We start from the raw sequence: 58,514 nt of genomic DNA, 5'->3' as shown, positions 1-58,514 counted from the left end.
TCACTCGGAAGGTATTCGTAAAAAAATTTAATGATAAATATTTTTCAGATTGTATTAGAGAGCAGAAAGAATTGGAGTTCTTAAATCTTATCAAGGGAAACTTGATAGTAGCAAAATATAAAGCTAAATTCACTAAACTTTCTATATTTGCCACTCATATAATCGATGATGAAACTAGAGAGGCAAAGAGATTTGAAAGGGGGTCTAAGGCAAGTAATAAGAAGTCGGATATTGGCCTTAGTATATATCAAGAGTTTCCAATAAGGAGTTATAAACATTTTAGTAACCAAAGGGTCAGAGAACATTATTTGTGTTTTGCAGAATTCATTGAGTTGATTAGAGCAGATATTTTAATATACATTTGTACTTCAAATCTTTCATATCATGTATAAAAAGAAAGATCTACAAGTTTAGTTTCTCATTAAGTAAGTTTTATCATAATTAGATTATTTAATAGAGAGTTAGAAGTAAAATAGTACTAAAAAGTCAGAACTTACGGTCTTTGTTTTATAGATTCCATGAAGTCAATTGAAATAAAAGTTTAGGTAAGTATTTAGACTCTAAATTTGCCAATCTTAGTATCAACAGAAAAATCTATGAGTCCATTTTCAGATAAATTTAGTTTTACCTAAATCAAAGTTCAATGTAGAAAGTTATGTTTAGAATACATCAATAAGGTCGGAATCTTAAAAAATTTCAAATTCATAGTTTTAATCTTAAACAAGAGAGATACCATATATAAAAACATCTTTCAAAATTTATAAAATTGAGATGAAATCATAGATCAAGATTGCTATAGGATAGGGTTAGAACACTTACCCTTAAGAATTTTTAAACCCAAATAAGATGATTTGAACAAAAATACCCTAACCCAAATGAGATGATTTGAGAATTTGTTATTTTATATATTTTACAGTTTAGACCTTATATTATTTATATTTATGATTAGGTCCTCAACGTGTACAAGAATGTCCTTAGATTTTTAGAAGTAGGTCCTCAAATTTATATTTAGGCTCTTCTATGGATTTCAAAATGGGTACTTACATTACAATTAGATCATTATCCGAAAATTTAGAAATAAGGGATGTTAGACTCTCCTCCCCTTAAAAGAAAATTTTAGTCATCTAAATTTATCATACCTCTATCAATGAAAAGATGAAGATAAGCTTTCTTCATTTTCTCCTCTAGCTCCCAAGTTGTTTCGGTCTTAAAACTCCAAGCATATGTTGATGTGGTAGAAAGGGCTTTGATAATTTTCACCATCGTTGTATCATATCCATGATATATTTTATGTTTCAATGCTCAGAAAGTATATACCTGATCCCTCTCAAATTATTAAGTATGAGTTGGTTGTGATTGATAAAGACTTGTTTTATGTGGAAGAGCTCACAAAGATTATTGATAAAAAGGAAAAGATCATAAGGAATCATGTCATCTCTCTAGTTAAAGTAATCTAGAGACATCATTCTAGGGAGAAGATAACTTAGGAGCTAGAGTAAGAAATGAAGAAAGCTTATCTTTATCTTTTCATCGACAAGAGATATAATAAATTTAAAGGACTAAAATATTTTTTAAGGAGGGGAGAGTGTAACATCCATCATTTTTAAATTTTCATATAAAGATTTAATTATAATGTAAGGATCCTTTTTGAATTCTATAGAAGAGCCTAAATATAAGTATGAGAACCTATTTATAAAATATGAGGACTTGCTTATAAAAATCTGAGGATTTATTTATAAACTCTGAGGACCTAATAGTAAATATAAATAATACAAGGATTAAATTATAAAATATATAAAATAATAAATTTCATGACCTAAACCTCTTTGCCTTCGTTCCTAAGGAACCTGAGAAGGCAACTTATATTGGAGAAGAGAGGAAGAGAGAGAAAACAAAAAAAAAAAAGAGAAGAAAATTTAAGGCTTAGGGTCTTTTTGCTCAAATCATCTCATTTGATATCAAAAATTCTCAAAGGCAAGTATTTTAACTATTGAATCTTGAATTTTGATGATGAAATCAATTGATGAAGTTATGATCTAAATAGTATTTGAGTGACGCAGGATTAACTTCAATCATGGAAAGACAAATCGATTAAAACAAGATAATCATACATTGGGCTAGAGTGGAATATGTTAGAAGATTAGATATCGGGCCTGAGGATTGGTCGACGTGCCGAAAGATAGACTTCATGCCATGAGTTCGAGCATCAGGCTAGAAGGATCAGACATTGCGCCAAGAAGATTAGATGTTGTAGTAGGTCAACATACCGATGGATCGAGCAATACGTCAAAAGAGAGGATGATGCATTGAAGAATCAGATGAAGTACCGGATGAACCAATGACATGCTAGATAACATAGGATTTATGTTTATAATTGTATTTGTATAGATCGAAGTAGTTTAGGTCTTAATTAAGTTAGTTTCAGGTGTAACCATACTGACTTGATTATGGGCCAATTGGGCCAGAGTCGAGATTGATTTGGGCATATTGGGAGGCCCATTCAGTGGCCCATAGTTAGGTCAGGTAGTGGCACCACTAGACTAAGCGATCAAACCGCTTATTAGCTGGAATATACAAAGTGTACAGTTCCGGAAGACTCGTCGGTGGTATCACCCAGATTGACGGTGGTACCATCTAGACATAGTCTCTTAGACTATATCTGGCGGTAGTACTACCCAAACTGGGTGGTGGTACCCCTAGTACACTAGTCTGCAGGCGGTGATACCGCTAGCACCCTGAAAACCTAAAGATTTGAATTTTGGATCTATTTTTTTAAGCTATTTAGGGCATATAAATACTCTATTCATTCCTACTTAGGATAACAAGAAAAAGAGTAAAAATGGGAAAGTATACTTGAGAAAAAAGTGTGTAAACTCTCTTGAAGTATAGAGTCTCTTCCTCCTAGATTTAGAAATTCTTCTAAAGGAGGAGTGAGGTATGTCTTAATATAAAAGAGAATTATAAAGGTTCTCTCCTGAGCTTGTGAAAATGAGAAAGAGTTGTAAAGAGGGTAATTGGTCTTCGCCCATTAAAAGAAGATCGTTAGTGAACGCTGATGGCCTCGACGGAAGAGGAATCAGGAGTGGACGTAGGTTGCGACGATCGAACCACTATAAAATCGATTTGCATTTAATTTATACTTTTCATTCATATTACAAACTAATTTACTTGCTCACTGCTCTTACCAACATTTTTAAGTCAAACGTATTTCCTATATAGGTTTGATCGAACGAGTTTTTAAATCGTCGTAACTTTACGAAAGCACTAATTCACCCCCCACCCTCTTAGTATCATTTTGGTCCTAACATTAACCCCATCCTATAATAATCTTGATCTTTGATTTCATCTCAATTCTGTAAAATTCGAAAGATGTTAGCTTTATACATGATATCTCTTTTGTTTAGGAACAAAACTATGAATCTATAAATTTTTGAGATTTTGATCGTACTGCTTTATTCAAGTCATACCTTTCTAGACCAAACTCTAATTTGGGCAAAACCAAATTCATTCAAAAATATACTCATAGATATTTCTGTTAATACTAAGATTAACAAATTTGGAGTCTAAATACCTACCTAAACTTTTATTTCAATTGATCCCATGAAATTTGTAAAACAAAGACTATAAGTTCTGACATTTTGGTACTCTTTTACTTGGAACTCTCTGTTAAAGAATCCAATTATGATAAAACCTAGTTCATGAGAAACTAAACTCATATGTCTTTCTTTTTATACTTGATATGAAAGATTTAAAGTACAAATGCCTATTGAAACATTTATTCTAATCAACTCTATGAATTCTGCAAAACAAAGATGACGTTCTCCGACCCTTAGTTACTAAACTGTTTATAACTTATTATTGGAAACTCTTGGTATCTACTAAGGCTGATATTCAACTTTTTATTAGTAGCTTTAGACCCCTTTCAAATCTCTTTGTCTTTATAGTTTCATCATTGATTATATGAGTGGCAAATCTAGAGAGTTTAGTGAATTTAGCTTCATATTTTGCTACTATCAAGTTTCCCTAGATGAGATTTAAGAACTTCAATTCTTTCTACTTTCTAATACAATATAAAATATATTTATCATTGAACTTTTGACTAGAATAAAATTATGGCTAGAATAAAGTAGTAAAGTCAGAATCTCAAAAAATTTTAGATTCATTGTTCTATTCCTAAACAAGAGAGATATTGAAATGAACCATCAAGTTGATTATAATTCTGTCAAAGACCCCTTAACTATTTATTGAGGATCAATGATAAGAGCTAATGCTAAAAGGATAAAAGAAGCCTTAACTTATTTATTGGAAGATATTTGGAAGGAGCAAGCTGGTCAAGACTCAATCAAGATTTTATGGATGCAAGAAGAGCCTAAAATGATCAACATGATTCATATGAGTTCTAATCATAAAGAAAAAGTCCAACTTTGAGAGAAAGACGAATTTTAAGCCCATTACGAGGAATAAAGACTATTTAGCCATATTGGATAATATTATGAACTGTGAGCTTATTCATGAATAATCATTCAAATCAATTCAAGACAGATTCATGAGTGATTTACATTCATGAATTAGGAATATGAATGTCATTTAATATATTTAATAGATTCATTCCCTTTGTATTTGGCCTTTGTACTATATAAACAAGGCTAACTCCTGTTGTAAAGCAATTCAGAAGAATAATCATCTTTCAATACCGGTGAGTGTTTTGTTTTTAAGTTCTTGCATGAACTTTGAAACTTATCAAGCTTTTCTGCTTGTAGTGTTCAAACCCCAAAAATCTTTAACTTTTCTTTCAACCGATCAAACTTTTTAGTTTGTGGCGTTTTAAGGGAATGAAAGTGATGTTCTAATTATTTTATCAATTTTCTATTGATAAAGTTATTAGAATAGTTTCTCTTACATCTTGAATGATCTATCTTGTTTCAATTTGTTGGAGGGTGTCAATTTACATATGTATCATAGCTCTTTAGCTATCGGGATGTATGATTGCTAAGTTGAAGATTTCCATAATTTGGTATCAGAGCTTGGCTCAAGTTTGAGGTTTACATATCCATTTATTTGGTATCTTTTATATTTCTCTTTTCTCTTCTTTTTCTTCTTCTTCTTGCATCATATTTATAATTGTTGTTCTTCCTTCATATTCATTATTGTGATTCTTGTATTATTACTATTCTTCTTTGTATTTCCACACTTTATAGTATAAAAAAGGAAAAAAAATTAAAAAAAGGGCGAAAAAAAGGATAAATCAAAGGTCAAAAATAAGAAGAAAGATATCAGAATTGAATTTTTTTTTTTTTATGGATTCAAGGAATTCTTGTAAATTATAAAATTCTATCTTTGTTCATTTGAATTCTTGTTTTGATTTGGAAATCTTTCTTCATTCCACAAAAATTTTCTTTGTTCAATTGATATTTGAATTCTAATCTTTGCTTATGATTGAAGTGCATTGCACATACCTTTCAATTGGCCTACCTTTTGCTTGCTTTCAAACCTGCCCAATTTCACTACCTTTGAATTGTCATAATCTAAATTGTTTGTTTAGGTACCTTAGTTAATCTAAGAACTCAAAGAACAAAACAAGAGAGGTAAAAGGCAAGAGTAGTGAGATCAATATCGAAAAAAGTAAAAAATTATGTGAAACATGAGTGGAGTGAATCAAATCTAGAGTGAAACACGTGAGGGAGTGTTGGTGAGGCTATTCTAACTTTGTTTTTCAGGTTGTGAACATGTCTAAAGATAAAGAAGCAAGTTCTTCATCAAATGATCTTTTGGTTCAAGCAATGCAGTAGCAATTTGAACATATGTTCAAAGTGATGGGAGACAATCAACCTTTATCAAGGTGAACCACGGCATGGGAGACAACCAACCTTTGTCAATGATAAATATGATGGTGGCGATGACATAGATCATGACCAAGTTACTCTAATTGGTCAAGATGTCAATCCTAGGAGACAAACTAGGAGAGGACGTTTTGATGGTGTGGATAGAAACATAGGCAATATCAAAATAAAAATTCCTCATTTTCAAGGGAAGAATAATCCAGATGTCTATTTGAAGTAGGAACGAAAAGTGGAGCTGATATTTGAATGTCATAACTACTCCAAAGAGAAAAAGATAAAATTAGCCACTGTTGAATTTTGTGATTATGCTATTATTTGGTGGGATCAATTATGTAAAGACAGACATAGAAATGGTGAAAGTCCCATAGAGACTTGGTTGAAGATGAAACAAATCATGAGGAGGAGATTTATTCCTAGTCAATACTATAGGGATATGCATCAACGACTGCAAACTTTAACATAAGGTTTCATGAGTGTTAATGAATATCACAAGGAAATGGAGATAGTCATGATAAGGGCTAATGTGGAGGAAGACCGTGAGGCCACTATGGCTCGATTCCTAAGTGGATTAAACAATAACATTGCTGATCTTCTAGAGTTGCAACATATATGGAGATTGAGGACATGGTGAATGTGGCCATGAAGATTGAGAGGCAACTTAAAAGAAAAGACACAAGGTATGATTCAAAACCTTATTCGAGTTCTTCTTGGAAACTGAATTGGAGTAAAAATGATGATAAACCCATTGTTAAGCCTAAAATTGATGAAACTAAATGTAGAAATGAATCAGACAGCAAGAGTAAAGGTGAAAATCAAATTAATCAAACTAGAGGCATTAAGTGTTTTAAGTGTCTTGGGCATGGACATGTGGCACGTGAATGTCCTAATAAGAGAGTTATGATTATGAGAGATGAAATTGTGAAATCTAAATATGAGAGAGAGGATGATGATAACATTCTAGAGGATGCTAGTGATATAGAGTATGCTAAAGGTGAAAATCTAGTTGTTCAACACGCACTTAGTTTGTAAAATAAAAATGATAAAAATGGTGAATAACGTGAAAATCTATTTCATACTCATTATTTGATTGCTAATAAGTTGTGCAATATGATTGTTGATAGTGGAAGTTGTACAAATATGACAAGCACTTTGCTCGTCGAGAAGCTAAAACTATCTACTATTAAACATTCAAAACCTTACAAGTTACAATGGTTGAATGATAGTGGTGTAGTCAAGGTAAATCGGCAAGTGGTAATTTCTTTTTCAATTAGTAGATATAAGGATGAAGTTTGGTGTGATGTGGTACATATGTATGCTGGTCATATGTTGTTGGGGAGACATTGGCAATATGATCGAAGGATAATACATGATGGGTTTAAGAACCGTTATTCTTTAATCATGGATGGACAGAAATATCAGCTTGGACCTTTGCCTCCAAAGATAATTTTTGAAGGCCAAATGCATATAAAACAATAATATGAGGAGCTTGAGTCTTTACTAACCAGAACTTTGGGGAGGGAGCAAGAAAGAGAGAAAAAAGATAAAGGTGAGTTGAGTGGTAAAAATGAGAGTATTGGGAAATACAAGGGGAGAGAAAATAAGAAAATCTTAAGTGAAAGAAAAATGAGTGTTTATGCCAAAATGAGTGATGTGAAGAAAGCCTTAACCATGAGGCAGCCCTTACTTGTACTTATGTACAAGGACATTTTGATAGCTTTTAACAAAATTGACAAGAGTTTGCCTAGTGTTATTGTTGATCTTTTGTAGGAAAATGAGGATCTCTTTCCCGAAAAAGTTCCTAATGGTTTACCACCAATTAGAGGAATTGAGCATCAAATTGATTTCATTCCAAGCGTAAGCATACCAAATAAGATGCAACCCTGAAGAGACCAAAGAAATCCAAAAGCAAATAAATGAGCTTATGGAAAAGGGGTATGTACGAGAAAGTTCCTGTTCTGTTGGTGCCTAAAAAGGATGGATCTCAGAGAATGTGTGTCGATTGCATAGTCACCAACAAAATCACTGTAAAGTATAGACATCCTATTCCTAGGCTAGATGACATGTTGGATGAATTGCATGGTTCTTGTGTGTTTTCTAAAATTGATTTAAAACCTAGATATCATCAAATAAGAATGTGTGAGGGTGATGAATGAAAAACCACTTTCAAAACTAAATATAGTTTATATGAATAGTTGGTGATGCCATTTGACCTAACTAACACACCTAGTACTTTCATAAGATTGATAAACCATATTTTGCATGCTTACATTGGAAAGTTTGTAGTAGTTTATTTTGATGATATACTTATAGCAAAAATTTAGATGAGCATGTAAAATATTTAAAAGCTGTTTTTGATGTGCTTAGAAAAGAAAAATTATATGATAATATAAAGAAATATATTTTTTGCACTAATGAAATTACTTTTCTTGGATATGTTATTAACAATAAAGGAATAAATGTTAATCAAGAAAAAGTAAAAGTAATTAGGGAGTGGCCAAAACCCACCGATGTTAGTGATGTTAGAAGTTTTCATGGTCTTGCTAGCTTTTATAGAAGATTCATTAATGATTTTTCTACCTGTACCATTAATTGAATGCATCAAAAAGAATGTGGGATTTAGATGGGGTGACAAATAAGATGATGCTTTTAACTTGCTTAAAGATAAACTCAGTTTAACACCTTTGCTTGCTTTACCTAACTTTGCTAAAACTTTTGAGATTGAGTGTGATACGAGTGGAATAGGTATTGGAGGAGTTTTAATGCAAGAAGGCAGACTAGTTACATTCTTTAGTGAGAAGCTAAGTGGAGCAAGTCTTAACTACCCAACATATGACAAAGAGTTTTACGCTTTGGTAAGAGTGTCAGAGACATGACAACACTATCTTTGGTACAAAGAATTCATTATACACACCGATCATGAGTCCTTAACATATCTCAAAGGATAAGAAAAGCTAAATCGTAGGCATGCAAAATGGGTGGAGTTTTTTTAATCCTTTCTATTCATCAAGTACAAACAAGGCAAGGAAAATATGGTTGTCGATGCTTTTTCTAGAAGGTATGCTCTAATTTCTCAACTTGATACAAAATTATTGAGTTTTGAGTATATTAAAGATTTATATAATTCTGACCATGATTTTGCTAATGTCTATGGGGCATACGAGAAAGGGAGTTTTGACAAGTTTTTTAGGCATGATAGATTTTTTTTCAAGGAAAATAAGTTATGTGTTCCTCAATGTTCAATGAGAGAATTACTTGTGAGAGAGGCACATAGTAGAGATTTAATGGGGGCATTTTTGGGTCAGAAAAATTTTAAATGTGTTAAGTGATCATTTTTTTTGCCACACATGAAAAAAGATATTGAGATATTATATGAGAAATGCATTACTTGTAAACAAATTAAATATAAAATAATACCTCATGGGTTGTATACTCCTCTACCTATAACTAGTGAGCCTTGGGTTGATATATCGATAGACTTTGTCTCGGGTTTACCTAGGTCAAAAGAAGGGAGAGATTCTATTTTTGTTGTTGTTGACGGATTTAGCAAGATGACACATTTCATTCCATACCACAAAACAGATGATGCAACACATGTCGCGGGGTTGTTCTTCAAAGAAATTGTGAGATTACATGGTATTCCAAAGACAAGTGTGAGTGATAGAGATGTGATGTTCCTTAGCCACTTTTGGAAAACACTTTGGAGCAAGTTCGGTACAAGGCTATTGTATTCAACCACTTGTCATCCACAAATAGACAAACAAATGAAGGTGGTAAATCGAACTTTATCAATACTTTTGAGGGTCATGATTCAAAAGAATTTGAAAATTTGGGAGGAATGCTTGCCACATATGGAGTTTGCTTATAATAGAAGTGTGCATGCTATAACATATACCATTCTCCATTTGAAGATATGTACGGGTTCAATCCATTAACTCCTATGAATTTGCTATCTTTACCTTTAGAAAAGGCCAATTTGGATGGTAAGCAAAAAGCTTATTTTGTCAAAGCATTGCATAAAAGAGTCCGGACATAAATTGAAAAGAAAACTCTACAATATGACAAACAACGCAACAAAGATCGAAAGCAAATAATATTTGAACCTGGTGATTAGGTTTGGTTACACTTGAGGAAGGAAAGATTACCTAGCTAAAGGAAGTCTAAACTAATGCCAAGAGCAGATGGTCCATTTCAAGTACTTCAAAACATCAATGACAATGCATACAAGCTAGAATTACTATGTGAGTATGGTAATATTAGTGCAACCTTCAATATTTCTAATTTATCTTTGTTTAATATAGGTGATGAAGGCACTGATTCGAGGACGAATCCTTTCGAGGAAAGAGAGAATGATATGAACCATCAAGTTAATCATAATTATGCCGAAGGCCCCTTAACTATTCATAGAGGACTAATGACAAGAGTTAAAGCTAAAAGGATGAAAGAAACCTTAACTTATTTATTGGAAGACATTTGTGTTGAATCTCGGATTTTGATGATTAAGTCAATTGTCAATTGTTTGTCTAATCTGTGTGTTGAGATAAGTGTGTAGGATTAACTACGATGAAAGTAAGACATGCAGTAGGAGTTGCGCCGGAGTCATGACAATGATCACGTTGGGAGTTCAAGAGCTCGACGGAAGTTCGGACAGTCGTCGGAGGTTCAACGGGAACAAATCCGAGAAGTCCATAAGCTTGCCAAAGGAGCTCGTCGGAACTTGCCAAGTGGATCGTCGCAAGTCCAGGAGTTTGCCGGAAGTCCGCAAGAGGATCACCGAGGGTTCGTTGGATGATCGACGGAAGTTTGCCGGAAACTCGCCGGAAGAAGCGATTGACGCACTGGAGCAAGCTACAGAATATGTCTTAGGAAATAATCGTAGTTAGCATATTGATTAAGTTAGAAATGGGAGGTGATCCCATTAGCTTAATCTTGGGGCAATTGGGCCCCTGAAAGAATCAAATTGGGTCGAATGGATTAACCTATTCGGACCCTGATTGCTGTGGGAGGTGCAACCGCCCAAGCCAGGAGGTAGCACCGCCCAGGCTATGTCTCCCAGTGAGACTGGGTGGTGCAACCTCTTCTGTCAAGAGGTAGCACCGCCAGAGCTCAAGTTTCGAGCTCTGCCAGGCGGTGCAACCTCCCCAGTCAGGCGGTGCAAACGCCTGAGCTCGGTCTTCGAGCTCTGGCAGAGAGGTGCAACCGCCCCTGACAGAGGTGGCACCGCCCAGAGGCTCAGTCTTCGAGCTCTGCCAGGCGGTGCAACTGCCCCAGTCAGGAGGTGCAACAGCCTGATCCCGAAATTCCGGGAATTGACAGATTTGAGCTCCAAATTTGAACTGGGTTGGGGCCTATAAATACCCCACCCATTCAGCACTGAAAGCACATAACACACACTCGAAATCTTGCTGTCTTTCTGTGGTTCTAAGAGCTCAAAACTGCTAGTTCTCCTCTTTCTGTTCTTCAAAGTTTGAGTTGTAAAGAGAGGAGAGAAAACTTCAGTAAGGGTTGTCTCCTAAGCCCGTCAAAAGGAGTGAATCTATAAGAGGGTGGTTGGCCTTCGCCTATTAAAGGAAGGCCTCTAGTTGACGTCGGTAACCTCGTCGGTGGAGGAAGCCAAAAGTGGAGTAGGTCAAGATTGACCGAACCACTCTAAATCTCGGTTTGCATTTCCTTTGAGCATTTTACCTTCACTGCAAACTTCTCAATAGCTTACTGCCCTCTGCGATTTTACGAACGAGTTTCAAGGTTCAGACGTAAATCTGCGTTTAGACGTAAATCTGCGTTTAGACATAAATCTGCTTTTTCCTATGATCATCATATTGCAGATTGCGTTTACATTTTGAGCTTTACCATAACTGCACACTGCCTTTATACTCCTACTTAAATTGCATCTTATCTAATCAAGTGATTTACGAATCAGCATTTAGACGTAAATCAGTTTCTTCGTACGAACGCCGGATTTCAGTTTGCGCCGATATTCTGGTTTTCATCATAGCTGCAAACTGCCTGCATAGTTTGACTTTAACCTTGCTTAGTATCAACTTTCATACAGAAGTTGTTTTTATCGTTCGAACGCAGCTTTCGATTTTAATCGCAGAAAGTTTTCCGCTGCACTAATTCACCCCCCCCCCCCTCCCCCCCCCCTCTTAGTGCTCTCGATCCTAACAATTGGTATTAGAGCCCGGTTAACTCTCAAACATATTAAAACCCAAGAGAGATGGCTTACGCCGGAAACCAAGAGGGCGATTCTATTACACGTCCACCTATGTTTAATGGGACGGACTACACCTATTGGAAGACCCGAATGAGGATCTTTTTTTATCTCTATGGATGTTGAACTTTGGAATCTTGTCGAAAATGGTTTTTCGAAGTCTTCTCTTCCAATGATCGATTGGAATGATTTGGAGAAGAAGGCTTTCGCTCTCAATGCAAAGGCTATGAATGCCTTATTTTGTGCACTTGATAAAAACGAGTTTAATCGTGTTTCGATTTGTGAAACTGCATTTGATATTTGGCACACACTCGAAGTGACTCATGAAGGCACAAGTAGAGTGAAAGAGTCAAAAATCAATCTTTTGTTACACTCTTTCAAACTTTTCCGAATGAAACCGAGTGAGACTATTGGCGACATGTTTACCCGTTTCACGGATGTCGTCAACGGTCTAAAAGGACTCGGAAAAAGTTTTTCGGATTTTGAGCTCGTAAATAAGATTCTAAGATCCCTTCCTAAGAGTTGGGATCCTAAAGTCACTGCTATTCAAGAGGCAAAAGATCTAAACAACTTCCCTCTTGAAGAACTAATTGGGTTATTAATGACCTACGAGATGACTTGCAAAGCTCATGAAGAGCAAGAAGACATCCTTCTAAAGAACAGGAAGGATATGACACTTAGAACTTTGGAAGACCACTTGAAAGAAAACTCAAGTGATGAGGACTGTGACGATGACTTGGCACTTCTAACAAGAAAATTTAAAAAATTCATTAAAAGAAACAAGTTTAAAAATGACACTAAAAATAAACTTGAACCCAAGAAGGACCAAGTTATTTGCTATGAGTGCAAAAAGCCGGGACACTACAAGAGTGATTGTCCCCAAGCCAAAAAGAGAACAACAAAGAAGAATGCGCTCAAAGCAACGTGAGATGATTCGAGCACATCCGAAGAAGAGGAGTCCAACACCGAGCAAGTTGCTCATTACGCCTTAATGACCATCGGAGAAGAGGTAACGAATTTATTAGATGCTGATTTATCTTTCGATGAATTATTAAATGCTTTCCATGACTTATTTGATGAATGCAAGATTATCAATAGAAAATACAAACTGCTAAAAAAGGAGCATGATAGTCTTACTTGTGATTTTGATAAGTTAAAAACTGAATATCATGATAGTTTAAATTCATGTATCAAATGCCATGATCTAGAAACTCTCCAAAAAGAAAACTTGCTACTTAAGGACACCTTAAAGAAATTCGAGGTTGGTAGCAAGTCATTGAACATGATCCTTGCAAACAAGGGTCACATTCCAAAAAGGAGTGGAATTGGATTTGTGAGAAGTCCTTACCTAAATCCAACCACCTTCATAAAAGGCCCCATCTTACATGTTCAACACCAAACCAAATGCAACTTTTGTTGCAAATTTGGACACAAGACGCATTATTGTCCATTCAAGAAAATAAGTCCAAACAAACTGACTTGGGTTCCTAAAGGAACCATGATAAACTCTATGCAACATGATAAACAATGTAGATCTATCTTTGAGGCACCCAAAAGCAAATGGGTACCTAAAAATTATCCTTTCTTGTAGAAACCCACACCATCGCAAGCTAGGAGCAAGAGATGGTACCTTGATAGTGGATGCTCAAGGCATATGACCGGAGATCCATCTCAATTCTCTAAGCTCACTAGCATAGACGAAGGCTATGTCAACCTTCGGAGACAACAACAAGGGTAAAATCATTGGCAAAGGAACCATAGGTAACAAATCCAACTTCTTTATTAAAGATGTTTTGTTGGTTGATGGTTTAAAACATAACCTCTTGAGCATTAGTCAATTATGTGATAAAGGATACACTGTCAAATTCGAATCTAATGCTTGCATCATTGAAAAACCACATAGAAACATGTCTGTGATTGCATTAAAACAAAATAACGTATACACCATGAACATCAATGATTTGTGTAATGAAATGTGTTTTTCGGTTTTGAATGAGGATGCTTGGCTATGGCATAGAAGATTAGGTCATGCTAGCATGAAACTAATTACTCAAATATCATCTAAAGAACTTGTAAGAGGAATTCCTCATATCAAGTTCATCAAAGATAATGTATGTGATGCTTGCCAATTAGGCAAACAAATTAAGGGTAGCTTCAAAACTAAGAATCAAATAAGCACCTCTAGGCTCTTACAACTGATCCATATGGACTTGTTCGGACCAATCTCTACATCGAGTCTAGGAGGTAGCAAATACGCCTTTGTCATTGTAGATGACTATAGCAGATATACATGGACTTCTTAAAACAGAAAAATGAATGCTTTAGATACTTTACCAAGTTTTGTAAACTTGTTCAAAATGAGAAGGGCTTTATGATTTCGTCAATTAGAAGTGATCATGGTGGAGAATTTCAAAACCATGATTTCCAAGAATTCTGTGAACTCAATGGATACAACCATAATTTCTCTACTCCAAGAAATCCTCAACAAAATGGGGTAGTAGAAAGAAAAAATCGAAATTTACAAGAAATGGCAAGAACCATGTTGAATGAACATAGCCTACCCAAATATTTTTGGGCCGAAGCCGTAAACATTGCATGCTATATTTTGAATAGAGTTCTAGTAAGACCTTTACTCACCAAAACTCCTTATGAGTTATGGAATAACAAAAAACCCAATGTTTCATATTTTAAAGTCTTTGGGTGTAAGTGTTTTATCTTGAATGAAAAGGATAACTTAGGAAAATTTGATGCTAAATCCGATGAAGGAATCTTTCTTGGTTATTCTTCGGTTTCTAAAGCTTTTCGTATCTTCAATAAAAGAACTTTAATTATTGAAGAATCCATTCATGTTGTTTTCAATGAGATTTCTAAAATTAGGAAAAATGATTTTGATGATGATGTTAATTTTGATTCCTTGAATTTAAATGAAACCCCGTCTCCAACTAGCAACTTGGATGCATCCACTTCCAAGATTTCCTTACCCAAGGATTGGAAGTATGTAGATGCTCATCCTAAGGAGCTAATCTTAGGAGACACATCAAAGGGGGTTCAAACACGATCTTCTCTTAAAAATTTTTGTGCCAACGCCGCTTTTCTCTCCCAAATTGAACCCAAATGTGTTGATGAAGCCATGAAAGATGATTCATGGATTATCGCAATGCAAGATGAATTGAATCAATTTGAGAGAAATGAGGTATGGACGCTTGTTCCTAGGCCAAATGACCATTTAGTTATTGATACTAAATGGGTCTTTAGAAACAAGCAAGATGAAAATGGTATCGTGGTTAGAAACAAAGCTAGATTAGTGGCCAAAGGTTTCAACCAAGAAGAAGGTATCGATTACGAAGAAACCTTCGCTCCTGTGGCTCGATTAGAAGCCATAAGGATGCTCCTTGCCTACGCTAGTAGTAATAATTTTAAGTTGTTTCAAATGGATGTTAAAAGTGCTTTTCTTAACGGCTTTATTTCCGAAGAAGTCTATGTTGAACAACCTCCTGGATTTGAAAATAATAGTCTCCCTAATCATGTGTTTAGATTAATTAAAGCTCTCTATGGTTTAAAACAAGCTCCAAGGGCTTGGTATGAGAGACTTAGTTCTTTTCTTATTGAAAATAATTTCATAAAAGGCAAGGTTGATACTACATTATTCATCAAGAACCTTGAAAATAATTTTCTCATTGTTCAAATTTATGTTGATGATATTATCTTTGGTTCTATGAATGAATCTCTTTGTGAATCTTTTGCTAAAACTATGAGTCTTGAATTCGAAATGAGTCTAATGGGAGAGTTAACATTCTTCTTAGGACTGCAAATCAAACAACTAAGCAATGGCATCTTTATTAGTCAAACTAAATATGCTATGAGTTTACTAAAGAAGTTTAATATGAATAACTCAAAAGCTATTAACACTCCTATGAGCGCCCCCATTAAGTTAGAAATTGATGAAAGTGGAGAAAGTTTCGATCAAAAAACTTATAGGGGTATGATAGGAAGTTTACTTTACCTCACTGCAATTAGACCAGACATCATGTTCAGTGTAGGACTTTGTGCTAGATTTCAATCAAACCCTAAGATATCTCATCTCAAAGCAGTTAAAAGAATATTCAGATATCTTAATGGTACCACAAATCTAGGGTTATGGTACCCAAAATTAGAGAATCTTGAGTTAATTGCTTATGCTGATGCAGACTTCGCTGGCTGTAGATTAGATAGAAAAAGCACATCAGGAACATGTCAATTCTTAGGACATGCCCTTGTTTCCTGGTCATCTAAGAAACAAAACTCGGTTGCACTATCAACAACCGAAGCTGAATATATTGCAGCAAGTGCATGCTGTGCACAAGTTGTTTGGATGAAAAACACCTTAGAAGATTATAAAGTTCATCTTAAAAATATTCCCATTAAATGTGATAACACAAGTGCAATATGCTTAACAAAGAACCCTATACAACACTCAAGAACAAAACATATTGATATTAGACATCGCTTTATACGAGATCATGTTACGAATCATGATGTAATCATAGAGTTCATCGATACGAAACATCAACTAGTTGATATCTTTACAAAACCTCTAAGTGAAGAACAATTTGATTTCATAAGAAGAGAATTAGGAATGTTGATGTGTCCGAATACTTAAACTAGTTAAAATTATTTTTCGGAGTTTATTGAATGATCAAATCACTTGATTACTATTACATGCTTTGGTATCACTTGATCAAATAACATGTTGGAAATTATGTTTTGTCCTTGAAAATCAGTAGCTTACTCATATCCGAATGCATGGAAAAGTTCATTTCATTTTCGGATTTGCTTAACAATTTGAATGCTAAAAATCGGATTTTCCTGTACACTCTTATGTAAATTTTTGGAAAAATGAGTTTCCTCTTTCATGCACAAAGAATTATAACATACAAGGAGAAGAGATATTCAAAGCATTATACGTGTCATGCCTTCCTTTATGTGCTTGATAACCTGCTTATATTGTTCTCCTGGAATCACATCTACCATGCTTTTTGTTGATGACAAAGGGGGAGAAATATATGAATTGATATGTTTGCCATCACTGATGTTGATATGGTTGCTATCACTGATGCTGATATGTTTACTATCACTGATGTTGATATGGTTGCTATCACTGATGCTATGATTAGGCCATACTTGCATCACCAAGAAATATATGATTGCTATTATTGCTATATGCTCTGTATCAAGATATCAAACAAAAATTTGCATCGTACGAGCTGATATCTTACCATGTGATGCAATGCTACACTTGCTAAAATATTCGAAATGTGTACATCATGCCCTGTATCAAGATATCAAACAAAATCTTGCTTCACAGTTTTACATGTCGATATCTTACAATATGATGAATTGCTACAATAACCATCATTCAAACTTGTTATATTTGAAAATGAATGTCAAGCCTTGACATCATATTCAAAGAGATACATCATGATAGGAATCATGATGGGAATATGTCTCTTGAATTTATAAAGTTTTTAAATTCAAGAAGTATGGCATATAGACAGGGGGAGTTAAGGTTAACTCCATTATCAATTGATTGTCATCATCAAAAAGGGGGAGATTGTTGAATCTCGGATTTTGATGATGAAGTCAATTGTCAATTGTTTGTCTAATCTGTGTGTTGAGATAAGTGTGCAGGATTAACTACGATGAAAGTAAGACATGCAGCAGGAGTTACGCCGGAGTCATGACAATGATCACGTTGGGAGTTCAAGAGCTCGACGGAAGTTCGGACAATCGTCGGAGGTTCTGCGGAAACAAATCCGAGAAGTCCAGAAGCTTGCCAAAGGAGCTCGTCGGAACTTGCCAAGTGGATCGTCGCAAGTCCAGGAGTTTGCCGGAAGTCCGCAGGAGGATCACCGAGGGTTCGTCGGATGATCGACGGAAGTTCGCCGGAAACTCGCCGGAAGAAGCGATTGACGCACCGGAGCAAGCTGCAGAATATGTCTTAGGAAATAATCATAGTTAGCACATTGATTAAGTTAGAAATGGGAGGTGATCCCATTAGCTTAATCTTGGGGCAATTGGGCCCCTGAAAGAATCAAATTGGGCCGAATGGATTAACCCATTCGGACCCTGATTGCTGTGGGAGGTGCAACCGCCCAAGCCAGGAGGTAGCACCGCCCAGGCTATGTCTCCCAGCGAGACTGGGCGGTGCAACCGCCCCAGCCAAGAGGTGGCACCGCCCCGGGCTCAGTCTCCGAGCGAGACTGGGCGGTGCAACCTCTTCTGTCAAGAGGTAGCACCGCCAGAGCTCAAGTTTCGAGCTCTGCCAAGCGATGCAACCTCCCCAGTCAGGTGGTGCAACCGCCTGAGCTCGGTCTTCGAGCTCTGGCAGAGAGGTGCAACCGCCCCTGACAGAGGTGGCACCGCCCAGAGACTCAGTCTTCGAGCTCTGCTAGGCGGTGCAACCGCCCCAGTCAGGAGGTGCAACCGCCTGATCCCGGAATTCCGGGAATTGACAGATTTGAGCTCCAAATTTGAACTGGGTTGGGGCATATAAATACCCCACCCATTCAGCACTGAAAGCACAGAACACACACTCGAAATCTTTCTGTCTTTCTATGGTTCTAAGAGCTTAAAACTGCTAGTTCTCCTCTTTCTGTTCTTCAAAGTTTGAGTTGTAAAGAGAGGAAAGAAAACTTCTGTAAGGGTTGTCTCCTAAGCCCGTCAAAAGGAGTGAATCTGTAAGAGGGTGGTTGGCCTTCGCCTATTGAAGGAATGCCTCTAGTTGACGTCGGTAACCTCGTCGGTGGAGGAAGCCAAAAGTGGAGTAGGTCAAGATTAACCGAACCACTCTAAATCTCGGTTTGCATTTCCTTTGAGCATTTTACCTTCACTGCAAACTTCTCAATAGCTTACTGCCCTCTGCGATTTTACGAACGAGTTTCAAGGTTCAGACGTAAATTTGCGTTTAGACGTAAATCTGCGTTTAGACGTAAATCTGCGTTTAGACGTAAATCTACTTTTTCGTATGATCATCATATTGCAGATTGCGTTTACGTTTTGAGCTTTACCATAACTGCACACTGCCTTTATACTCCTACTTAAACTGCGTCTTATCTAATCAAGTGATTTACGAATCAACATTTAGACGTAAATCAGTTTCTTCGTACGAACGTCGGATTTCAGTTTGCGTCGATATTCTGGTTTTCATCATAGTTGCAAACTGCCTGCATAGTTTGACTTTAACCTTGCTTAGTATCAACTTTCATACAGAAGTTGTTTTTATCGAGAATGACGAATTTTAAGCCCATTACGAGGAATAAAGACCATCCAACCATATTGGACAATATTAGAAACTATGGGCTTATTCATGAATAATCATTCAAATCAATTCAAGGGAGATTCATGAGTTATTTACATTCATGAATTAGAAATATGAATGTCATTTAATATATTTAATGAGTTCATTCCATTTGTATTTGGCCTTTGTACTATATAAACAAAGCTAACTCCCATTGTAATGAAGCAATTTAGAAGGATAATCTTCTTTCAACACTGGTGAGTATTTTATTTTTAAGTTCTTGTATGAACATTGAAACTTATCAAATTTTTCTATAGCATTCAAATCCCAAAAATCTTTAATTTTTCTTTCAACTTATCAAACTTTTTAGTTTGTGATGTTTTAAGGGAATCAAAGTGCTGTTCTAATTATTTTATCAATTTTCTATTGATAAAGTTATTATAATAGTTTCCCTTACTTTAATCTTGAATGATCCTGTCTTGTTTCAATTCGTTGGAGTATGTCAATTTTCATTCCATATGTATCATAGCTCTTTAGTCATCGAGTTATATAGTTGCTAAGTTGATGATTTCCATTTGATATCATGTATAAAGCCAAAATCTTTCGAATTTTATAAAATTGAGATGAAATCATAGATAAAGATTATTGTAGAATTGGGTTAAAATGCTTGTCTTAGAGAATTTTTTATCATAAATTAGATGATTTGAGCAAAAAGACCCTAAGCCCTAAATTTTCTTCTCTTCTTTTTTATTTCTTCTTTCTCTCTTCCTCTCTTCTCCAACATTAGCTGCTTTCTCACGTTCCTTAGGAATGAAGACAGAGAGGTTTAGATGATGAAATTTACTATTTTATATATTTATAATATAATCCTTGTATTATTTTTATTTATGATTAGGTCCTCAAAATTTACAAATAGGTCATTAGATTTTTACAAGCAAGTCCTCAAATTTTATAAATAGATTCTCAGATTTATATTTAGGCACTTTACATTATAATTAAATATTTATATTAAAATTTAGAAATAAGGAATGCTACCCTCTCTCTCCTTTAAAAGAAAAATTTTATACAAAATATTATTTATTTTTTCTTTGGATTGACTTTTCTGTTTGGTGGAGTTCGACGGTAAAGAGGTTAAAGAGGATTTGGATACTGAGAAGGGCGGGATCCCACGGTAGAGGCACAATATCGATTTAGTTTTTCCCAATACTATGTTATTTTTGCTATTTTTAGTCATTATATTTGAGATATATTGTACCATTTTGATCGGCGCCGGAGAGCTCAACGCCAAATGAGCCTCTCTCTCTCTCTCTCTCTCTCTCTCTATATATATATATATATATATATATATATATACATATATATATATATATGTATATATATATATATATATGTATATATATGTATATATATGTATATATATGTATATATATATATATATATGTATATATATATATATATGTATATATATATATATATGTATATATATATATATATATATATATAATTTTATTTTATTCATTTACCTCTGAATAGCCAAGTCATAATTTTTTCATCCAAAATAATATATTTTGAACCGTTGATTCAATAACACTTTACTGATCGATTCGAATTGAGAAGGTTCATTGCTGTTTAATATTTTAATTCTGTTAAAAAAATTTGTAAAATGATTGGTAGAATATACGGTAAGTTGCTATCATATGAGTGCTAATCTCGATGAAGAAGTAAAGAACTTCTCTTTTGTCATTTTTTTTCTTATACATCTTTTTATTTTTTTATCTTCTTTCTTTTATGCGCGGATTGTTATTCTTCTTTTCGATCATCTCTTTGTTATTTTATATTTTCCTTTCTTTTTGAATCAAGAGGATAAAAAAAAAATTATGTAAGTATATTAATATCTTTAAAAAAATCTATTTTATATTGTACTTTCATGGAAGGCAATGTAATAACTCATTATATATATATATATATATATATATATATATATATATATATATATATATAGAGTTATTACAATGTTAAAAAAACTTTATTATAATGTCAAATTAGCCGAATCATTTAAATGTTAAATATTATTTGGGGAAAAATCTCTTGATTTATACAAAGAGTATTAGTACCAAAAAAGAATATGATTGAATAGCTAACCACTTGATTTCTCTTTTTTGGGGGTATTTTATGTTATTTGCCACATTTAATTGTCATTTAACAACATAGCCTTAGGAAGTCGTATTTACCAATTCCTGTTTTGAGAATCCATTTGACATTTCGTGAATTATTGAGAAGTGAATATATCAAAAAGTGCATAAATTAACTTATTGGTTTCACTATTGCAACTTGTTTGCTATATTGAAAATATAAAAAAAAAATATTTTACAAATATCTCACAAATGGTTGGCGAGATAAAGACTTTAAAAACCAAAAGAGAAATTGAAATTTAACGATCAAAGAACATTTATGAAGAAAATCAAAATTTTCACCATCCAACATCTATCATAAGCATCATCGAGTTAAAACTAACTTAATTACGAATGCCTTTATAAACCCTCTTACATTTATCATTGAATTATTTTTATCTCAATCTTCTATAGACTAACTAAAGAGAAACTCATTCTGACTTAATTTTAAATCCTTTATAAACCCTCTTACGTTATCGTATCTTTGTCCCCATCAAAACTATATGAGACATTTATTAAATAATTAAATTTTAATTTTCAGATTTCTTTCAATCATAAAGAGACTTTTATTTTTTTCTCGATATTATGATTCCTTGTACTGCAATCTGTCAATGAGATTAGTCATGGAAATTCAAAAATACTCATGGGATGACCCATGCATAATTGTACAAGTAAACAAAATGGAGTTTGGGACATGTTACAAACATCCAAATTCTGATTGAGAGCAAGTCTAATCCAAGATAATGACACCTCAAGCACAAGCCCATCCGTTTCAATCCGGCTGCTGAGTTGAGCTTAGACCACTCGAAAGTGCATTTCCAACTCCAATTTTTCTTAATACCAAGAACACCTTTTTCCTTCATTTTTGGGACCGATCCATAGGATGAATCGGTTCAGTTACAGTTATAGTATTTTTAACAATATCAAAAAAAGTATTACAATATAATAACAAAATACTTTGTAAAAAACATACAGTTACACAATTTATAAAACGATGTAACGTAATACAAAAACACTATGTTCCATTATTTTTGTACTGTGTTATAATATTTTTTTAATATTATTGAAAACATTATAACGTAATGTAAAAATATTATAACTGAGCCGATTTACTATATGAATCAATTCATATGAAAATGAAGATAAAAGAAGTAGACGGCTGAAAATATTTGAAGTATCAAAAAATTACTGTTAGAAAATTTTAAAAAAATGAGAGATATTTCTAAAAAAAAAAAGATTCTTTGGCAATTCACCCAACAATCAAAAGCACCCATTAGAGCATCAAATGTTCAGTTGGAGATGTCATTTTGTATGAAGTCATTTGGTAAAATTATTTTGCAGCAAATAATTTACTTGCAAGCATTTAATTGTATACAAGTACACCAATTGTACATACAATTAAATCCCTAAATGCTAAACAATGAAAGCTAAACTTAACTACACTTTTCATTTTCTATTGTATCATCATCACTTGATTCCATGCTCTCTCCTCTAGTTTAATTCGTCAACAAATAACAATTATACATGCAGGCTTCCAAATTATTACAACTGCAATTATAATAATTCGTCGACTGTTGCTACAACTGCAACGGTTGAAGAAACTAAGCCAAAATGGCCTCTCTAAATCCAAATTGATAGAATCCCCCACCCAACATGACCTAACAGAAATGAACATAAAAAGGAGAGCATATCCTTTTAGCTGATCCATTCAACAAATATCACTTTTCTGTGCACTTTCGGTGCTTTTCTATCATCCTCCACGTGCCAAAAGCAAGAACGATTCGGACAGACCACTAAATTAAGAACGCATTAGTTCCCCCAGAGCTCCCCACTCAACCCCTACTACTCGCACTCTCCTTTATGCCCTCACCAAGAACCAACCTTTCCCATAAACAGAAACAGTTGGCGACGAGTGAGAGATTACGACTCTTTCTACCATGTCGAAATGATCCTTCCATCATCAAGTGGAAATATAGTCACATAACAGAGGCTGAGAGCCAAAAATAATAGGCGACGATCAAGACTGCACCAAGATTTTAGAATCCAAGTCTATGGGAGACGGAAATGTTGTCCTTCCTCTTCTCTTCCGGCAGAAAACAAAAATAGGGTCCGCGGCGAGCATGACAGCTTCCTGCCCGCTTTGCTTCGGGCCGAATCCACCTCAGCGGCCTCAAAGAAAACTTCGAAAAAAAAAATGTTTTTCTTCAAATTTATTTTCCTTATTTCCAATTCAGAAATTTAGTCCGTCGACTCCGCACTGCTTGTAAGTGAGAGATTGCTTCCGGGGGCTGATCGCGACCGCACAATCCACCGATGCCTATTTATTTAATTTAAATAAAAATACTTATAATTAAATACGTATTTTTCATTGGATTATTGTGATTTTTATCGGAAATTTTGGGAAAATGGGGGACGAGTTTGGCGGAAAGCGATGGGAGTCACCTGAACCCTAGGGGTGGGGATGCCGAAGAGGAGGATCTTGGCGGCAACGTCGCCGGTGAGGCGGAGGTCGACGCGGTCGTTGAGGGCGGCGTCGCGGACGAGGTTGAGGGCGTCGGACTGGAGCACGTTGAAACGGTCGACAACGACGCGGGTCTGCACCAAGCGCCGGCTGCGGGCCGGTTGCTCGAATCTCGGCACCGTTGCCACCCCCAGCGGCAACCCCCGGTACATCACGTCCAGCGCCGCCGCCTCGTAGCGGATCCCCACCTTGTTCGGGTTGTCCGCCATGAGCAGCAGCGTGATGTTCAGCGACAGGTACGCCGCTGACGAAGAGGCCCCTCCTCCCCCGACGGTGGCACCGATGGCGGAGGCGGCGGGGGCAACGAGGAGGTACTGCACGACCACCTGCTGGAGGTCGAACTGTGGCTTCTTGGGCTTGAGGACGAGGACCACGACGAGGGCGATGGCGACGGCCAGGAGCGCGAGGAAGGTGAGAAGGAGGAACAGGCAGCAGCAGCAGCCCTTGAAGGAGGCGGCCGAGGAGGAGGTGGAGATGGACGGGCCGACGTAATGGCGTTGCCGGCGTGCCTCAGGCGGAGGGTACGGCCGATTGCTGTGGTGGTCACCGTTCGCGTGGTTGTTTGGGTTCGTCATCGCCGCCGAGTTTCGCCTCCGCCTCGCCTCCTTTCTTCCCTCCGTCAACTCCCTCGTTATCTCGTTCGCACTTTATACGGGAGCTCTGTGGGAGGCCGACGGTGGAGGTGACAGCTGTTTCGAAGTGCCGCTTTTAAAGTATGTTGGCTTTACCTTTTGCATTTAGATCAATATTGTGGTAATTAATGTCGTTATTGTATTATTAGGATGTTTTACCTACATAACCATTGAGAGTTTGTAAATAGAATGTTTGTCCCTCCAAATTTTAATATTACGTATATATCTCTTACAAAATTTAAAATTTAAAATTTACATGTATCCCTATAGATATTTAAAATTTTACTCATAATCTCACACTAACCATTATCCATCCATGTATTTTATCGAATTGAAAATATTAAAATTTTAATACCTTAAATATGTTTTTTTTAATTATCCAATTATTATGCTCTTTTTCCAATATTTGAGAAAGCGATAAAAATTTTAATATTATTATATTAATCGGTCAATATTAACTAATAATTACATCAATAAGTTTGTTGAAAGTAAATATTTATCGTGATAATTCTTGTCCAATTAATAATAGCGTAGCTGGGAATTACCAAACCTCATTTCTTTTTTTCTTTGTGACACCCACCCGGATGATCAAAATCTTTTGTTTTTTAAAGATTGATGCAGTTAGGTATTACTAATCATCATTCTTGCTTTGGAAGTTAGACTGATACTTTTTAAACTTAAATTTGAATACAACTTTTTCTTTTTTTTAATTTTATGAGTGGAAGGAAGGAAGGAAAGTCACTTCAGGCGATGGATGATCTTTGTATTAAATTCCTAATTATCTAATTAATTTAGAATATATGAAATGATATATCATATCATAATATAATTGATAAAATATCGTTAGGATTGGATTAAACGTCATGTTGAACGATATCTTTTAGCGAGCTACAAGATGATTGATGGAAATCGTTGTTGGTATAACAAACTAATGACCGATTTCAATTATGGTTAAGAAATGCTGGAGAAAGAACCTCGTCAGGGCTCCGCTACGGCGCTATCACGTTGAAGGCACGTGATACCGAAGATTAAAAAATAGAAAAGAAGGTTTTTTTTTTGGGTTATAGCTTGATGGACGCGGAGATCGGTTAATTTCTCGGAGATCGCAAACCCGCCCCACGGTCTCTCCCTCAAGCGCGGGAACTCATCCGAGTTCGCCAAAATCTCCCGCCGTGCTCTCCTCCTCGAACCCTAGCTGTTGTTGGTCCGAATATCAGTTGGCTGGAGTTCGATCTGCAACGATCGGTTCCGGAAATCTGATGGGCAAATCCGTGGAAGAAGCAATGCTGGGGGAGATCGAGGGCACGCCGTCGCCCTCCGAGGCGAAGCGGCGGCGGAGATGCGTCCAGTCCAAGCTTTGTTGGGGTCGACCCAGGGGAGATGGTGGAGAGGCGGCCGCGACTGATGTGGTGGAGGCGGGGGAGAGCGAGCGGGAAGACACCGAGGGGGAGAACACGGGGAAGCGGGAGAGGAAGAGGAAACCCAAGGCAAAAACTCCCAAGAAGGTGATTTCTTGCAGATCGGTCTTTTTCTTTGGGGTTAGGTTTAAATATCTGACCGTTTCTAGGTTTCTTTTGTTGTTTTCTGTGTCTTGTGTCCTCAAATTTCTGTTCCTTTTCTTTTTCTATTGGAGTTTGGTGGCAAGCCGGATTTCGAGTTCCCTTTAATTTCCAGTCATGAGAACACGCCAAGATTCAGTTCAATGTGTTGCCAATCTTTTTCTCAATGATTCTCTCAAGAAGCAACATTGAATCTTTACCTTTTTGCATCCCTGCTTCCAATCTTTATAGAGCCGACAATTTTTCTTCTGAATTCAAGATTTTTTTTACATGCACATTGTCTAATCTCTTTAAAACTTCCCTTGCAGTCACCAATTACCAGAAGGACACCAAGAACGGGAAACAAAAGTTCGTTGGTATCACCTGGTAAGTTTACATATAGGCATCGTCAAATATGTTGCTGCCCCCAGGAAGTAGATGATTGGAGATGCATCATATTATTAAATAAAAACAATATTTTCATGTACTGTAGAGTGACCCAACAAACTATTTAATGCATAAGATGGCTTGCACATGTGACATATTAATATATATATTTATAAGCTATTCTTTAACTGTTGCAGTAACTTCTCTCTAATGAGTCTTAAACAGTATAATTATTGAATATGCTTATGTATAAAGCATATAAAATTTTTCATTAGCTTTTGTACCAAAAAATGATGAAGTTTAATACCACGTATTAATTGTTCTGATAAAAATTCTTTAATCATTTTTTAATGTGAAACTGAATGCAGACTTGGTTAATTTCTGTTTTTGAAGCATTGGTTCCTGTCATTTAGGTTGAGGTCTCACTAGTATCAATGTTATTATTAAAAACAGGGGGTATCTAATGGACTGTCATGACTCCTTTTTTTCTTGTGATCAAGAACCCTAGTGGCCATTCTAAATTCACTCGTGTTGTGTTAATATTTGAGGCACCATTAAGTTTCATTCTTGGCATGGCAAACTTAGTGGCCTCTCTTACCCTTCAAATAGTATGCATGTCCAAAGAATGGAAATCAAAATAGCCCATGATAACAACATGAAGAAAAATAATTCAGAAAGGTTGCACTCAAATAAATTAAAAAGAAAAAATGCAGAGAGCATGAGCAATAAAAAAAGGATTCATAATCAGTGTATAATTCTAAAATTATAGAGTATGGTGGAATGACGTGAAATGATCAATATTGCTCCCATTCATACATATTTCTTGTGTCTAATAAATGGAGATATGATAACCCAAATACACTAGATTCTCATGTAGATGAGTTTTGTAATGTAATGAGGATGGTTAAAGAATGTCATATCTACTATGTATCATATTGAGGATTGTTAAAGAATAGAATAGAATTTGAGATCTACATGCCCTGACTTGGTCAGAAGAACTGTGCAAAATATTACTGTCATAAATATTGGATTCTTGGACAATTCTTCAAATTTTAGTGCAATTGTAAGGCAAGGGGTTCTATGATTAACCATAGAGAATGTGCATGAAATTGTTAATGGTGCATCACTGACTGAATACATTATCCTCGATCAGTGAACAAATTAGATGATTCTGACCAAATACATTATCCTCGCTTGGTAACTATATAATGCTTACCCTTTGAGCCTGTTACTCTCTTTGTGAAGTTGAAATTTCCAGGAATTTGAGTGCTCATGCCTAATAGTATAATTTTTGCTTAGAAGTTCAGAATTTCCTCATGTATTTCCTTTAAACATGACTAAAGAAAGTCTTGTTTTCTTGTATTTCACACTTCTTTGGAAAATATAAATTGACCTAATTTTCAGTTTTAACAATGGGTAAAAGATTCTGTATGCTGCTAATGCATTTTATGCATATTCATACATGCCCCTATATCTTGCTTGTAAAAGTGTTATTTAGGACATTCAGCAAAATAGAGGAAGTGAACTCTTTTCCTTATTTTTTGTTTAGATTCTATAATGAGGATTGATTCCTTGGAGCATTTTTGAAGGTAATAAGAGTGGCAAAAGTTTGAAGAATTGTCAGAGTAGTGATGCTAGTAAATCTGATGCCACAAAGGATCTAGATGGCCCATTCAGCCCAAAGTGTAATCTTCACTTAGAGGCAAAGCTAGCAGCTGAGGTACTTAGTATTTTCACTCTTTTGTTTGCTGGTAATTCCCTAAATTATTGTTGGTGTTCCAGGAATTTTATTTACCTTAGTTACATGCAGCTTCATGTAATGTTTCTTCTGCACCTTTCTTTTACAGTCGAAGAATTTCACTATGTACTGGTCATTGCTTTTTCTCATTATCTATAAATAATTTAAGTATAAATGACAATAAATTAACTCATATATAATCTCTAAACTATGTTGTTCTTTACATTACACAGTTACAGTATCACAAATTTGTGAGTAATGTGTCTGACATTAATAGAACTGATGAAACGCAGATTCCTGACCAGTTCGTTCAACATTATTGAAAGCTCAAGAATTTTAGTGTCATATCCTGTCTATTAATACTGCATACATGGTGTAGTCTGCATTCTTGCATGATGTAAGATCTTATAGGTTGAAGATGTATGTATTCCAAAATTTGCACTAACATGTAATGGAAACATTTGATTCATATCATGGTTTAAAGCAAGGTATGTAATATCGTACCGTACCGGTGTTTCGAGATTGGCTTGGTACGGTATGGTACCGGTGTATCGAGTGATACACCAGGGCGTACCGAGCGGTACACCCTGGTGTACCGAACAATTTTATATAGTTTCTTCATTACTTATAGTACTGTAGCACTGCTACAGTATAATTCTGTAGCACTGTAGTGGTACCGGATGGTCCGCGTACCGGTATGCCGTCAGACCGGTACGTACCGCTCGTACCGGGCGGTACCATTCGGTACTGCATACCATGGTTTAAAGTACTTGTCAGACTGACATGGACCAACCAATTTTTTACTGGTCCAGCCAAGCACTAGTAATGGATCATGCAGGTCGATACTCCTTGATATACCATTTTTTATTATTTTGTTCAGTAAGACTAGGTGGTACAAGTTGGTATACTGCTCAGTATCTTGGTACCATGTTTGCCTGATAAGTTGCCAAAAACGATATTGGATTGATTTTCAAAATCTTTCCTTACATTTTCAGAGCAGATAATACTCTCACGTGCTCCCCATAATTGTCAACAATTTGTTTCCAGAGACTATGGTTCAGAAATTCCAAATTGATTCAATCATAATTCACCGTCAACATTTCCATGTTTTCCAAGTAGAAAATTTCCTGTGTACTTACATGTGCAATTGTTCTCTTCTTGTATCTTTGTGTGTTTTCCTTTTGTCTAGGCAATGCAATCTTTGTTCTAGAATGATCATACTGTATTTCTACCTTTTATGCATAATCATACATTGACATTTTTGCCTTTATGAAAAAGGTTTACATGGCTCCTGTAGAGAGCCATTTAGAATTTTAAAAATTAAAGAGAGGTTTGGTTCTCAAGGAGGTTGGGGTCCTATAAAATGTGTAAACATGATGTTCTTTTTCCTGCTGGAGTCACATGACCGTGGGGTTTTACAGTTCAGTTCTTTTTTTTCTGTATCTGTATGTCTTTCCAATCCTCTATTTTAAATATTAGCTGTTATACCTATCCAGCAGATGAGTTTTATTAACAATATAACTAGGCTTCACCTTTTTGTAAAAGTTTTCAATTATAATTTTTTTAACCCTATGTAATTTAGGTTGTTCTGTCAGATTGACTGAGAACAAACTATTGTTTCTATTAACAGGAAAACATGCACTTATCCGCAGGAAAGCAGATGCACCCATTATTCACTTCTAGAAAAGAAGTCAAGATGTTGCGAGAGGTCCAAGATACTAAGAAGTTGGAGGACAGGCAATTGCCTTGGTATACGTGGGGCGAAGTTATTTCTTATGCACCTGTTCATATACTTGGTACTCAGGTGCATAGTTATGTTGGTTTCTACTTTCTGACTTTCTGTAAAGGTTATCAGCATATGATGTTCCTAAATATGACTGTTTCAGTAGTATATCTTGCTCTTTTTTCGGTTTTAGGTTGATGACGTTTCATTGGATTGGGGTAATTGGAACTTTATGGAGCAAACCCTTGACTATGGTGGTCGTGCTTTGGAAGATTCTTTAGTGGTTTGTGGGGGCTTAGTTAAGCCTTTAAGGCTAGATACTTCTTTTCTTGAGGAGATGCACATGAATCAAACATCAAACACAGAAGAAAAGAGCTCCACAATAACCACATTTGTAGTATCTGATGGGCAATATGAAAAGCAGCAGCTATTGCCCTACCTAGAGGTATTTCATTGCTGACTGTTACATGCTCAAAACTAATCATGTATGTGTTTGTAAGGTCCTCACTGTTGTTTTTGTTCTTTTGGCACCATTCTTCTGACTGTATATGTATTTCCAGTACCATCTAAATAGCAACTTTCCTTTGTTATCAAGATGTGGTAGTTATGTAGAAAATTCAGAGAGCAGGCATCAGGATGAACTTCATAAAGAAAGGTAAGAAATATGGAAATTCTCTTTTTTTTGTGCAGATCTTATAGGGACTATGTCAACTTTTGGATAATCTCTATCTGTAGCCTTTTGTTTGTTGAACTTTTAATCTTGGCTTCCCCGGAAATTGTTTCTGAATTTTTTAGGTTGTCATACTATAGACGTTCTGAGTATTGCACTGAATGTAGCCTCTGGACAGCCAAGTACCAGCCAGAAAATGCCTCAGAGGTGAGATTCAAGTTTGCTCTCTCCTTGTGCTGCTCTTGGAATACAGAAAGCTAACAATTTTGAATTTTGATCAGAGCAAGGACAGGCACACTAGCCTGCATTAGTATGGATAATTGGCACTTGTGCCTTACCAAATATGCTTGATTTTTCATTCTGCTTGGTTTGTGCTAGTCAGCAGATATGCTACCAAAAAGAAAATCCTGCTGCTATCACATAAAATTTATTTTATCATTGATCAACATCTCAGATACGAGAGGCTAACTTTATCAGGTTGGTTCTGCAGGTCTGTGGAAATTTTCAATCAGTTAGACAGCTTAGTGAATGGCTCAAGTCTTGGCATGACAAAGGTCAAAAAAGTGGCAAGAAATGTAGCTCTAGGGAGCATTATACAGTTGAAGATGATGAAATCTTGTCTGAGACTGAATTTGATATGGATGACCGAGAAGATGATTTCAAACTTAGCAATGTGCTTTTGATTACCGGGCCAGTTGGGGTGCGTATTGACTTGCAAATAATTAGTATCTGTTTTTTTGTGTCTTTGTTCTTGATAGATTTGATAATGGTTGTGTTTCTAGAACTTTCTGTTAACTAATCATCTGGGATCTGATTTTCTCTAATTTTCTTGATGATATCATGTCTCAGAAACTTGGTCTGGTGCCAATATGGTTGACCGCTGCTGGGCCAAATATGGTTCTGGTATGAACTGATGTACCAATACTCGGTATGTGTCAATACCGCCCAGAGCAGAGAGAGAGAGAGAGAAAGAGAAATAGGAGAGAAGATGGGGGAGGTGGAGATGATGGTGGAGAGGGAACCAACAGAGAAGGCGGAGGTGGTGAAGGACAAGGCAGTTGAGAAGTGAAGGAGATGCAATGCATATTAAAGGAGGTGATGGTGGTGACATGAGGAGAGGATGGCGGTGGTGATGAGAGGAGGCAGATGCGGAGGTGAAGGCTGCTGTTGGTTCAGCAGATGCAGCTGCAGTTGTGGTGGAGCTTAAATTTGCAGCTTTGTCTGTAGTTGCAGCAGAGAGAGAGATAGAGGGGAATAGTAATCTCTGCAAACAACTGTTGCTGTTTATAGTTTTCTAGAAGTTGTAAACTTTCCAAAGGCTCTATAAAAGCAGGTTTACAACTTTGAGAACCTTGTCAATTTACGGCCGAAAATGATTTACAGAAACTTAAGAGAGAAATAAAAAAACCGGGTATGTACTTACCATCCAGTGCATCTTATTTTGAACTGGACCAAACAAAATTGCCCAATCCATGTGTCAGTCCCTTGTCGGACCAATAAATACTCTGGTGTACCTCATGGATTTTAAAACTTAATTTCTAGTTCTTTCTGTCATTTGTTAAGGTGCCACAGCAGATATGCACATTCTGGTACCAGATTGGGAAGAGTTAAACTTGCTCTATTACATGTATCCTACTTGTTTTTCACATTGCTTTAAGCTGTTAACTAGAAACAGCTTATTTATGTTTGGTATGTGTTACTTCAAACCAAGGTATGCAATTTCGAATAATACCGCCCGGTACGGGCGGTACGTACTGGTCCGTCAGCTTACCGGTACACGGACTGTCCGTTATCGGACGGAACGATATATATATATATATATATATATATATATATATATATTAATATACTTAAATATTTTATAAAAGGCGACGTCGCGTCGCCTATATATATATATATATATATATATATTAATATACATAAATATTTTATAAAAGGCGACGTCGCGTCGCCTATATATATATATATGTATATATATATATATATATATATATATATGTATGTATATATATATATAAACGAGGCGACGTTGCGTCGCCTCGGCGACGTCGCCCCGCGTGGGAGAAGGAAAAGGCGATGTTGCTGAGGCGATGCGACCTAGCCTTATATATATATATATATATATATATATATATCGAGCGGTATACCGAGTGGTATATCGCTCGGTATACAGTTTTATACCATACTGAGCAAACGTCGAAACTTCAGTACGGTACGAAATTGCATACCTTGCTTCAAACATATTTGCGAGTCAATGGTTACTACAGATAAATGGTCATCTATTTGTATTTGTTGTTTCCAATAGTAGAAACCTTGCTAGGACAAACTAAAACTAAATTTTCTTTATGATTCTATCTACAAATTTTTACTAGAAACACTCTCCAGATAAATATCATGTGTAAACTTTGATATGATGGTTGATATATCACCCATAATATGGTTTGCTTTATGAAGTAAAATCTCATTGTTTGATTGTTTTCATTATCTTTGGTACTAATGTACTTAGTTTTTCTATGATTTTTATTGATAATCCCTGCTCATCATGCACATATGCTAGACAGTGGACTTTTCATTTGACCTGCTTCAAGATATACTGACCATGCTGGGAATTTTATGTTGATGTATCTTACACTCTAGAACTTTGTATAACTTAACCTTATATATAGCAATAGAAAATTGATCTTCTAATTGAAAAGTTATCATATACTTGGAATAAGAACCAAAGAAAATTAGAAAAAAAATGAAATCATAAATCATATCTCCCCCATTTTCTATATTTGCAAGTGGTGGTGACTTACTGTTCCTTTTATCATGTGATCATCTCACCCACATCTAGTGACTAAGATGAATGAGTTGAACTAAATTGCCACTTAGACAAGTTGTTCATCTGTGGTCTTTGCAGAGTGGAAAATCTGCTGCCATATATGCCTGTGCAAAAGAGCAAGGCTTTATAATAATTGAGGTACTCTTGATTTCTTTTGCCTTGTGTTAAAATACTTGTTTTGCATACAATTGTTTCATTAAAGAATGTTAGAAATAGAATATCATTCAACCTTTGCCATATGTAAGCTGGTGAGAAAAAAATAAATTTGACAATCTTAAATTTGAGTTTTGTTTACAATTTTCTTTATGTACATTTTCTAATGTTGGTTAAAAGTAACCTGAACACTGATTGATGTAGAACACAAAGCAAGAGAGCAAGCGAGGAGTGAGATTAGAGAGGAGTGTAAGAGACTAGAAGAGTAGAGAAATGCAAGTTTTTTCATTCAAATTTGAAGTGTTTGATCCATTGACAAGCTCCACTATTTATAGGAGTTTAGGAGCCTTCGTACAATTAATGCAGGCAATGATTTCCAAGAGTAAACTCATAGGGAACTTGTATGCCCTTAAGAAATAAAAAATATAACTTCAATGAGACCTAAACAACTTTAAGAAAATTTATTACCGCTGAGAAGAAAAAGAGTATACTTAATACAAAAATAGAGTCCCAAGGTTAGTACCTAGAAAGGGCAAAAGATTCTTTAATTTTGCACGCAATTCTTATAGTTTCTAAGCCAACTTGTAACACCACGATTAGTCTTACATTAAAGATGGGCAAGATTAAGATTGACTTATAAGGGTTTGATGAGTGTATTATTATCAACTTCAGCTTAAGTATTTTGATCAGTGGTTTAGGTTAAACGAAGTTGATGGGCTAGTTAGCTTATCAGGCTTGGGTCGTGACATTTGATATCAGTGCCGACTTAGTACTGGAGCATAGTACGGGACTTGAGTAAGAAAGGGTTATCCGTGGATGGAGTTAGAGGACTCATCACGGAGTGGAACCACTACTAGGTTACACTTCACATGCACCATGCTATGGTTTAATCTGGACAATGCTGGGCCTTGACGAGGATGTCAAGCTCTTGAGTGGGGTGAAATTGTAACACCTTGATTAGTCTCACATTAGAAGTGGGCAATATTAAGATTAGCTTATAAGGGTTTTGATGAGTGTACTAAAAAAAATTCAGTTTAAGCATTTTGACCAGTAGTTTGAACCAAACAAAGTTGATAGGCCAGTTAGCCCATCAGGCTCGAGTCGTGACATTTAATATCAGAGCTGACCTAGTATTTGATCATGGTAAGGGGGCTTAAGTAGGAAAGAGCTACTCGTGGATTGAGTCAAAGGATTCATCACGATTTGGAGCCATCATTAGGTTACGTTTTACATGCACTATACTAGGGTTTGATCTGGGCTATGTTGGGTCTTGACAAGGACATCAAGCCCTGAGTGGGGGAAATCATAACACCTTGATTAGTTTCACATTAAAAATAGGTAAGATTAAGATTAGCTTATAAGGGTCTAATGAGTGTATTACTATTAATTTCAGCTTAAGCATTTTGATCAGTGGTTTAGGCCAAACAAAAATGATAAGTCAGTTATCCCATCAGGCTTGGGTAGTGACAACTAATTAATGACTTTTTTATTGATTTCTTTACTTAGAATAAATCCTTAAATCCTTTAAAACTAGATGATTTCTCCATCTTTATCCCCAATTGGAAAAGAATTTGACCTTAGAGAGTGATTTGCAAGATCTTGGTCCAATAATCTAGTGCAAAGTCACGAAGTTCCTTCAAAATAATCTGACAACGGAAGCTAGACGATTACACTACTTGACAAGAAAGTGTTGAGTGATGCTATTAGTAGACGTAATAAGACAATAATCAAGAATAGCCTCTACATTTTCTTTTGTTGTGAGAGAGTCGGTGCTTTGGGAGGATTATCATATGCAAGAACATTGGTAGACGGAGGCGGCTCAAAAGTACCATGATATGGAGTTAAATCCTTCATAATAAAAGCTAAACTTATATTTAAATCGGAAGGTATATTGAGCATGCATGCATTAGATTCTAGTTTTTGGATGATGAGGAAAGGACCAACGGATCAGGCTTGCAACTTCTTGAATGAGATTTTAGGGAATCTCTTAGGGCAAATATGAACCAAGACATAATCATCAACTTGAAACTCTTAACTTCTATGATGTTCATTAACAACAAGTTTGTAACTTTCATTACTTATGACAATTTTATGTTGAATCTTAGTATGCAAATCATGAATATGTTGAACGAAGGAGTGGGCTAGTTCTGCGGCAAGTGGAAGGGGTGTATAAGCCAGGATTGTGTTTGTGAGTTTTGATAATTTGATAAGTGCGACATTGTGACACTATTTGAGCAACATATCGCTTTAAGGGAGGCTAGTAAAATCTATCCTTACTAATACAATAGTCTTGTCTTGGCCTAAGTGACCTGTTAATTCGCTCGCGTGCATTTCCCAAACAAGGAGGTCTCGAAGGGAGGATTTGGGAACATAATCTAGTGGATCGAAAAAGGTAACCATCCTTAATAATAAAGTTGATATGTTTATGAAGGTTTCCATCTTAGACTTCTTGGTAGATCTGGGTGAAGTATGGACATTGGATATACTCTTCTTTTAATCGTTCGAATCCTATGACCTTGACACTCATGGTAGATAGGATTGTAGAAACTTGACTAAGGGCATCAGTAGCTTTGTTTTGAGTGCTAAAACAATGTTTAATTACAAAAGAGTTTTATTGAGAAACTTAACCCACTTGGCATATCAGACATTTAACTTCTTTTGGGTATTTGAGTACCTTAGAGCTTGGTGGTTAGACAACAAGACAAACTCTTGTGGTTAGACAACAAGACATTGCACAATTGTATAGAATTCTTTGTCATAGGTTGTATAATATTATTTTGCATCATTGAGTTTCTCGTTGAAAAAGGTGATAGGTTAACCCTCTTGACTTAGAATTCTTTCTATGCCTATACTAAGGCGATAGGCATCACAATTGACCTCAAAGGGTTTACTAAGTGTGCCTAAGAACAGGAGTGATGGTCATTCTCATTTTGATGTTAACAAAGGCCTTGGTAGTAGCCAGGGTCCAAGAAAACTCACCATTCTTTAGACAATCAATGAAAGGTGCCATAATGGAACTGAACCCTCTAATGAGCTTCCTATAGAAGGAGACTAATCTATGGAAACCTTGAACCTCAGAAAGGGTTTTAGGTCTAGGACACTCTAAATGATGTAGTTCTTTTTTGGATCAGTGATAATACCTTGGGCAGAAATGATGAAGTTGAGGAATATGGCATGTGTTTGCATGAACGAACACTTTTTCAGATTGACATAGAGCTTAGCAACTTGAAGGGTAGCAAGAACTTGTCAAAGATGTTCTAAATGAGTCTCTTTGGTCTTACTAAAGATCAATATGTTGTTAAATTAAACTATAACAAATTTGCTTATGCAGGGTTGTAAAACTTAGTTCATAAAGCACATGAAAGTGTTTGAGGCATTGGATAGACCAAAGGGCATGACTAGCCAATCGAATAGGCCATCTTGAGTCTTGAATGTTGTTTTCCATTCGTCTTTAGGTCTAATACAAATCTGGTGGTATTCGCTTCTTAGGTCAATTTTGGAAAATCAACTAGATCCGACAAAAAGGTCTAGTATATCCTTAAGTCGAGAAATCGGGAAACGATATTTGATTGTTATCTTATTAATCGCTCGGCTATCAACACACATCCTTAAAGACCTATCTTTCTTTGGGTTTAACAAGGCAGGAACAACACAAGTGCTGAGGTTGTGTCGCACAATTCCTTAAGCCAAAAGTTCTCCAACGTGCTTATTTAACTTAGCTCTTTCCTTAAGATTCATCTTGTAACGTGGGAGATTTGGGAGTTGTGATCCTAGGACAAGGTCAATAGTATGTTGGATATTTCTTAAGGGTGACAGTTCACTAGTTAATTCTGAAGGTATAATATCAGAAAATTCATCTAACAAGGTCTTAACATCAAGAGTTAGGTTAGGAGTATTACAGGGGCTCGAAATTTCTCTAGCAATAATAGTCACACAAAATTTGTTTATACTCTATTTTAAAAAATTTAAGATCCAATAAGTGTTGGGGGTTGTGGATGGGACTTGGGGCTTTTATATTTGTCCTTTTTCGATGGTTTCATTGGTCACAATATGATGTTTTACCTTTGTATTGAAAAATATATGTTTTCTCGCTTATGATTGGTAACATCGAGGTCATACAATCAAGGTCAACCTATAAGAATGTGGGCAATGCCCTTTGGTAGAATGTTAGAATAAACCTCATCTTGGTAATCATTTATTTTCATTTTTGATTGGTACCAGGAACCTCTTAGTTGCATGTAAAGTGTTTTTGTCAACTCAGGTTATCTTGAATGGTGTCGAATGTGATTGTACCATAAGGTTTAGTCTCTTGATAGTAGATTTTGAGATTATGTTCATAGTGCTACCCCCATCTATAACCAACTTGCAAGTTCTCTTCTTGGTTCAGATAAAAGTTTGAAAGATACTTGTCCTCTTCTATTCATTGGAATCACTAGTAGTAGAGAGAATGATGCAAACAACATTGACATGAGCATCTTCAATTTTTTCATCACTTGAGTAGGCTTCGGGTTCAACTACTTGGTCTACTTTCTTGATTTGATCCTCTAGTTCTTGTTTTAAAGTAAGGGTATGTTGAGGACAACAAGAGACAATGTGACCTTTATTATGGTAGTAGTGACATTGGATTGAAGATAAACTAGTTTGAGAATCAGTGACCAAACGAGTTAAACGATTCATGGGTGGGCTAGGACTTTTGCTAGTAGTGGTATTTTTTTGCTTGACAAAGCCACTACTTGGGGGTAGATTTGGAAATAGTTCTATTGTTGTGAGATTGAGAAGATGCTCAATGAGTCAGATAAAGTTTGAGGTACTTCTCAATCTCAAGGGCTCATCGGGAAGCTTCCTCTATAGTGTTAGGGACACTAAGAGAGACTTCTCGTTGGATGTCAGGCCTTAACCTATTAACAAATCTTCAGACAGTGATGATTTGGTCCTTCTCCATTTCATACCCAAGTAAAAGTTCCTCAAATTGAGCCAAATACTTTGCCACACTAGAATTCAACTTAAAAGGTTTAACAATTGTTCAATCAGTTAGCTTCGAAGTTAGGGACAATCACCCTAAAGTCCAAGTCCACATGCAAGGGATTGGCATGGGAGGTGCAAGGATCCATGAGTGGTGGCATTGTTTATTGAAGCTTTTGCTGCTGGTTGGGACTCACTGAGGTACAAGGCAGGTTTTTGATGAGCTCTAACACCAAACTGATGTCGAACGGAAAGAGCGAAGTAGATAGGAAGTAAGAGCAAGAGAGCAAGAGAGGAGTGAAATTGGAGAGGAGAGTAAGAGGCTGGAAGAGTAGAGAAAATGCAAGTGTTTTCATTCAAATCTGAAGTGTTTCTTCCATTGACGAGCCCTAATTTATAAGGGTTTAGGAGCCTTTGTACAATCATTATAGGTAATGATTCCTAAGAGTAACCTCCTAGGAAACTTGTATGCCTTCAATTTTCAACACAACCGTTAGAGTTTCTGGGCCAACTAATTAATTATTATTTTTGTTGATTCCTTTGCCTAGAATAAATCCTTCTTGAATCCTTTATAAGGTTAGATGGTTCTCCATCACTGATATGTTTCACATTTGAACGTTAGCATTAAGTAAAAGTTCTCAAATATGTCCAGTATTGCTTTCTGTGCATTATAGTAGTGATATAAAAGAATTTCGATTCACCTTATCTAATGGTTACTGAAGTCATCTTAGGCATCTGATAAATCTATTGTGTGTCAGGGGAAAATAGCACAGCAGGTAGAGGCATAAGACTATTCATGTCATGTTCACCTGTTTGTGTATTGTATTTGCTGTTCTGTGCAGGGTGTGGACACAGAGCAAGCACTGGGTTTTCTTTTGGAAGTTCTCTGGCATTTGACTTCACACATGCACACTTCTATCCCATGACTGCCATGGTCCTATTGTATGGACTATGGACCCTTAATTTTTGCTTAGGAACTTTTTTGTGAGTTGAAGTCATTGTGCTTTTCCTATTTTCTTTCAGACTGGATTTCAGTATCAACCTCACTTGCACTGTAACATGGGCCAACAGAAAAGCAAATGAGAGAACTATGAAATCAGTGACCATGGCACTCCATTTCCTTCTCATTATATCTCTTCTGTTTGGAGCTCCAATTCTTTCTTTCACATAATTGTTCTCTGTTGGCTGATCTTTCTTATAGGTTTTTACAATAGCATATCGAGTCATGTTTTCTCATGCATTTGCTCATACAACATTGGGATTCTGAACTAGGACTGAGAAACCATATCTGATACGTTGGAGAAAACCTTGACAAGTTCAAATTTGTGTTAAAGATTAGTTGCTTGTCCCGTGTAGGGTATTGCCTGCTATCTCAGTTCATATTGGTATTAAATTTTCATCTATTTGAAGACAAAATCTTGGGACCTTTTGGATCAAAAAGGAAAAGGATATTAGAGGAGACACTATACTTCGAAGGTGCCTTGAGCTACACTGGATATCCTCTCTCTTTGTAAGGAAGACTGGAGCTTCTTCTATGCTGCAACTATTTGGCATTCCAGTTGCTTCAAAATTTGGATTTTCTGTGTGGCATGAACATGACAATAAGACTTTTGTTGGTGGTGTTGATCATAGGGCATAATTTGCAATACTGTTCAGTATAGTACAAGCAGTGTTTACTGGTCGAGCAGCCTATCGGTTTGTGGACTAAGGTAAATTGGATGGTTCGGTCAATACAGGGGCCTGTACCATCTGGTATGATCAGTATAAGGTCTGTGCTCCCTGGTACAGGATGATATTTTTTACCATATATTAGGTAGTCTCTTTTTTTCCTGTTTTCTTTTAGGCTTTTTTTCGAAACTCAGTACATGGAGGTGTATTTATTCTCGGTACACCGGTATGTAACATTTTGAGTCCTAACCGTGTACAATATCAGTACATGAAATTGCAAACCTTGATACAACATTTATATTTCAGTATGATGCCTGGCCCTTGAGTTTGTTTCGTTATCTAAAAAGGCAAGTCTGTTCAATGGTAGCATATAAATCTAGTTACTTCTTTTTGGATAATTCCCTTTAATAATTTTATGTTGTTAACTCTTGCTTTCTATATGTATACTGAGAAATGCTTGTGATCAACATTCTTTTGCATACTGGAAATGGTAAAAGTATAGCATGGACCATGGGATATTAAGTTCAAGAGCTAAAATTGAAACTTTGTGCACTAGAATGGTTGAAACCCATTTCTGTCTTTTGTGATACAAGATAATCCTCTCTTAAGAGTAATGATGCAGTAATAGTTTCTATTTGTTTTCTTTGCCTGGAATTGGAGCAAGTCAATTTCAGATGGAAAATGCCAAATTACTAACATGCTTAAGACTTGTATATAGATCTCACAATCTTGATCATTAGTTACTTTTATCATTTTACTCTAGATCAAAAGTCACTGATGCCTAGTTGCTTTTTGTTTCTGTTTTGTGCTTACAACCTCTAATTCTTTAACAGGCTAATGCATCTGAATTGAGAAATGGTACAAATATAAAGCGCAAATTTCAAGAGGCAATGGGATCACATAGATACAACAGATGGTTTATTTAAACTTTCATAGCATGCCTTTTTTGCTTCTCATTTGCTACCTTATTTGTTTTGTGCTTAAACCATGCGGTCTTCCTTGATCATTTGTTCCATCTAGTTAAATTTGGCTTTAGTTAACTTTTATAGCATCCCTTTATATGTTTGCATGTTTTTTTTCTTATTGTACACATTTTCTGAAGTTTTTCTGAAATGTTTCTATATCACTAGGGTAATTGATTGGTCTAGTTTGTTGATAACTAAAATTAAGCAAGTTACTCCGAATTTAAAGCATTAGTTGGTGCTAGAACCCTTGGTTTGTATGATTTTGCAATCATGGCAAGAAGTTTTTTGATCATGCCTAACTCTCACTTATTTAACTTGGCTGTTGACTTTGAAATTTGATGTCTGAATTAGTGATTTAAAAAGCGCCAGGCGCCAAAAGGCGCTAAGGTCCAAAAATGCCCGAGGCGCTAGGCGCTCGCCCAAGCGCTCGCCTGAGCGAAGCGAGGTGCTAAAAATATATAATATAATTAATAAATATAATTATTTAAAATTTTAAATAAAAATATATTATTAAATTAAGAAAATCTAAGATATAAAATCATAATGTCACATTAACAAAAAGTTTCAAAATTCAAAACAATAAAATTTTATATCAAAGTCATTCATCATAATCAATATTATCGTTATTTTCACACAAATCATCTTCATTAAATTCATCCTCTTCCTCTTGTTCTTCGACTTTATCAAAATATGTTTTATTCTATGTCTTCAACAATAGCAGGAGCCGAGCTTGATGCTTTTGCACTCATTTTTCTCTTTGTCATCTGTCTTATATATGTTTGTAATTCTCCAACACCTGAAGTTCATGCCATATCTCCTCATGTCAATCTATCATCTTCAAATACAAGCTCGTTTTCGGCATCTTACAAGTTAGCACCTATTTCTCTCACCAACCACTCATTTGAATCATCAATATCTTGCAATGAGATTGGATCAATTCTATTTTGTAAATCATGACGAGCCTTCAAAGCTTGATTATATTTTATTTATACAAGATCATGCAATCGTTGATGTTCCAACCGATTTCTTCTCTTTGAGTGAATCTGTCATGTCATATAATTTAAAAATATATTAATACATCTATCTAAATAAATAAATTAATTAAAACAAAAATATTTAGTGATCCTTACATGCTCAAAGACACTCCAGTTTCGCTCACAATCCGAAGCACTACATGTCAAACTAAGTACTTTGATAGTAAATTGCTATAAGTTCGGGGTGGAATTTCTAGATAAACTCCACCATTCAGCTGCAAAATTTATGTTATTAGTAATAACATATTAACATAATATATATGAAATTAATTATATCAAATTATTAATACTTGGAGACGTAGTTGTCCTGGATCGAACGATCATTGGAATTCCAAAAGGACCTTCAGCATTTTTATATAAAGATAATTCATGAATAATCTTATCTTGAACCTCAAGGCTGGGAACTAATCTTGTAACGCACTGATATAACCCATCCAAAACTTCTGTATCAAACCCAACATATTTAATCTTATAAAAGAATTCAGGGTTCAAATAATATCCTGCTGCATGTAAGGGACGATGCAGTTGACAATTCTATCTTTCGTCAATGATTGTAAAAATTTTCTCATATTTTTTTTTATTTTCATTAAAAGATCTTTTAATCGTCTCCTTTGCTCTATTCATAGCCTCATAAATATATCCCATTGCAGGCTTATTTTCATTATCCACCAATCGAAGGACTCGAACAAGAGGGTCCATTACCTTTAATATATAAACTATATGATTCCAAAAGGATGACATTAAGATGATATCAACAGCCCTCTTGCCTTTTGCTTCGTTTGCCCATTTGCTTGTCACTCATTTTTCAGAGGTAAACATGTTTATCAGATTATGTTTTTGACGATGCACACTCTGTAATGTCGATGAAGTAGCAAATCGGGTGACACCATATCTCACTAATTCTTTGTTCCCTGTAAATTCTCTCATCATATTCAAAGCCTCAATATGATTATAAAGAAATCTAACAACCAAAATTGTCCTTTCTAATGTTTTCTTGATGTCTAAGATCTTTCCAATATCCTCTAACATTAAATCAATACAATGTGCTGCACATGAAGTCCAATATAAGTGTTGTCTTTTTGTTTCAAGCAATTTACCTGAGACAAAGGATAACAAAAATGATAAGACTTAAGAGTTTAACACATTTAATTGAAGATAAAATAATTAACAAATTCAAAAGATGAATATTACCGGCTAATACATAGTTGCTTCTATTGTCGGTTATGATTTGAACGATATTTTGTTCTCCAATTTCTTCCATGAAGTTGTCAAGTACATCAGATATCTTGTCTTCAGATTTTACAAAAGAGGAAGCATCTATTGACTTCACAAACATAGTCCCTAAAGAACAATTAACCATAAAATTAATTATACTCCTGCGCCTCCTGTCAGTCCAAACATCTGACATAATAGAGCATGTGTTGCCCATGATTCGACCCTTTGGTAAGTCATTTGTATAATTCAACTCTTTTTGCAACAATGGAACTCGCATCTCATAATAACTTGGAAGTTTTAATCTTACACCATATCTTCCAATAGCTTCAATCATATCTTTAAAACTGTCTAAACGAGTTGTACTAAGGGGAAGACCAACTTGATAGAAGAAGCGAGCAATGTGTTGAATTGTTCTTCCTCTTATTTCTTTATCACAAGCATCACTTATATTTGTTTGTCTAAATTTTGAGCCTCCTGCTTGCCCTTGTTTCTAGGATCCTTGGAACATATATAGATCCATCGGTTCTTTTTTACCCTTCTTAATACTCATAACTTCTTTTCCTTTTTTGTCGTATACTTTTTTCCCACTTGGGTTAATACTCATAGAATAATCTTCTTTTTCATCCCTGAGATGTTCAACATTGTCTTCTGGTAAATTCCCGTAAGATTCATTCTTTTGTGTCTTCTTTTCATTCATATAACTCAGTAACTCTTCTTTTACCTCAGGTGGATACTTTTTGTAAGCTGCTGCATTCTTGAAATTTTCTACTAGATGTTGTTTTGCACGAAAAATACTACCTATAGTAGTCTTATCGCAGAATATGCAAGTCACTGCATTAAGATCTTTCGGATCCTTCAGATAATTATACTTCTATGCAGGATCTTTTTTTGATGCCATTGGAGACTCTATTGTGTTGCTCTGTACACTTGCCATTTATCTTGAAACCTAACAATAATTTCAAATAAATAAAAATTAATAGTATTAAAATCAAAATAATATATTATTAATCTAATAAATACAAATACTATTATTAGTATACTGTTAATTGTGTACTGTTAATAGCATAAAGAAGGAGAAGAAGGAAGAGGAGTGTAAGGGGGTGCTGACTGAGAAAAGAGGAAGCGACAGCGGTAGCGGCAAGCAGCGACAGTGGCAGCGAGCAGCGGGAGCGGGAGCAGGAGCGGCGACAGCGATAGCGGTAGCGAGTAGTGACAGCGGCGAGCAGTGGGAGCGGGAGCGGCAGCGGCAACGAGCAGGGTTAGGGTTGGGCAGCGACAGTTGATATCGATTTTAGTTGGTTCGATTGAATCAACTAAAACATCGGAGATCGAATCAGACCTAAAATCCTGGTTCGGTCGCTTGGTTTAACCTAGGCGCTCGCCCGAAGCGCCTGGGCTCCGACGAGCGCTCGGCACCTCTTTGAAGCGCGCCACTTGGAAGTGAAGCGAGGCGCTCGGGCTTCACTTTGCCTCGCCCGAGCGCCTAGGCGAGCACCCGAGTGCCTTTTTAAATCACTGGTCTGAATGACCTTTTATGTGAAGAAAGGGTGCAAGTTTTTATCTGACACGATTAGGAAATACTTCATATGTTATCCCATAGGTTAATGCCTTTTGATGTTTTGAAAGTCCAGGATTAAATTACAAAGGATACCATAGGAGTAAGAGCATTACAAAATACAAATATAAAACTTCATAAAGAACATAACATGCACTGTTAAGTGTCAACACACTCTGAAGTTTGCTTATGCTTGCAGTGATTTCAATAGGCGCTCGGGCGCTCGCCTAGGCGCTCGGGCGAGGCGAGGCGAGGCGAGGCCCGAGCGCCTCGCTTCATGTCCAAGCGCCTCGCTTCAACGAGGCACCGCCTAGGCGCTCGCCCGAGCCCAGGCGCCGAGCGCTTCGGGCGTTTTTGGACCTTAGCGCCTTTTGGCGCCTAGCGCTTTTTAAATCACTGTATGCTTGTATATGTTAAATTACCTAGTATGTAATTGAAAATCTTTGTAAAGTTTTGATGCATATACTTGGATCAGAAATGATCATGACATCCCTTATTGACAAGGTCTTGGGAAGATTCAAGGGTCGCACAATAACCTCCTTTCCCAAGCTGGTAAATTGGTTCTTACAAACTCGGTTATAAATTCACTTCCAACTCAGTGTTTTAGCTCTTGGATTTCTAACGAGCTGATTTTTAGATTCTCCACACTCTCTTGAGACTTCTTTTGGAATGATAACCAGAATCATAACAAGATGCATTTGATCAATTGGGCCAACATCTTCCTCCCCAAGGAGGAAGGGGGTTTTGGTATCCGGGATCTTAAAACTGTTAAAAAAGCTATTTATGTCAAACACATCACTCCAATCCTAAACTCTCACAATGTCCTCTAGGTCAATGTTTTCCTTGCTAAATATGGTAACCTTCACCCTTGGATTTTCTTAGTTCGTAATAGAACTTCCCCAATGTACAGATCTATCCTTTATCTGACTTCAAGCATTAAGGATGGTTTTCGGAAACTTATAAACAGCAGTTGTAACACCAAGATCTGGGAAGACCCTTGGCTTGACAATATTCCATTTAACAAATGGCTCATATTTATTGGAATGGATGTATTGAGTAATTACTAGTTTGTTTCTTATATTATTTCTAACTCTCATTGGAATGTTACAACTCTTGAAACTTTGTTTCACCCTTGTTTCATGGTAGTATCCAATCCATTCATCTCCCCCAGCATCCTGGCATTAATTTCTATGTTTGTACCTTTAATCCTTCAGGCGGTACAATAGTGAATAGTTCCTATGGGCATCTAACTAGATACTACACCTAGGAGGCTCCTTGGCAGGGCTGGAAGGCGATCTGGCGCCTTAGGATTGCTCCAAAGATTAAAATTTTCCTTTGGAAGTTTTCTTGGAACCGATTGCCAACCTCTAGCTTTATCTCCAACATCATCCACTGTCAACTAGACCAATGCTTTGTATGTCATTTATATACTGACTCAACCACTTTCATTCTCTTTGATTGCGTTTTCGCCCAAGCTTTCTGGGATTCCCTACAGCAGCTTTTAAACTATCGATTGCAACTTTTTTTCCTCTTGGTTTCAAGGAGATTGGTTTGAGGAAGGTTCGTCCTCTGAAGTGTCATCCCTACAGCAGCAGTTAGATGCTGGTTACCCATGTTGAGCAATCTTCTCATGGATCCAGGGCTCATCCTCTGAAAATATTTTAGCAAGAACACGAAGAAACCACTTATTCCAATAGGCATTATTTGTCTTGTTTATTTTTGAGACTAGAATGATGCCAAATCCACCATCTTAAATGCCATATCTAATGAATATTATGCTGTATCATCATGATTGTAAACTTTTATCGAAACAACTTCTTAAGATAATTGTACTGATGATGATAACTTGAACTATTTCTGTTGCTTTGTTCAGGTCCTTTGATGATACCATAGGCTCAAGCAAGCAAAATCTTGATGTAGTGCCAGGCATGCCAAACACGAGAGATAATGTGAAATTTGAGAGTTTCACATTAAAAGCTCCTACTGATATGCAAGAGAATTTTCATACTGAATGCTCCCGGAACAAAGAGAACAGAGTTGCAATTAAGACATTAATTCTCTTCGAGGATGTGGATACTGTTTTTGAGGAAGACTGTGGTTTTATATCTTCTGTACTTCAACTGGCAGAAACTGCAAAACGACCTATAATACTTACAAGCAATAGTGAGTTTGTGGTTCATATCTAAAGAGTTTCTTAATCAAGTTATATCCTGTTAGCATTATTAGTTTTGTCAACTTTGATGGGCAGGCAAGAATCCTGTCTTACCCCCACTATTGAATCGGCTGGTTTTAAATTTTGAGCTACCATCAGCTGCAGAGCTGTTTTGGCATTTATATATGGTAAGAGATTCAACTTCAATGTCATGTATTCCTTTTGTTCAGAAGAGCACCTTGGTCAAAAAACTGTCTAGTGATTAATTGTATCGTACTGCAGATTTGTGCTTCTGAGAAGGCTCAAATTTCAGCCCACCTACTGGAGCAGTTAATTATATCATGTCTAGGTGATATTCGTAAGATCATCATGCTGCTTCAGTTCTGGTGCCAAGGTAACAAGTATCATGTAGGTAAGTAGCTACTCCTGATATATGCAATGAACTTTTTTACATGGAAGTATGGAACCATTTTGTGGCATAAGAAAGTCTTCATCTTGGACATTGTACTACCTGAACTTGGTGAGATTGAACTTCTTTGTTTGTTTAATATATTTTTTTGTATACAACAACAAAAACAAAGTCATTAAGTCTCAACTATTTGAGGTCGGTTATATGAATCTTTTGTCATCATTAAGATATGTAAAAGGCCATATATTTAGTTAAGTTTAGAGTACTTAAAATTTTTATTTATAGTTTCTATTAAAGTTTGTTTAGGTTTTCTTCTATCTCTCCTCGTACCATTAACATTAATCATTTCACTTCTTCTGACTATTGCATAGGAAGGTTTTCTAAGCACATGCTCATATCATCTTAAATGATTTTCTCTTATTTTATCCTCTATCGAAGCAATATCTAGTTGTTCACGAATAAAAATATTTATTTTCCTATCTTTCCTAATAACTTCATACGTCTTTCTTAATATTCTCATCTTGGCTACGTAAATTTTTTGTATATGTTATTTATTAATTGCTCAACATTCAGATATATAAAGCATTGTTGGTCTCATAATTGTCTTATAAAATTTTTCTTTTAATTTCAAATGATTTTGATGATCACACAAGACTCTTAATGCCCTCGCTATTTTAATCATTCTGTTTTTACTCCATGAATAATATCTTTATCGATCTCTTTATCGTGTTGAATAATTGATCTAAAATACCTAAAAATTTTATTTAAAGAATTTCTTGTCCATCCAATTTAACTATATTCTCCTATCTATTTCTAGAATTGTTAAAATTATATCTTATATATTTAGTTTTAGTTTTACTTAATCTAAACCCTTTAGTTTCTAATGAGTGCCTCCATAGCTCAAGTTTATAATTAATTTCACTTAGGCTTTCATTAATTAAGATAATATCATCAGCAAATAACATACGTCAAGGACGTCTATCATGTAAATGACTAGTAAGTTCATTCATTATCAATGTAAAAAGATAGAGACTTAATGCAGATCCTTGATGTAATACTATGCTAATAGGAAAACTCATTAGACACACTTCCTATTGTTTCAATACTAACAACATTATCATACATATCTTTAATAACATCAATATAATTAGTGGATACATCTTTTTTTTTTCTAAAATCCACTATAATAAATATCTAAGAATCCTATCATAGACTTTTTCTATGTCAATAAAAACTATATTGCCTTTTCTTATGTATGTAAAGTGATATATGATGAGAAAAGGCTCACGAGCTTGGAGACTAGGTTGGTTAACTAAAACATATCCTACACTGATCTCTTGGTCAAGTTTATGTAGATCATGCCACTCTCTTATTTCTCAACGTGTTTGCTTTTAATTACTGAAGACTTAAGGAATGTTTAGTGTCATGGATGTCCCCATAATAGTTGCATTTTCTGTATTAAGCAAGCGAACAAAGTTGATCGAGAGATTCTTGGTTTTCATATTATTAGTTAATTCATGCTAGTAGAAGGAGCATTATCATAGCACAAAAGAGCACAGATATGCTATGGATGCATCAACTCATGCTAGTAGCAACTGTAAACCTAATTTTAACTGCAAGCAAGCATTTACATTTTGGAGGTTTGAATGGTATACCATAACCCTGATTTAGCTGTCATTCTGATATGTTGCATTCAGTGATCTTTTTCTTTCAGTGTTTCTTATTGATAAATTATGTGACAAGCATTATTTAATATAAGTTACCAAAATGTACTGTTTTCTATATCGTGTTTTCTTATAATCAGCTGTTTATGAGTTCCATTCCTACTATCCAGTCAGGAATTTACACACCTGCAGTCCCCTTCAATTTGACATAGACACTGTGCATCTGGTAATTCCAAGAATAATTCCTTGGGGGTTTCAGTGTGAGTTGTCAGAAAAGGTGGCGGATGAGATCAGCAGATCAATGTTTTCAATGGAAGACAACTTAAAGTTAATGGAATTCAAGCCAGCAGAAAAGGTTGGTTCTGCAAAAGTTGAAAAAATCCATAATGTAATCAACAAGAGAAAGAAAAGCAAATTAAAGAGGAAGCAGTCAGATCTAGACTCTACAGAGTTTCCAGCAGATGCCAAGGATCTTGATGACTTCTCTGATGCTTCGGAGTCATTTGCAAGATTTGATCAACAACAAAGAACTAGGCAGAGGGCTCATATCGTACTGTCTTCCCAGTCTGATGACGAACCAAGTGCTGTTGAACTTCAACCTGCAGAAATTGTGTCAGCTGATCTAAGCTATTGTCCATTGCCAGACATGTCCAATTTGTGCAGCTTACAAACTCTGAAAGTTGTAAGCCCGCTGAGGCCACTAGTTGATTTAGAATATCAGTCTCAAAGGAATTGTATTCAGCCTCTACTGGAAAGTTCTGATATTGCATCTGTTTCACATATCTGTGACACATTCAAAGTGCAGGAAGTGTCGTGCGTTCCTGAATCTTCTTTTATAGCTGAATCTGACATCAGCAGGAGAGACAATGCCATATCTATGGCAGTATCTTCCAATACCATACCTGTTAATTTAATTGATTTACTTAATCCAATACATGACTCACCAGGAGAAGTTAACAATTTGACTGCATCCATAACTGAGGTCAATTTGTGTCCTGTCAGCAATATAAATGAGGTTGATGCTGAATCAGTTTATGGTAATGAGGAGCTAGGTGATTCCCAAAATGGGGTTCAATTTCCAGCTAATGGAGATGGAATTGAACTTCCAGCTAGTGGATATCAATTTATGGATGAATGTAGCCGAGTTGATTTTTCCATTGGGTTAGTTCCTGGGAGATGTGAAAGATCTCCACATGTCTTTTCAGTTCAGGAAACATGGCGAAGATTACGTAACCAGCGGGAAGAACTAAGAACATATTTAAGCAAAAACCAGATGGAGTACTCGGTTGTGGACCTTGCTTCTGGACTTACTGACTTGATCTCTGAAACTGATATCATGTTCAGTCGCTCTAACCCCCTCATAAATGTAAGATGCTTTGATCTTCTTCATTCTAGATATTCTGGATATTTTAATTTCCTATATGTGAGAACATTCTGATCAAGTTAGATATATTTGTACAGGACATTCTGGAGCCATCATTAATACCCTCTGTTGAGCCAGATGATTTTTCCTGGTATGATAGGCAATATGAGATGGGATCCACATATGTTCAGCATGGTCTATGTCTTTACACAGATAAATGTGCCAAGACATGCCCAGATATGGTCTTTATGGAACCGGAGACTCTAGTATTGGAGATGCTGGCCTCCAGCACTAATGCTATGGCTATGGGAAAGCTACTCAGCCTGGAAAGTACCAATACACAGAACTTGTCTAATCATGGTTTGAATTTAAGGGAAATAGGTCATGGCATTTCCTTAGAAAGGTTTGTTCTTATTCCTGATTAAACAACATCTGAATATTTGCATATCGGCTATGTATGCTTTATAGCCAAAAAGCTATCTTTACTAGTTCAAATCATTTGGATTTTCAGTTTAATATCTTTGAGAGTTCAGCTCATCTACTCAGAATGATTGTAGCCTCTTGTGATGTTGGTTGAAAGTGGACAAAATAGTCGATTAACAATGTGAGGTTTCCATTTAATCTAATCATGAAACTTTTATAAAGTGACTGCATTCCAAAAGAATGCAAGTCTAAATTCCTATCTTTAATGAATTTCAAAATTAATTTATTCTTGGCAATGTTTCCTTTCTATGGGCATTTTAGAAGATAAGACGCTATAAAGAGCAAGTTTTGACTTAGTACACTCCATTAGATGGTTTTTAGACACCAATGCAGATATAATTTTATTCCTAAGTGTAACGCGTCATATATTTTGCTTTGCCATAATTGCTTCCAGATATCTACTTGTGTTACTAACTAGTAAAAGATCAATTTTCTTTTACCTCTGACGGGATAAGAGCTATTTTGTTTATGTTGAGAATATTTGTTGAAAGTAGTAATAACCGAGGTCTTCAATTTCGGGCGGTAACTAGTAAAAGATCATATATATATATATATATATATATATATATATATATATATATATATATATATATATATATATATATATATATATATATATATATATATATATATATATATATATATATATATATATATATATCAAACGATATATCGCTCGGTATATAGTATCGTACTGTACTGAACGAATGTCGAAATTCCGGTACGGTATAATATTTCAATCCTTAGTAATAACTGTGACACCCCTTGATGGAAAAGAGTTGGATGCCGTGGTTCTAATGTTGGCATCTCCTGCTAAGCTTTTGAAAAACACCCATGCGTTTTGATGCCTTATCTTCTATATAATTGTACTTTACATGCATGTGCTTGCACACATATATGTATGCATGTTGTTTTTCATAAAGAGAGTATATTGCTAAGCATTTTGGCTACTTGGCTGCTACTGTGCAGGAAACAACAATGTGCTCTTATGGATGCTCTTCTTCCTTTAGTTCCTGCTAGGTTGTCAATGACCCTCAGAGGCTCTGGGTTCCACGATTACTTGTCCTTTACAAGCCACATATCCCGATTTGAGAGTGCACGGATCTCAGAGAGCATGAAGGAAAACAGTCACCGAAGGTAATATCAATACTGAAATCCCTTTTCCTGTGAAATCTCTAGCAGCAAAAGAATAATTCTGTGGCCACATTGAGCTATCTAAGCATAATCCTGATTGACGGATTGGCACAGATCTAGGCTGATAATTTATGCCCGGACTTAGTTTGGATATGATACTTCGTGAGTGATAGTCTGGCCAATTACCAAGTTCAGTAAAATGTGCATTGATCTTGTTCCATTTCGATGTGGTTAATCTAATTCTCTGTATTATGCAGGTCTCGAGATTTACGGCACTATCTAAGCTCTGGCTCCCTTTTATTGTCTCGTGAGGATGTGGCATTGTTGGCTCGAGCCTGCTGCTTCAAGGAGGCAGTGCCTTAGGTCGAATTTGTTGATGGCTGCAATGCTGCAATATAAATACAAATACTCACGCATTCAGTGTTGAGCTTTATTTTGATTTGGAGGTAGCTGATGAGAAGCAATTATTCTATTTATATAATTCCTTGTGTATCCTAGGGAAGGCGCTCGCATGTATATTCTTTAGCCGGGGTGGGGGTGGGGGTGGGGGGGGGGGGGGGGGTGTGGGGTGGGGTTGTATAGTAAAAGGCTGATATAATTCAACTAACCTTGTCTGCTAATATGTAAGCATCCTCTGTAAAGCGCAGGATATAATAACATTTCATCATTCACAGGTTAGGGTCTTGTAGTTGAGGATCTTTTGTTGATTTGGGAAAATATTATGACAAATCAATTGAATTTATGGCTGGATTTATTCAGTGGAAACATAACACTGAAGTGTTGTGGTTCATAAGTCGTCTCTTTTGTACTTCTAATGTGGGATTCGATGGACTGGTTTTAAGTGCATCCATTCCATATGTCGTCTTGGCTTCTCAATCTTATGGCTAAAGTTTGGAATAATTTACACAGCACTTAGACCATTAAATATGGGTCAACACCGTGAGCCATTGAAATGTCTGGAAAACTGAGCACCAAAACCTATAATCTAGGAAGAAGAATCTAGGAAATCTCCGAGACTTCGGTGGCATACGACCCAAAACCTATAATATAAATAGCCAACATCGCGCTTCCTCTCCTCTCAACGCTGTTTGAGCCCGCCATTACAAGTTGAACAGAGATGTCGATCGTCACGTGCGGCAACATCTTCAATCCCTTCTCCCTCGACGTTTGTGACCCCTTCGATGCCTTCCGTTCTCTCGCTGAGATGCCCTCCGACTTCAGCTTTTGCCAACACCCGCGTCGAGTGGAAGGAGACACCCGAGGCGCACCTCCTCAAGGCGGACCTCCCTGGGGTGAAGAAAGAGGAGGTGGAGGAAGGCGAAAGGGTCCTCCAGATCAGCGGCGAGCGGCACAAGGAGGAGAAGAGAGACAAGTGGCACCGCATGGAACGGAGAGGCGGCAAGTTCCCGAGGAGGTTTCGGCTGTCGGAGAATGCAAGGGTGGATCAGGTGAAGGTGTTTGATATGAAGTACGAAGATGTCATATGTGTTTGATATGCTCTCCATTTATACACGAGGGAAGAAGGATTTTAGTTGTTATCAAGGAAAATCTTAGTTGCAATCATGCCTCCGTAAAATGATGCTCCTGTTGTGAATGAGTTTACTAGTTGATCAACCGTATGTAAGTGAGAAACACGTAGTTGATGTTTGACAACTTATTCTCACACGAAGTGAAAATCAATGACTATATGTTTCATTGCAACACATAGTTGATGTTTGAGTGGAATATTGGATTATGACGTATGGTAAGTGGCTCCGACATTATCACAATATATTGTAAGAGTAGAGATGGAGTTGATGTCAAGTTCCTTGAGTAGATTCGTGACCCAATTGAGTTCTGCAGCAACTGTTGCAATGACATGATATTGCTTATGTCTTTTGCTTCTGACATGACATGATATTGCAGCAATCGTTGCAATGACATGATATTGCTTCTGACATGAGTTCTACAGCAACCGTTGCAATGGCACGATCTATAATTCAGTTTTAATTATAGATCGTGCAATTGTCTTTTGCTTCTTAGAACTTCAAGAAAGATAATATATCTCGACGTGGATGTTTTGTCATCAAAATTCCCTGCCCAATCAGCATCAACAAAGGCATAAAGATGAATCGAAGAGTATTTATAGAAAAAAAGGCTATGATTGAGAGTCCCGAGAAGATATCGCATATTCGTTTGACTACAGACCAATGCATAGTAGATGGCTGATGCATGAATTATGATAATTTATTGACTGCAAATGAGATATCTAGACGAGTGAGAGATAAGTACTATAAGGAGCCAAGTACTTGGCGGTATTGAGTTTGGTCCGTAGTAGAGCTTCCATCATATAGTTTGAGTGACTCGCCAATAGACCGAGGAGTTATAACTGCTTTTGCATCCTGCATGTTCATTTTTGATAATAGATCTTGAATATACTTTATTTGTGATAGGAAGAGTTCTAAAGATGTGTATGTTGCTTCCACTCCCTAAAAGTAGATCAAGGTTCCTAGATCTTTGAGGGAGAAACGATATGTCAAATGCCTAAGGAATGTCTTGATTTCCAGACCGTTGTTGACTGTGACAATAATATCATTCACATATACCAGAAGATATATTGTATTGCTACTTTGGTGATGGAGAAATAGCAAGGTATCAAATTTGGAGTTGATGAAATCATTTGATGTAAAAAATGAGCCAAGTTCGGTGTACCAAGCTCTTGGAGCTTAACGAAGTCTATAAATAGCTTTTTCTAGTTTACAAACATGCCTTGGATACTGAGGGTGGATAAAGCTAGGAGATTGCTATTGAATCTCAGATTTTGATGATGAAATCAATTGATGTGTTTATGATCTGATCTGTATTTTGAGTGACGTAGGAAGCTTCGATCAGGGTGAGACAATTAAAGCAGGAAGAATCATGTTGTGCTGGAGTAGAACATTTCAAAAGAATGGACATCGAGCCAAAGGATCGGTCGACGTATTAGTAGAAGGCTTCGGGCCATAGGTTTGAGCATTCAGCCAAAAAGAACGAAAATTTTGCAAAGGAAATCGAAGTTATAGAGGTCAATTGGCCAATTGAACAATAAGTCGGAAGAGAGGACGATACGCCAAAGAATCAGATGAGGCATCGATGAACCAATGATATGCAGAATAACATTTGATTTAGCTTTGTAATAATTGTCTAAATCGAAATAGGTTTTAGACGTAATTGGGTTGGAATTGGGCCAACTCAATTAGGGTCCAATTGGGCCCAAGTTTGGGCTATGCTGGGCCAAGTGAAAGGCTCAAATAGTGACCCAAACTGGTGGAACCATCGGTGGCATAGCCTCTAAGATTATGTCAGGCTGTGGTACTGCTCAGACTTAGTCTCTAAGACTATCAAGTAGTGATACCGCTAGTCTGGGCGGTGGTACCACCCAAACACAATCTCCCAAACAATGGTATCACTAGATTGGACAGTGGGACCGCCTAGTGTTAGTACTGCAGGCGGTGGTACCACCAAGGCCTAAAAAACTTGGGATGAGATATTTTTTGGCTCTAATTTGAAGCCATTAGTTTATAAATACCTATCTATTCTTGTATGGAGTAGTAGTAAGAATTGAGCATAAAATTGAGTTGAAGAAAGGAGAAAAATACTTGAGAAAAATTTGAAAACTCTCTTAGGATTTAGGATCACTTCATCCTAGTATTTTGAAGTTCGTCTCATGAGAGAAATGAGGTCTAAGAAAGAGAGACTTGTAAGGGTTGTCTCCTAAACCCGTGAAAAGGAGAAAGAGTGTAAAAGGGTAGTTGATCTTCGCTCATTAAAAGAAGATCGTTAGTGGATGCTGGTGGCCTCGATGGAAGAGGAATCGAGAGTGGATCTAAGTCACGATAATCGAACCACTATAAAACTTGGTTTGTATTTCTATTTATACAATTTACCTTTACCGTAAACTACCATACTTGCTTTACTTTCTCATTACATTCTTACGAACGCTTTCAAGTTAAATATATTTTCGATATTGATTTTCCTCGAACGAAAGATTTTCAAACAGATGTCATTTTTATCCACTGCACTAATTTACCCCCCCACCCCTCTTAGTGTTGACTCGATCCTAACAGTTAGTATCAAAGCCATGTTCTTTCTCGTTTGATTTAACAACAAAGAGAAATGATCATTTTTGGCTTTCAAGAGGGTTACTCTATCATTCATCCTTCTATGTTCAATGGGATGAACTTTATATAGTGAAAAACTTGAATGAGAGTTTTTTTACTTTCTTTAGATTTAAATTTATGGAGTATTATTGAAAATGACTTTCAAAAACCCTCTAGACCAATGAACGAATGGTTTGATCTAGAGAAGAAAATATTTTCTTTAAATGCTACAACTATGAATGCTCTATTTTGCGCTATAGATAAAAATGAATTCAATCGAGTTTCTATTTGCGAAATAGCTTATGAGATTTGGCACAAACTTGAAATCACACATGAAGGCATTAGTAAAGTTAAAGATTCGAAAATCAATTTTTGGATGCATAATTTTGAATTGTTTTGTATAGAACCAAGTGAGACCATTAGAGATATATACACCGGATTTACGGATGTCGTCAATGGTCTAAAAACATTTGATAAAAGTTTTTCTAATTTTAAACTCATTAACAAGATATTAAGATCACTTTCTAAAAATTAGAATTCGAAAGTAACGACAATACAGAGCTTAAACCATTTTTCGATTGAAGAACTTATTGGGTCTTTGATGACCTACGAAATGACATGCAAGGCACATGATGAACATGAAAACAACATTCTAAAGATTAAGAAGGATTTGACACTTCGAATAATAAAAGACCACTCGAGTGAAAGCTTAAGTGATGATGACATAGAATTCCTCACAAGTAAATTTATAAAATTTATAAAACATAAACTAAAAATAAAAATAAACTTAAAAAGGAAAAACTACTAAAGAACAAAAAAGCACTTAAAGTGACTTGGGATGAAACGAGTGCATTCAAAGATAAGGAGCAAACCAATAAAAGCGAGGTGGCGAACTACACCTTAATGACTTTCGTCAATATATATATATATATATATATATATATATATATATATATATATATATATATATATATATATATATATATATATATATATATATATATATATATATACATGATCTTGACAATTGTATGTTTTGTAGTAAAACTTGCACATCAAATAAGATTAATTCTTTATATATTTTAAGAAGTAATAATGTGTATCTTGATGATTCCTATATTGATTTTTGATTGAAGATGCCTTATGTTTAATGAAATCATGCTTAATGAGTTTATATTTCAAAATTATGCATGATGATTTTTGTGATTTATGGCTTATTGATCTTTATTGTAATGAAAGTTATATTTTTGGTTTTAAACGATGATGCATATTTTTTTTTGGCATAAAAAAGATAAAAGGCATGCTGGCATAAAATCAATCACAAAATTTGAAACTAAAAGAACTTGAGTTATTTTTAATCTATCTATGTTGCTTTCATTACATTATTCGAAAAGTGATTTTGATGATCATTTCGGATTTGATAATTTATTTTCATATTTAACCAAACACTTCATCTATTCATGTTTTTGACATGAGATGTATTTTATATGAATTATTTTATTTTTGTATGATTTTATCGTCTAAAGAGAAAAATTATCCAAATAAATAATGATTATTCATTTGATTACAACTTCAAAGTTTTCAATGAATCAAGATTTTTCATATTTTATTCTCCTATGATTCGTTTTGCTATTCACAAAAGATTATGCCACTTGACATCTTCATAATTTATGACTTAAGTTTTATTTTATATAAATTCTTTATATTTATGGTTGTATACGTTATGTGATGCTTAGAGTATTGATGTAAGAAAACAAATTTACACCATTGTATAATTCCTTTTCTGCTTTCTTATTTATAGTGATAAATCTATTGATTTCATTTTGAATCTCTTGAAAGTGATTTCGATGATTTTAATTATTTGAATTTGAATGAGTTTTTACCTATATTATGATTTTGATTCCTCAAAATTATAACTTGAAAATTTTTTATGAATCAAGATATTTTATTATGTATTCTCATATTATTTAAGAGGAGATTTTTTTTATGAATCATGATTTTTTGAATTATAACTTGAAAATTTTCTTTAATATATAAATCATTATCTTGAAAACTTGAGATTCTCATGAATCAAGATTGTTTAATATATTTTTTTTTTGCTATCCAAAAGA

General features: G+C 35.8%; 3 protein-coding genes across 4 annotated transcripts; 2 read left to right on the top strand and 1 right to left on the bottom strand.

Moving 5' to 3' along the window:
- Window positions 1-22,923: 22,923 nt before the first annotated feature.
- Window positions 22,924-24,681, bottom strand: LOC135612568 (NDR1/HIN1-like protein 2). Its single transcript, XM_065109007.1, has 2 exons — window positions 23,938-24,681; window positions 22,924-23,812 (listed from the first exon to the last, which is right to left on the bottom strand). Exons 1-2 carry the CDS (start codon window positions 24,589-24,591, stop codon window positions 23,726-23,728), a joined length of 741 nt encoding a protein of 246 aa, XP_064965079.1. The 5' UTR covers window positions 24,592-24,681; the 3' UTR covers window positions 22,924-23,725.
- A 1,028-nt stretch (window positions 24,682-25,709) lies between these two features.
- LOC135612567 (uncharacterized) lies at window positions 25,710-52,811 on the top strand. Of its 2 annotated transcripts, none has more exons than XM_065109004.1 (17): window positions 25,710-26,153; window positions 26,516-26,573; window positions 28,163-28,293; window positions 29,942-30,115; window positions 30,228-30,479; window positions 30,595-30,689; window positions 30,830-30,911; window positions 31,195-31,404; window positions 33,607-33,666; window positions 41,145-41,227; window positions 46,954-47,243; window positions 47,329-47,420; window positions 47,515-47,644; window positions 49,476-50,671; window positions 50,767-51,071; window positions 52,121-52,288; window positions 52,543-52,811. In XM_065109004.1, the coding sequence occupies exons 1-17, from the start codon at window positions 25,908-25,910 to the stop codon at window positions 52,646-52,648; spliced, it is 3,678 nt and encodes a 1,225-aa protein (XP_064965076.1). In that variant the 5' UTR covers window positions 25,710-25,907; the 3' UTR covers window positions 52,649-52,811. The 2 variants fall into 2 exon arrangements, with proteins under 2 accessions (XP_064965076.1, XP_064965077.1); XM_065109005.1 differs by having other exon boundaries at window positions 26,074-26,153; window positions 28,123-28,293.
- A 655-nt stretch (window positions 52,812-53,466) lies between these two features.
- LOC103985281 (17.6 kDa class I heat shock protein-like) lies at window positions 53,467-53,778 on the top strand. Its single transcript, XM_065107180.1, has one exon. The coding sequence runs from the start codon at window positions 53,467-53,469 to the stop codon at window positions 53,776-53,778; it is 312 nt and encodes a 103-aa protein (XP_064963252.1).
- The last annotated feature ends 4,736 nt before the right edge of the window (window positions 53,779-58,514 follow it).

Source organism: Musa acuminata, chromosome BXJ2-5, assembly GCF_036884655.1.
Source record: "Musa acuminata AAA Group cultivar baxijiao chromosome BXJ2-5, Cavendish_Baxijiao_AAA, whole genome shotgun sequence".
Taxonomy (NCBI): domain Eukaryota; kingdom Viridiplantae; phylum Streptophyta; class Magnoliopsida; order Zingiberales; family Musaceae; genus Musa; species Musa acuminata.
The sequence above is the reverse complement of the archived record's forward strand: the minus strand, read 5'-3'. Positions and strand labels throughout refer to the sequence as shown.

Bases quoted from the DNA above. Each gene is read 5' to 3' on its own strand.
- LOC135612568 (XM_065109007.1), bottom strand. From the start codon at position 24,591: ATGACGAACCCAAACAACCACGCGAACGGTGACCACCACAGCAATCGG. The intron at 23,813-23,937 runs GTGACTCCCATC...TTAAATAAATAG, and splicing joins TCCCCACCCCTAGGGTTCAG to GCATCGGTGGATTGTGCGGT.
- LOC135612567 (XM_065109004.1), top strand. From the start codon at position 25,908: ATGGGCAAATCCGTGGAAGAAGCAATGCTGGGGGAGATCGAGGGCACG. The intron at 30,912-31,194 runs GTGAGATTCAAG...TTGGTTCTGCAG, and splicing joins AGCCAGAAAATGCCTCAGAG to GTCTGTGGAAATTTTCAATC. The intron at 52,289-52,542 runs GTAATATCAATA...TGTATTATGCAG, and splicing joins AAGGAAAACAGTCACCGAAG to GTCTCGAGATTTACGGCACT.
- LOC103985281 (XM_065107180.1), top strand. From the start codon at position 53,467: ATGCCTTCCGTTCTCTCGCTGAGATGCCCTCCGACTTCAGCTTTTGCC.